This window comes from Lytechinus pictus, chromosome 12 (genome assembly GCF_037042905.1).
Source record: "Lytechinus pictus isolate F3 Inbred chromosome 12, Lp3.0, whole genome shotgun sequence".
NCBI classification, from domain to species: domain Eukaryota; kingdom Metazoa; phylum Echinodermata; class Echinoidea; order Temnopleuroida; family Toxopneustidae; genus Lytechinus; species Lytechinus pictus.
In genome coordinates, this window is record NC_087256.1 from 2,489,526 (window position 1) to 2,561,614 (window position 72,089).

Below are 72,089 nucleotides of genomic sequence, written 5' to 3' on the forward strand. Positions count from 1 at the left end.
TACAAAATTCAAACAAAGTATTTGCAAGTATTACAATGTAAAAAGGGTACAGAGGGCAATGGCCTGCATCTATCTGATGGGACTCCTTGATCAGACAGGACACTACTTGGCATTAGTAGGGGGCCAATGTTACACTTGCCCCAAGCACTTGTATCTGTAATGTTGTGCAGTGTTACTAAGGATTGAGAGAGTTTGTGAACGCGGCGGTTGCCGCTGTAAAGCGCTTTGTATGTGCGTGATTGGGAATTAGGGGTGTCTCATGTGCTTTCCATTGATTGATGGGTCCCCCTTCAAAGATGAAGGAAGCTACTTAAGAAAGAATAACATTGGGCTTTGAAAATGACAGAAAGAGGATAGCTTTCACTTCTAGATTTATAACTCCTGGATATAATGATACAAAAAGAAGGTAGCTTGTGATCTTACATTTTAGGTAAAGGTATAGCCAATAGGCTGTGATTAGTTGGAAACCAGATTGGAAGGTGATCTGGCAAGTTCAATGATTCCTAACATTAAATTATTTTATTTCTTTTTTAGAAAGTTTTAGAATACATAATTTTTGAAAGGGAATACCTGTAAAAGGTTAATGAAATGTTTATTTTGGGGTTGCTAATGCATATTTTTTTACAGTCCATTGTCGATCTCTACCCATCCCCAACTTTAGGTGAGACTTAAGTCCTGTCTTTAAAGACACTGCTACTGACGTAGAAGTCCAAGTAAATTTTATGACCCTCCCTGTTGAAAAACTGATTGGTCCAGACTTACACACACAAAAAAAATGCTCAAGTTTGGTCTGACTAGATAACAATTTCAAATTTACCTCAATGTTGTTGCAAGGAAAGTCTAAAATAATGTTGAAAATATGTCTTGTTCTCTAATTTCATTGCATTGTGACTTTTCCATTTCTATTATCATTTTCAAATTTTTACATTTTAATGTTTCCATGATATCTTTATTCAAATTTTGCTGATTGCTTGCCCAATTGCTTGCCCAATGTAATGCCTTTGTATTAATCGTGCTGAAATTATTTTGCTTGGACATATAGTGTAATTCCAATTTGTGTAATGAGCTGAGCTGTATGCACATTTACGCATCATTGGCAAGTCTGTTCCGTGTGTTACTATGGAAACATACCCAGCGTTGGTTTTCAGCATGTGTCTCCCTGTGTCTATTGAGACAATGAGCTAGGCTCCCATCTATAGTTTTATTTGTTTCGACACGGTCTACCAAATTGGCTTTGGGGATACCAAGTGGCATTTGAACATCAAGTCATCTTAATGCATATCAAGCCTTGCAATGAACAGTTGAATTATTATTTATAGATCCAAATTTCACAGTGATACCTAACATTCATGAAATTCAATAATTTCCAGTCTGATACTTGAAAGTTATTGTATGAGCAATGTATAAAACAGATTATTCAGGAGTATCATACAATGATATCCATGAGAAGTCTGTTGAATTGTATACAAATAACTTGCAGATCTGAGTGCATTTGGTTAAATTAGGGCATGTGATAACTGTAGTAATTATTGGAATCCACAACGCAGAGCAGAGTGGCTTAGGACAATTCTGAAGTTATTAAATGTGCTAATTTGAACCAATGCATGACTGAGAGCCGCACATTATTTGTTTTATAAAATGAGATATCTGTAGGGATCCATTTCGTTTGATCAAATGGAATCTTTGTAAATGTTAGTGTAAGTCTAACTGTGTTAGATTGACAAACCTAATTTAAATAAAAATCCTAAAGGCAAAATTTGTCTAGGACCCATTAGATGTTAGTTCAAATTACATCCACAAAAATTGAAACCAGTTGCCATTCTTCTGAAATAAATGTTCAATACCATAAATATGATATATCAATCCGATGTTAGTAAAAAAAGTGGAAGATTGAAAACCATACACTTAAAGAGTTATGTTATGTTACACTCTTTGATGTGCAGGTGCAAAAATGAAGCACAAAACAAAAATGAGTTGAACTAGCGAGCACAGCCTAGCAATAGTGGTCTACTTTGTAATGCTTAAACACACCCAAGGGTGAGAAGCTAGCATGTCCAAACCAACATTCCTATTGAACGTTTGTTAGGAAAAAATTGCACAGTCCATGCAACAGTAGAAATGATGTGTCACATGATCAGCTCTTGGCCAAGAGCATATTATTAGAAAACAATATCACTCCACCTTCTTGGAAAGTCTTGTTTCCAATTTTCTTGTAAGATTTGAAAAGAATTGATTTTGTTACATTAAAATGGTATTACCATTGAGTCATAGTTTAAGAGATGAAGAAGAATGTCTCAAAATGTTTTAATTTAGGGAGTATTATTGAATGGAAAAAATCTGAATCACTTTGAAATGTTACATGATTGAACCTTTCAATTGACACAACATTGGTGTTCTTTTATGGTTAGGAAAAATTCACAAAACCACTGTTTTTAACCCATCCAATGCAATTTCATTAAAAAATTGTTGGTTTTAACAATAACAGGTTTTAAGTAATCATTATGCTATCCATATTTCATCTTTACTTCTTTGTAAATTACGTGCTCACAGTTTCCTTATGTCTTTGATGCATAAGAGTGATTTTACTATAAAGGGGTGAAGACACATAATGGGGATCACCTTTTGTATTATAACAGCTATTGTTTTATCATTACCTGCAGTTCGCTGTACTTTTACCACACGGTTTGGTCAGTTCTTATGTTGAGTAAGATGTATCCTAATAATTTGTTGAAAGCGCTTCAGAAAGAATATATTTCAGCTTAAACCAAGAACCTCTAATTGAATTAAATAATCACAGAAACTATGGTCAATGTGGAGCTGCTCTGCATTACAATGGCTCACATGATTGTGGTTGTGGATCTTTGCTCCCATTTACATCAACATAACACCAAGGCAATCGGGTAATGCAAGCATATCGCCTCATCCAGCCTGTCTCGTGCATCCCTGATTGCCAATGGATTCCATTTACCCATGGGCTTCAAAGTGTAAATTTGCACAAATTCAATTTAGTCCTTAAAGTGTCATGCTATAATTCAATTAGGGTGTCCCTGAGAATGGGGCAGGTCTTCTCTGCTGTTCTTGTCTCCTATGTCTATAGGTGTCTTCTCATCCTCCTTTTTTGGTGCTATCCCAGTGTTTCTATCTCGACCTAGTTTTCCTTTGGTGTAAATAGCCACTATTGTTTATCCTTGGAGAGCTGGTGTGCAATTTTATGTTATGTACGTAGAATAAACAATTTAATTTAAATTGTTGGTTTCAATTAACGATCTTGTTTGTGTCACAATAATTTTTATATTTAGTTGCGATGTTTTTTTCTTTCTTTGACTCTTTATCAAGATTTTCATGAATTGTAGCTCTGTCGCTATTGAAAACCCATGAAGCAATTTTCATATTCATTGAACTACAGGGAGCCAGCTCATCTACATGTACACCACTGTAAAACAATATCTTGTAAAAAAATAAAACCATACTAACGGGAAGTAACACATTTGATTCAGTTTATAATCTTTTCTTCTTTTGAAATTCATCACATCCACAGCTGATAAAAATGTTTTACAATCACACAGCTGTTTTATGAAGCTGTTCATAAAAGTTATGTATGAACTTCGTAGATGAATACAGTAAGCCAAGTGGATTCCTTACCATTTTTTTTATTACATCTGCTCTAGAGTTGAATAATACAGATGTTATTTGAAATATGCATCATGCATGTGCTTATTGAGACTGAATATTCCCAAGCCTCTCATTACATATGCATAAACCTATATAGCACGTATGTGAACCGCCTATAGGCTATGTATCAACTCAGCGGAGCCCGCCATTATAAAAGCCCTCTCGCGGTAGGTCGCCTAGCAATCTTGTTAGCGACGCTTGTGAGCATCGTCTTGCTCACTCTCCAAAATGTCTGCGATATTGAAATCCTAAAAACTAATGGAATCGTTAAAATTTAGTAAGGCTATGAATGTTTATCATTTACATTGACTATCGGTGTATCAACCTATATCGAATTTACAAGCAAGTTTGGGTAAGATTTCGAATTACAAGTCATTTTGATGAGTGATACAATATGCCAAAATTTATGAAAATATAGCATAACTTTTATATAGCATTTCAAAATCCTTATTTTCAATATCTTCATGATTTTTTATTGTTTTAAAAAACATCTTATTACATTAACTAGAATTTTCCCAAACTGATAACCTTGGTAGGCTATTTTCTCCATTTATAAGGAATGTCAGGCCTTCGAAATCAGGTTCATTTTGTTATATTTCTAAAAGAAAATCGTTAGATTCGAACTACTATACCATTGTTCTCACGAAGAAGGGTTATCATCTCATAATAATGTGTAAATGATACATAACAATAAATCTTACGAGTATAGCAATCCATGTTGGATAACAGTTTTCACGATGAGTTTCGTAATGAAGAGAAAAATCAAGATCATTCTTAGCACGCGAGCCGCAGAATGATAAATTTTAGCGTGTGCAGACAGTGCTGATCGCCCTGGCTGTCCGTTCAGATTATCCAGTCCGATACTGGAGTCGGGTGGTATATTCCATGTACCTTTTTCCCCTTGCGATGACCACTGTGCAGTTTTAGTGTTTAATTTTGATACTCAATCTGTGAAATTAATAGTTTACCGATATCTAAAAATGCTTGGAATATACCTGACACATAAATTATTTCATTTTTGGTAATTATTATTTCTTTTCTGAATTACAAAAAGTCAAACTGATGTCAAGAATGTGTAACATTGACTGTATAGTTACAAATTACATTATCAAGGTTTGGGAAATATCGTGTTAAGTTTGCCCAATGTCATCAGTATCTCACGGTATATGTAAAACAGAAAAATCCATGGCCGCCTCCACCATCATGGGACTGAACTTCCGACCTGCATGGCCGCTGGGGGGGGGGGGCACTCAAATTATTTGTTAAAATCAAAGTAATAGCAATTTCATAGAACTGCAATATGCCTATTACATGCTCTCGTGATTATGAATTATAATCATGGTGAGTTGGGGGAAGTAAAAAGGGTTGGTTGAAATAGATTGGGGTGGGGTCGATGAGGAGAGAGAAAGAATTAAGGGGCCAAAGGAGATTGAAGGCCGGTAGAGTGACAGAGAGGCAAATAATAACAGAATATAGGGTAAGCTTTATTGGAGGAGAGCTTGACCATAACAGAAGGGAAGGAATAATATAAGACGATGGAAATATAGATAGGGAGAGCTGATCTTTGAGATATAAAATGTCACGAATGCAAAAACAAAGAAAGAGAGAACAGGGAGATAGTAGGAAATGAGAAGCCCTTGCAATAAAAATATATCAAACAGGCACTTGTCTGGGGCGAAAGTGAGTGATGATAACCTATGCCCCCCCTCCCTCCACTCCCTAGTCGATCTTGGTAGCAGAGACCCCGAGCAGAGACTCGATTGATGAAAAAGGGGGCTAATGCCTGGGACCCGCAGAAAATTGACTGATTGGTTGATAAATTGATTTTATTAGCCAATACATAGTCACCAAAACAAAATACAGTAGCATTAAAATCAGTAATCATGAACAAGACAGTAGAGTCCTCATATTATAGTACGATTATTGTATAGAATTATAATTATGATAAAAGGTAAAATCTTAATATTTACACGATAAAAAACAGGAATTAATATTAGAAATAAAGAAGATAAAGAGATGGTACAGATTATACAGAAGAAGAGGAGAAGGAGGAGCCGGGTTCAGGTGTCTCAAGCGGATCGGGAGAAAGGGGGTTCCTTTTCCCACTCTCTTTCAAATAACCTCGACCTCAGGGGCCTGTTGGAGGGAAGGTCACGCATTGGCGTAAATCCCGGGAAGTGCATGGGGATAGGTCTATATACCCCCCTCACTTTGTGGAGAGAGGCAAAAGGCCTCTCCAATCTTCCCTCCGTTTTAATAAACTATTGTTAGAAAGATTTTTCTTCTTTTTTAAAGTGCTTAAATTACATAGCCGAAAGTCTTAAAACAAGAAATTTCTCGCAAGGTGGCCATTAGCCCGGATCATTACGAAATCCGATGTTTTGCTTTCTTGCAATGGTTATAGGGCCTATCACTAGGGCCTGGTAATATCGCAGTTGTATGATTAAAAATTGTTGTAAATATTGCCATTACTTTGATTTTAACAAATCAGGAGCCGCCAGGTCGGCTTCATGTCCCATAAGTTTGTGGAGGCAGCTGTGGAATTTACAAAATATACAGTTCTATATTTTCTGTTTAACATACAGTGAGATACTGATGACATTGGGCAAACTAACACGATATTTCCCAAACCTTGACAATTCTATCATTTTTAACTATAGGTATACCGGTACAGTCACAGTCAGACCGCAGGTCCCTATGCTAATGAGCAAAAAGGCCAGATTCATCCAAATCATCTCGTGGCTGAATCCTCCTCCTTGCAAAATCTCGTGATTCGTGAGATTTTCTTTCTTTAAGAATTTACCTGTTTTAAACTCAAGTTAAATGAAATATTATTGCACCATCAGATAGAGTAAATGTTACTCTTCCATATTGGTCATTTATTTTGTATACAATATTTTGTTAAATAAGTAAATTTCTGGCCTGAAAATGTGCCTCAAAACTGAATTTTCTTCCTCTGTTTTCTTTTGGAAATTGTGCAAAACTTTTTATTTTGAGCCTCAATTATATCTATATCACCATAAAGCTGAACTTCTGTACTTTCTCACAATGCCACTCTTGATATGCGGCACCTTTTAATCGGGTCAAGATCACACTTTTCCCACCAAGGTACAAGACGAGATTTCTGAAATTTTGTACTTGCATGAAATCCAGAGTTCTGATTGGCTGGATAAGGTTCACAGAACAACAGGCGCGGGGTATTTGAGGAGATTACCACATGGGAAGTGTGACCTTCCCATGAATACAGGCACTAGAACCGTTGGAATTTGCCAATGTGTGGTCTCTTTGACCAATCAGAGTGCAGTATTCTTGTTTTCAAGCTGCTTTATGTACTTGGCAAATGAAAAGTGTGATCTTGACCCGATTAAACCAATTCTAATTTTGAAACCTATATGATTTTAAAGCATACATATTCAGCTTTATCATGATCTAAAAATTATTTGGGCTCAAACAAAAATAAAGTGTGAAAATAGCAGCTTTTGTCAGGTGAAAATAATTATTTTGTAGCATATTTTAGATCAAAATTTTAACCTATATTACAAAATCTTTTAATAAATTCAAACACATGACCTGAAAGAATGATTCTTCTTCTTTACAATGATACCAAATTCATGAAATTCGATGCACAATTAGAGCAGCAATGACCGAATGAAAAGAGGTGTTTTGGTCCGCATCAAGCTCATTAAATATGCAAAACATATCAAGTCATGAATATCACTTGGATGAAAGAAGCCACTTTCTTGGGACCTGCCGTCTGACTGGTCAATGTTACACATTCTTGACCCATAAGATTGACTTTTTGTAATTCATGCAAGAAAGAAATGATAGTTCTCGAAAATGAAATAATTTATGTGTCAGGTATATTCCGAGCATTTTAAGATATCAGTATTTCACAGATTGAGTTTCAAAATTAAGCACTATAAAACTGCACAGAGGTCATCGCAAGGGGAAAAGGTACATGGAATATACCACCCGACACCAGCATGACCAGTATGGGACTAGATAATCCTGTCCGACACACTAGGGGATCAGCCCCGTCTGCGCACGCTAAAATTTATCATTCTGCGGCTCGCGTGCTAAGAATTAACTTGATTTTTCTCTTCATTACGAAACTCATTGTGAATAATGTTATCTAACATGGATTACTACACTCCTAAAATGTATTGTTATGTATCACTTACACAATAATATGAGATGATAACCCTCCTTCGGGCGAACAGTTTGTATAGTAGTTCAAATCTAACAATTTCTTTTAGAAATATAAAAAATTAGCCTGATTTCGAAGGCCTGCCATTTCCTCATAAAGCAGAGAAACAGTAATCTATCAACGTTATTAGTTTGGAGAAATTATAGTAAATGTAATAAGATGTTTTTCAAAACATTAAAAAATTATGAAGATATTGAAAATAAGGATTTTGAAATGCTATATAAAATTTACGCTATATTTTCATAAATTTTGGCACTTTGTATCACTCATCAAAATGACTGATAATTCGTAATATAACCGACACTTACTGGTAAATTCGGTATGAGTTTGTACACCGATAGTCAATGTAAATGATTAAAATTCATAGCCTTACTAAATTTTAATGATTCCATTGGTTTTAGGATTTTAATATCGCAGACATTATGGAGAGTGAGCCAAACGATGCTAACAGGGTTGCTAGGCGCGAAAATCCGATTTAGCTCCGCCCACTTTTTACACTGAGTTGGAGGGATTAACGTACGTGATAGTGATAGACATATGCATTTATCATTAAAGGAATAGTCTAGCCTTCATTTACTATTCAAATTAAGAATGGATAATTCATGTGATGAAGTACATTTACTTTCTCCCCTTTATAGGGAAACAACATCTTTGAGTTCATGAATCCTGACGATTATCGGGAAGCTATTAGGATCTTGGAGAGTGCCATTCTGTCAACCGATTTGGCTATCTACTTCAAGTAAGTGCATCCATTATGCAGTGATTGTATGTTCTCTTCATTTGTCTGCTCTACACCCTGTAAACGCTTCCTCTTCCTCCGTATTCTTTAAAATATTGACCCAACCACGCACAGATGCGAGGAGCTATAAAGCAGCACCCCCCTGCTGGATTGGGAGATAATGTATGTCAAACCTTTGGGTTCACAAGCATTGCTTGCTATCTTTATTTCTTGGTCATCAATAGATCGAGATGGGGGAATATGAAACATTTTGGAAAGGTCATCTTGAGGTATAATTGGAGAATCCATATCGAAACCCATGGTGAGCATGTTTTCAAGACGTGATAGGCTAGCTTACTACAGCTATTAACTAGCATATACAAGCTACATGTAGGGTACTGTTGATATTGCCTCGTCTTGAATTCAATATTCTTTAAACATTACCACTTAAGTAGAATTTCTTTTCAGTGTTCAACTTTACATGCTCACCAAAAAGATGACTGTTAACGCTAACACAATGAACTGAATATTAGAATATAAATGTGCCAGAGTATGGTTCATACCTTTACCTTGTGATGAAATATGTGACTTCATGTCATGAAGTTATTCCCTTCTTGCTGGCTACACTTCCTTAAAAACTGCACAAGTATGCACATTCTGGTTTTAAAAAATGTACTTCTTGTAGAAACATGCTTTTCTCAGACAAAAATATGTGATTATATATATGAAAAAAGAAATTGATGAATACGATATTGAAATGGTACAAGAATATTTACTTTATTTATTTCAATTTGGAGAAAAGGGGTGGTGCAAATCAGTGACATATGCAACTCATTGAAATAGTGTAAAAGAGTTGGTATAAATTATTTGAATAAAAGACAGTTTCATTCTCCTTAGAGAATTAGTACAGATATCGCAACATGAAGGTTTATTGTATCAGGAAACCCTGTCTGGGTAAACACTGTAAAATCATTTTTGCCATGTATGACGTATCACATACTTGCTATTTTCACACATATTTGATATGTACTCGCGACATAGCAGTGTGGAATTTTGAAGTAGTAAACACAGATTGCTTGCAAGAACCCCTCCCCCCACACACACACTACTACACACACTTGCTCTGGATGTATACCAATTAAGAACTTTTGACACCATCGTGGCTCAAATAAGACCATATACTCTTATTTTTACTTTGTTTCTACATTATTTTAAATATTTGCTGAGAACACTGAACTGATTCATTTTGCTATAATATGCATGAACCCAGACAAAGAATCTAGATGGCTCATCTCGGCAATTATGCCATTACCTAGGACAGATTTTGAATGCATAATGCTCATGATACTGCTTATTTGCCAAGCTATGTAGTTATTCATTGATTTCCGGTATTAAAGGTAGGGATTTTAGCAAGTGCCTGTGTAGTGTCCATGTCTCATTGTTGGAATGGAATTGCTGTGTAGTCAAGTCACTAAAGAGCCTGTTGAGATTAAACTGATTGTAAACCAGCTTATGTAGGTTTACTGATCTATTCTTACAGATGCCATTGAATTTTGTTCAGGAGTGTACTTATGAGGATGGGTGTTCCTTTCTGAAGACAATTATTTTCTGTACTATCATTGTAATTAATATAATCCTGTGTCATTTTTATGATGCAAGTTCTCTCTTAATATGATTGATTGTGTAGTTCATTACCCAAATGACTAGTTCTTGTACACAAAACAACCTATTTTAGAGCAGATAATATGGATTGTTGTTTTGACTAAATTTAATCATTAATTTCTATTGAGTGATCAGTAAAATCTGTTTCTTTATCTTACCTTATTGCCTCCTTGTTAAAAATATATTCAATTATTATGTAGTTTTCCTGATGACATTCACATAGTTTTTTCTGATTATTTATGAAATTCTGTCTTTTTCCATAAGATCCAATTATTTCATGGACTGCACTTCTCTTTTTGGAAGAACCATTTTGTGCTATTAAAATTTATTATACTATTTTCTATCCCTGAAAAATAGGAAGAGGAATGACTTCTTCAAGCTGGTTGAAAAAGGAGAGCACACGTGGGACAATGAGGAAAAGAAGGGACTGCTCAGGTGCATGAAATAAAACTTCTCCTAATATGAATGGAAATATATTATTCAATGTTCTCCCTCCCTCCCACCCACGTTTTTTTTTTGGGGGGGGTATGTTTTAATTCAAATGTTTGTATTTATTCATTTTGAATCTGTCTTATGATTAATGTCCCTCATTACTTTTATTGTGCTTAGATGGTATAGTCTGAACTTGTTTATGGTTGAACTGGTGATTGCCTTGAATGAGGCAAATGTTTACGTTGAGACTACCGAATTGGATAATATGAGCAAGCTGGTATTGATTTTCATGTCTGCATGCATTTATAAATTGATTCAAATTTAATGACCCATCAAATTATTATTGATCAAGAATGTATAAAATCATAGGGGTAGAAGAGAAAGTAAGTTTTTTAATAGAAAATATTGTTATATGGATGAAGCAAAGAATTTACATCTATTATATAAATATTCATAAAAGCTCTATGCAAATAAAATTGAATAGATAAGTGTTCACAGTCAGGATTGATATTGAAAACACACATAATGAAGATATCACACATTTGAAAAATGTATAAATGAAAAATAAAGAGTTAGTGATATTTCAATTATTGAAAAAAAACCACTTCCCTATAATGATTTTTAAGTAGTCTACTGGCTTTATTATTCTTAATTTTCTTCCTCCCTGATAGGGGTATGCTAATGACGGCATGTGATGTGTCTGCTATAGCCAAGCCATGGCGAGTCCAACAGAAAGTTGCCGAGTTGGTCTTCAGTGAATTCTTTGAGCAAGGTGATTTGGAGAGAGAGAAACTCAAAGAAGAACCAATGGTAATAAACATAGATACCACATCAGTATTCATATACCTCTTTAATAATATATTGGCTTTACCAGTTTGAGAAATGTATTTGAAAAGATCTAGCCAGAATAGACACTATTCTTTGAATGGGCACGCCATTGTGTACAAACAGTAGAGCCCTTGAAATGCTTTTGAGTTTAACCTGTCTGGATCCACCACTGATCCATGAAAACCCATCTTTAAATTAATTCAGATGAAGTTAATAATTTTTTATCTCATAAAGTTGTGTTGGTAAAAGTTGTAATTATTAATCAAATATACTTTATTTCATATGCTGTTTAACTTTTAAATATTATCTCTTACATATGAATAGTACTTTGCGATAGTGATTTGGTGTATATTCTTCTGATTTCTCTTTCTTATGTAGTCTCCAATTTCCTAACATTTATTTATCTCAAAAGGCGATGATGGATCGCAAGAAGAAGGATGAACTCCCTAAGATGCAAGTGGGTTTCATTGATGGTATCTGCATGCCTGTCTACAAGGTAAGCTGGATAATTCATCTATGATATCATTGAACTCCTGAAAGTTTCAGGGATGGAGAATAAATCAACCTAATGGCTTCATAGTATATCATAGTATATCTTTCCTGAGCATGTGGGTAGAGAATGTAGACTCCTGAAGATAGCAAGAATGTCAAGTTTGGATGGTCATTGTCAGGACCAATCACATGCCCAGGAAATATATATTATATTGTGTACTGTGAAGCCTATACATGCTATTATATCATTTGGTTGAAAAAATGCTTCTGCTCATAACCTACATTGTACCCCCTCCCAGAAAAAAAAATGGAATAAAGGAGCCTTCTCTTATTTAAAATAGTATCATAACATGTATAGTTTCTTGAAAAGAACCAGCATCATTTTTTCCCCATTTTATTTCATCTTTACATCTCATATTAATAAATAATTTCTTCTTATGTGACCTGCCACTCTCAAAGCCAACAACAAGTTACCCAAATTGATTTTTTTAGATTTTTCATTCACCCTGAAAAAGCACACAATAAGCTTTGGAATGATATTTGACCCATCTGAATTGACCAACAATAACCCAGTAAAGTAATGTAATTGATTGAATGTAAAAGGAATTCAATGAGAGCTTCAAAGAATAAGTAGAAAAGAGGTTTGAAGTTTGATGTTCACTCAAGGCCTGAAAAATATAATCTCAATGAAACTTCCAAGCAGTCTGAAAAACAGTGGTGTCAAAGAAACTCCTGTATCTTGACTTTTATTTATCTTTACAACTCAAAATATTAAAGTATGAAGTAGAAGAATTATTCTTTCAGATAAAGTATTTATTTATTTTTTCTTTTTTCTTTTGAAGACCAAATTACTATTTTGGTTATTTACAGAGCACTTCCCCTGGTGACATATTATTGGTTTTGGTGTGGCCAGTCACTTATATTCATATTCAAGTTAATTGCTGAATTAATCAATAGGGCAATATGTACAGGTGTATATAGCTGCAGATTTTTGTAGAAGTAAGAGTAGAAAGTTTTAAGAATACTTTAAAAAAAATATTCTTATTCATTGAAGAGATCAAATCAATATTCCAAGTTCCTTTTCTTTTCAAGCTATCTTTCCTTGAAACTGGTTTTATGATTATTGACATGCCTTTTCTTTAAGTATATTTCTTGATTTAAAAGAAGCCATGAGGAGTTGTTGGCATATTCATCTAATTTGGGAATAAGAACAAAAAGAAAGAAAATACTGAGACTATTTGTCTATAAATTCCAAAGTATTCTTTGTAATATTACATGTGCTCTGATACAAAATGTACATGTAATTTGAATTGAAAAGAAACGAGCAGTATTTTTCCCCCTCGACCCCCAGTATAAGATTAATTTTGAAAATCTGCAGCAAACTTCAAATTTGTAAATAGCCCACTAATTCATTTTCACTACTTTACCATATTTTCATTATCTGACTTGTTTAATCAAAATCCTTTCTTTTGCAGGATTCATATTGAAAAGAAGCATGTCATCATCTCTTTTTCCCATTTATTTAGAAATTTTCATATTGGGATGGAATATTCAACATAGATATTTATGTATATATATAAAATCTAAACCAAATGAAGAGCATTACCCATATATGCAATATCCAATTGTTTGTTGAAAGTAATGAATGTTTGAAATAGGATATGGTGGTTTATATAAATATCAAAATATGCCAACTTATGTGATTATTTAAATTATTTTATGAAGATTTGAAGGAAGAAAACAAAACCAATTATCAGGTACTTTAAAATATAAACTATTTTGTAATGTTGACACTTTTTTTTTAGAAAGAAACACTTATGTTTTAGAGATTGTATTAAGCCAATTTGTCGTTATTTGTTTGCTATACGATATCCTATTAAATACTTGCAATATTTCAACTTTAATGATTTAAATTTTAGGAGGTAATGAATTAATGAAGAAGACGAAGAGGGTCGAGTAAGGGATAAAAAAGAAAGCAAAATGAAATGGCAATGCCTGATTCTTTGATCCGCAGATTGGATGTTAGCCCATCAGAGCCAAATTTTGTGCTTCTCATTACCATTAAACATTTACAAAAATTGCATGAAAATATGAAATATGTACAGTATGTTAAAACAAATCTACTGATCACACATTGCACATGCATGCACTTCATTCCATAGCTTTATTGACTTGATTGGAAGCAAATATGCAAGCATGCTTCAGAGTATAGGCAATAAAAACAATTTCAAATTTTTCTTTTGCTCATTTTTTAAGTGAGTGAGGAATTTATTTTCAAGTGAAATTTTTTTTAATTCACCCATCTTCAATTTTTTTTTGCAGTAAACCATAGAAATCACTAGAAATGAACAATTCTTTATTTTAGGAATGTCACTAATTTTGAACTTATAAATTTGAGATTTAAATCTATTCTGTGAATGTAAATGGTAAAGATAATAGGCATTTATGTAGTGCCTCTGTCTCAATAAAATCTATTCCGAGGTGCACCATTACTACCCTGGCTTTAGCTTGAACTGCTGCTGATATCTTGTATTACTGAAACTATGATAATTAAGTTTATATTGGCCATTGTCGAGACATTGTTAGGTCTTGGTAAATTTTGTATATTGTTATTTAACCTTCTATACCCCCCCCCCCCCATCCATAACATAAGACATGAAAACACAGATACAAATACCAATGAATTAGTAAAACTCAGAATGTATATTAGTATGATATTGTTTAAGTTTCACTTGGGGAGTTTTTTCTTCCAGGTTCACAATACTTACTCATGAACACTCTAAACTGTTACTTAAGATAGTATACAATGATGGGATTCTGAAAAATTGATTTGTAAACATTTTGATGATTGACCAAGTTGATGTATATTATTTAACAACAAAATCAAGCAAGGGTAAATGCTTCTTAGGTTTTATTTTTATACCATTGTGATAGTCTGTTTAAGAGATACGAGATTGATTATAAACAATGTTTGAATAAAATCAGATTCTAAATGTAATGTAAAACACATGTATATTTACTCATAGATGTATTTATGATTATTTCAAAAGCATTGTGTAGGCCTATACAGCTTTCACTAATCCCTACCTTCATCTCTCCTCATTTGATTGATTCTGAAGTCTGACTCGTATCCTCTGCATGAAATTTTTTAGTTATTTCTGGCATCCATATATTTGTGAAACTGAATGACTTCAATGAATGAATTGTTTGTATGCACATCTATGTGTTAAATTTTAGAACACATGTACATGTATTTACCATTTTACCATCTATCTGATTATTGAATTATTCCTATCCTGAGCCATTTTCCTTTAAATGAATATTTTTATGAAAATTGCAGTAAAAAAAGAAAAAGAACCGATTGCATTACTGCAATTAGTGAGAAATTTTGTGAAATAGGAAACAATGCTCTTTGAATCTGGACTCAATGATAACTGATTTAGAAATACAATGAAATATTAATTGTCTTCTATAAATATTCTTATTGACATGAAATATTGTTTATTCATTACATGATTATATATTTAGCACCATTGTGTAGCGGCAGATTAATTTTGGAAATTCCAGATTATTCACATGTATTGCCTGTATATGCATGGAAACATACCCTTAGTCTTCCCCTTCCACCCCTTCCCCTAATCACTTGTTAAAATATGCCACCATTGTACACTGTACCTGCATTAATCATGATTATTCTTATTTACCCTTTGTTTTATCTTGTGGCCCTGCTTTGTCCAATTCCTACCCTGATCCTTTCTATATCTATATATTCCTTTTTCTTTTGATTCCTCCATTCACTGTCTCCTTTTACTTAAACCCTAAAAATCCCAGATGTTCGCTGAGCTGTGGCCAGACCTAAAACCGCTCGCATCCGGAACTCAGCTCAACCGTGATAACTGGCAAGCATTGTCTGAAGGAAAAGAGCCAAATGGTTAGCACAAGAGAAGCTCACTTTACATTTCTTGTTTTATCTTCATTCAAATTATACACTTTATTTGTTGACACCCCCTTTTTATGTTCATGTATTTTTTTATGTTGATCATTATGTATAAAGGAAAATATGACTACTTATTGTGCTTCATGTTGTCAGAAAAATTTCTTCTTTGAAAATCTCATTTGTTGTCAGAAAAGTTGAAATTTTCAATAGAAAGATAAGAATATAAAGAAAATAAAACTTTTACAGCAATTTTCTTTACTGAAATTTACCACTGTACTATATCAGTTTTACATTCCTTAAAACACAATGAACAGCATTTGAAGTCACATGTTTGAGTCATTTTTGTTTTTATTTTTGTTCAATTTTTGTTTCTTTCCCATTTTCTTTGTGTTATGTTTTTGTTTCTGATTCATACCTGGTGTGTTATGTATGAATAATAACTTTGTATGCAGTCTCCTGTCATTGTGCCATTTTAGTTTATTCCTCCCTTTTGTCCTTAATGTAATAATCATCAAATAAACAATAACATCCCAGTTTGTTTGGCTTTTTATGTTTGATTTTTTTTTTCTTTTGTTTTTTTTTACAAATTGATGCGTGTTTCGGTGCATGCCATGCTAATTTGTGATAATGCTTTAGCTTACTTCATAATCTCTTCACTTGGCTCTGATGTTGGCAGCTTTTCTTTTAAATATCCTCACAAATGTTTCAATGAGGCATAAAAGTGGTAGGTATTTTAACTCCCAGAGTTTAGGCAGACTGGAAATTTAGGACTTGTTTTGCCCATCAAAAACTATAGATTGGGTGTATGTTTCTGACCAATTTTCTAATTGAAAGGATTATTTACTAAATACTGAGATCTATCTACAGATTTATCCATATTATAATATTCTAGTTATTAACACATTGTCCTCAGTAAAGGGTTTTGTTTTTGATCTTTAATATTTTATGTTTCCTTGTGATTTCAATGATTTATATTGAAATGGTGAGTTGTGTATCAAGAGGATACATAGTGGCCTTATCTGTCTCTAGATCACATTCTCTATTACTCTCTGTTGCTACTACCTGTCTGCTGCCCTCTCTCAAACCAACAAACCTCATCTTGTAGAACTTTGCTGAATTTGAGCCGGCCCTAAGGCCGCTGCAGGATGGGGTTGAGCAGAATCGCCAGGAATGGAAGAACCTGGCGGACCGCTACGAGCAAGCTAAGTCCCAAGACCCGAGGGATAATAAAGGTTAGAGGTGGAGTATGAACAAATTCAAATCTACTTTCACATGCTAAACTTTAACTGTCACACAACAAAAAGAATATATAGGCAGTTCTGTAGTTCTGTTTGTTTGCTATATTTGACTAAAAAACATATCAAATTATTTGTCTTGCAAAAGAGCTTCACTGTGCCTCTAATCTTATTTTATTAAGGAAATAACATGTGTAGAGCTTCACAATCAATCACTAACACAAATAAAAAAGAAATTAAAAAAAAAATGCTGCAATCAGTGTGTTTCTGTTTAGTAGTGTGTATCACCCTATTACAAGATTAACGTTGTAACTTGATATTTTAAATTAGGTATTGAAAACTTCTTGGATGTAGGTTTCTTGATGGCAATACTCTGGATTTCTATTCTGTATAGGAAAACTCTAAAAGTTAATCCAGGGAAATGGTATCTCAGATCAGACTTTATCACTTATTTCTTAATGTTGCAGTATCTACATTTTGAAAAATTAGAAAGAAGGAGTGATAGAGAATATAGTAGTCTACACTAGTATTTAATAAAGTCAATCTGTTTTTCAGAAAATCCCCTCTTGGCCTAGTGATATTTTTAATCTCTAAATGATATAAATACAAGTAAAATGTACCTATTTGTAAATTATTATTTCATTTATAATTACAATAATACTGGGAATGTAAATCACAAATATGGCCTGTTAAAATTTACCGGTATAGGTAAGCACATGTGACACTGGAAAAATGAAACTGGTTTACAAAGTATTGCAGCAAGCATTTCACACTATCGGCTGTTATCCCCCCCCCCCAAAAAAAAAAATATATATATATCTATATATATATATGTTTCTCTTATATAACAAAAGATAAAATCTGCATGTTGGATTTTGATTGTTTTCAGTGTTATTATGTTTGTTTATTTATAGTATTATAGTTTTTCATGGTATTTGTGTTGAAATTTCTCATTTTCTGTTGCATACACGCACAGTAAATATTAATCTTGTAGGTATGCTAGGGAATTTATTATTAAAATGCATGGTGGGACAAAACTTTAACCGTTACTTTTTTCAGATGTCACCTTCAATATCATGCTTCAATCACTGTAATTTTTATTGATCATCAAAATGATCAGTTTTTGTGCTGGAATTTAAGCTTGAATATTAGTTGGATTTGAGCCTTTTTTGGAAAGGTCATTGAATAGTCTGAACAACTGCATTTGAGGAAATTCACCAAATCCATGATGTCAATTGTCCATCTACTTTAGTATTGTGTTGGGTTTGAGTAAAGCTTAATGGTAACATGTTTAATGATTGCAATATGTAAGCATATAACATATCTGTACTTGTGTCGCTGTGTATGTCTTTCATTGTTATATGTACAAGGTGTTTCAGTGAGCAGTTGCTGTTATCTATACTTATCAATTTGTCTAAAATGTGTATCTTTTTACCATTATTTAGGGTAATTTGTACATGTTTTAAAGAAATATAAAGAAATTGTCACTTCTCATATTTCTTTCAGAAAATGAATCTGAAAAATTGTTAAAAGCAAATATTGGAAGATCACATTTTCACGCATAATGAAGCATAATTGTAGAAGGATAATATGGAAATGAACCACTGCCGTATCTACGTTTTTTAATCAGCTGGAGGTAACCAGAACTATCATTACTAAGATATGTTGAATGGTTACACTAGATGTACCGCACAAGTCACATGTTTGTGTACAGAATTTCAATGAAGAACAGTATAGGTTCATCAGGTTGCCTGATGCATGAAATAAAAGGGAATGACAAGAACACCCCCAGAATATCTTACATTTCACATTCTTAGAGAAGGGGATGGTGAAAACAAATCATTGCCTGAATGGTGTATGGTAGATGGCTACCATCTTCATCTTGATATTGTGAAATACTCGTATTTTTCATTTCGAATTACTGTACCTTAAACTAAATAATCGTGTCTTAGTTTAGGCAATATTTATTAATTGAAGTCCCTATTATATTACAAGTAATCTTTGTTGCATACTGATCAAGGGATGGCTAAAATATTTTTCCTTGCAATCAAAAGTGTTTTGTAAATATACTTGTATAAAAACACCTAAATGTATACAGCTCAAATAGGCATGAACCTATGTAGATTTGGTTAAAAAGCAAAAATGCATCAAGCTCTAATGTTCTGTTGCACTTATTTCAGGAAATTGTTGCAGATTGGCCAATAACTAATACCCCTTTCACAGTAAGCAAAAGTCACCCACTGGGTGTTAGTCAGGGATGATTGTACTTTGAAGGTGCATCTAAGGTAATGTGAGGGTGAAATCTCACTCTCAGAGCATTTTGGGTAAGGCTCAGGTGCCTCTGTTTTACCAAGAGGTTTTGTGGGTGACATGAGAATCTCAATCTCAGGTGACTTTGTGATCATTTGGGGTGGGTTTTTTTTCAGGAATATCTTTACACTATGAAGTGGCATTAAGGATGATTTCAAGATAAATCTCACTCATAAAGCATTGTAGTCAAGTCTCGGGATGATTTGGTTTGGATCGAGAGTGACATTTAGTAAATCCATTATTTGCAGCAAATGAGCCAAGGAACAGAAAGTCAACCAGGAATTCGTGAATCATCTTGTAATGTTGAAAGGTCATCCTTGGGTCACCTTCAAGTCACCTGGGTGATCACTGTGAAAGGGGCATGAGACTAGTTGCCATACAAACAAAAGAAACAGGCTTTGATCTAGTATTTTCACTATTTTACTTCATTGGAAGAACCTTGTTAAAGCAAATAGATCATTATCTAGATTACCCTAGAATGACTATTAGCAGAAGGGTTTAAGGCAGAAGCTCTTTTCATATTTTCCTTTTATTATCTCATGACAGTGTGGAAGTAAAAAGTAAGTGATAAAACGAGGATATCATAACATCATTAATACATCCACGGCATGCTCACATTTTCACCTAGGTTTGGTTAATTCATCTTAGACATAACAGACAGGTCATTGTTATATAGATCTTTGATTAATGCCTGATGTGTATAATGTATGGTTTCTTGACTGGTTACTAATCTGATTACCACAAGTGCATTGTAAGGTTTCTGTCATAGCATGCATTGCCAGTCATTCAATTAACAATGGATTATACTTGTTTATAATGGTTAATAATACATATTCAACTTGAGCAGGGATTAAAAATAATATCATCTTATTATTTCTTTGCATTATTAAGTTATTCATGCTTTTTTATCATTGATTTCTTCTGAATTTTCTAATTCATCTCTTTTAAGGAAAAAGGGATAATAGGATTACTCTTAGTTTTAAAAGGTGCAATATTTATATTGATGAATATGTTCTTTCTGTTTAAGATGTATTACCATTGCTAGCTCAGATCATCATTATACAATAAGGATATTAACCATTCATTTTATGAGGATTTTCCTTACCATCTGCCATTTTCTCTGCTTTCTCTTTTCTCTGTTTCTATACATCTTCTTCTCATCTTCTCCTGCCCCTCTCCCTCCATTCCTTCTTGACTATCCGTTAAGACCTCTGTAAGTGCTCCCATATGTCACTCAAACTATAAAGAATCTCACTGCAGTTCAATCTTCTTTTTTTTCTTTTCATTATCTGTCTCCAATCCTCACACATACCCCACTTGGTCTCCTTCCCCTTCACTTGGAGCAGACTAACTCCCCTATGTGCTGGAATCTGCTTACACCTGCACACACAGATGCAGACCTTCTTGTAAGTTCCAGGCAGATGGCAGTTTAAATTTTTTTTAGTGTGTTCTCATATCGTTATAGAGATATGTTTGTCTTGTATACCTCAAGCAAGATGAGAAAAAGAAGCTAATATATTCAAGCCAACCAAATTAATGCACTCACCTGCACTTGTTTTCAAGCAAGAAGACTTGTTTGAAATGTCTCGTTTGATATTCACACTTTTAATTCACAATTGATACCAATTTCTGATTTCACTTGCAATTTTATTTCTCACTTGAATTGCTTGTCTTGAAAGTTTCTGAAACATATTCCCCAACTACCTTCAGATATGTATAACTGTTTTGAATTGATAATACCTTTCAAATAGATTATCAAACTTGTGTATTTTACCAGTATGTCAAATCTTTGGTGACATTGATTATCTTTTTTGCATGGTCTTGTCTTTGTGTTTTGTGTAAGGATTGCACAATGTCTACCTCTTCCTGTGATGAATTTAATTCATCCTGGTGTATAGCAGTTATATATGTATCACTTTCATTTACTTATACTTATATCTGTTGTCAACTGCACTTATTATTTTTCCTGCTTTATCTAGTTGAACTATTGTTTTACTAAACTTATCCTTATATGTCTGATAGGTAAGCTCCCCCCCCCCCCCATACTCGCATCGCGGTCAAGGTGCATTCACTGAACCTGGCAGGTCAAGCCACAGTATACATCCTCTAATCAATGGGTGTGCACCTAAAGAGACTACCTGCCAAGCTAGCTAGCAGCATGTCTGAAAAGTTTAGATGACATTTTTCATAAGTTATTACTTTTTTCTTTATTATTTCCTAGATGTGATATGATGAGGAATGATACAGGTAGAAGGCATATGAAACAAATATATGACTTATTCTTTGAACAAGCTAAAACTATTCAAACTCGGGAACTTCTGTAGTACCATTCTCCCTGTTTCTCGGAGGAAGGATCCTGTTTAACCCTTTCGATTTGAATAGTTTTACCCAGATACTTGTGCATTGTGGTAAAATGTATACTATTTTTCAAGACAAAGCTTCTGTGCCCTGTGTTATTGTTAATGCAGAATACTTATATTTGTTTGTAAGCTTAGAAAAGACAGGACTTCACTTTTTTTTAATATTCTTACAGTATTGCAAAAGATCTATGGATGTATTAATTTGCAAGTAATACATTGATTGGGCTTGAAAGGAAATGTTTTTTCATTTCTGCCAGAATGCAGATCACCTCAGCATGGAAATTATTGATATTTTATTAAAGGTATGATGAAGAAGGTAGCTTAGCGTCTCAACATCTAAATATTATTTTCAAGCAATTGCCCCTTTTTAAAGATGAACAAAAACCCATAGCTATACTTAATTATCATGATGCTTTGGTTCTGACTCCTACCTTACTCTCATAATGTTGTGAGTTCTGAATAGATTTGGAAATTGAAAAAATTTAGGTGGACTTGACATGAGAAATTCCTTATAAAATTATGTTAATTGAACCATGCAAACATGGTGAGTGTTGTGATGGATGTGACTGAGTCTAACATTGTATTGAAAACAACCATAGCGCTTAAACATTCACCGGTCAAGGAATATGACAAGATGGATTCTGTAAATCAGTTTGGTGAAATTTCAGAAATGACAATATCTTCAGTCATGTATGACATAACAGATCAATTCTTTTTTTTTGTACAGAAGATAGTGTAGGAACACTGACCAATTGGTCATAATGCCAAGGTTACCCCATTTTCATTTAGGGAGAACTTCTTGTTTATTCTAAAAGGAAGCACAGGGTAGGGTCTTTGGTCAGAATATCTATCAGTAAATTTCAACAATCAATGAATCAGATTTATATTAGAGATGCAAGTCCTGGTAAGTTGATTAAGCCAAAGATATGATACCATTGTTACACATGCATATCAATCTATTATGATATTTAAATATTTAACAGTTTTACTTTATAATTATCTCTCATATTTTCCCCCTGAATAATTCAGTCAGAGTTGCATAAATTACCTTGTAAACTAGTTTAAAAACCAGTTACATGTATCCATTTGTTTGGGTTTTTCACTTCAATTTAATGAGGCATGATCCTTTTTTTTTTGTCTGCACCCTTGCATTTATCATAATTTTTATTTTCAAGGATTTATTACAAGCTTATATTATATAGAATGTAGAAGATGGTAACTATAAAGCTTGTAAGAAATAAAATATATACCATTTTCCCAAGAATTTGTCCTAATTGATTTTCAATTTTTTTACTGAATGGCAAATTTCTTTTCTATATACTGGTAATCATAAAGAATTTAAATCTGTCGTTTAAAAAAAAAGAGACTATTGTGTTTTTTTATATATACAGTGCGTCCCAGAAAAAACAAAACTGAGATTTATCGATGATTTATCATAACTTAATCACAAATATAATAGACAAGTGAACTACCATTGTAAAGCTTAGAATCTCCTTTTTCATCTGAAATTACTTAGATTATTTCTCATTCACGCATGAGTGAGCAAAAACAATTTGAAGAGGGGATTCCAAAAAGTCACTTGGCGGGCTGTATCTGGGTTTCAAAAAGAAAACCACATTTAAAAAAGATTCAATATCTGCTCTTTGATTTGATACCTCAATTACAGAAAATGGTCAAGAAATGACAAAGTTCTGCTTATTTGGAATAAAGCTTAAATTTCAATAATTTCATAAAATGAAGAGGTTTTACAGGTTAGCGTTCCGAGTCACTCAACACTCCGTGTTGTTGATGATCAGCCATGCATTAAGTCTTTTGTTAACCATGCGATAGCTTCTGTGGGAAACCGGTGAAAACACGTTTATTTAATGGAATTATGGAAATACAAGCATTGTTTCGAGGGAACAGAACTTTTTTGCTTCTTGACCATTTTCTGTGATTAAGGTATCAAATAAAAGAGCAGATATTGAACTTTTTAGGAATGTGATTTTCTTTTTGAAATTCGGATATCCCCAGCCAAATGAGTTTTTGGTATCCTTTCTTCAATTGTTTTTGCTCACTCATGCATGAATGAGGAATAATCTAAGTAATTTCAGATGAAAGCGGAGATTCTAAGCTTTACATTGGTAGGTCACTTGTCTATTGTATTTGTGATTAAGTTATGATAAATCTCGGTTTCGTTTTTTTGTGGGACGCACTGTATATATATATATATATATCACATTAGTCGCATAAGCCTTAGCTAGAATTGATTTACCTGTTAATGGTAGTGATCCCCACTGTAAGTAAAAGATATATTGATAATGAATAAAGTAGACAAATAGTTTAACCACATTGAATTGTCCGTTGTCAAAGGGTTAGATGGAGAATTAGAGATTGTTGTTGAAAGCTAGTAACCTTGCTACTTCATTTTATGCATCACCTATCAATTATGTTCGGTTATGTCATTGTTTTTTATTATTATTTTTATCATCTTCCCATCTTATTCTTTATCCTTTAAAGAATATGCATATAGCTTGTCATGGTTTAATTGCTTTGTTATTGATTTTGCAGCTAGTAGGGTATTTATTTTTCACCTTTTCTGTTCTTCATGTTTGTTTTGTAATGCAAAAACCTTGTTTGCTTGTTTGTAATCTTCAACCAATTTATGAACCTCATGTTCCATATTCATTACAAACTTTAGATTGAAAAGCAAAATCTTCTTCAGAAATGATGAGTGGTTAGATGTGCTTTTTGTAGTAGTAGTAGTAGTAGTAGTGGTAGTGGTAGTTGTAGTAGTAGTAGTAGTAGTAGTAGTAGTAGTAGTAGTAGTAGTAGTAGTAGTAGTAGTAGTAGTAGTAGTAGTAGTAGTAGTAGTAGTAGTAGCAATAGTAGTAGTAGCAGCAGCAGCAGTAGTAGTAGTAGTAGTAGTAGTAGAATCAATAAGGGTAGTATTGATTAATATGGACATGATGATCCACAGCATTTATATTGCACCATATTTCTGTAAAAAATATGCAATATGAATATATCAATATAAACATAATATTTGTAATTATTGTCTTAATTCTTATTTCTATTATCAAGGATATATCTGTTCATTTGATCATTGTAAGAATTCATTATCATCTATTATATTCCACACATGGAAAGTTGCTCTTTGACTGGTGTAAATCAAAAGAACAGAAATCTGTGATAAATAGTAGCTTTGCCCATCAAACCCAAAATAGTATACTTTACGCTGATCTCTGAATGAAATCTATCTACAGAGTCATAGCAAATATAATCTCTGTTTTATCTGGAGTGTGCACCGTGTATCATCTGCAGAAAAAATGGTAGCTTTGTCTACTTTCTGTAATAAATAAAAGTTTTTTGCACTGTCTACTATATTCTCCACAATCAAATCGCACTAACATATGCGTAAACAAATTAAAAACACATTTGTGCGTTAATAGCATGGGCACCCTGGGGGGACTCAACCTGTTTGGATCTAGCCATAAGATTTCAGAATAGATCTTGTTTTTATACTCCTGCCAAACAAAGTTTGAAGGGTGTATATTGGAATCGGTGTATTGTTGGGCTACTTAGTTTTTAACCAATTCTCATGAAATTTGGAACACACATTGGTCTTGGGGCATAGATGGGCTAGACACATTTTTTGCATGTGTCAGGAATTATGTTGCCATGGGAATGGTATATTATTGCAAAAATTAGGTAAAAATCTTTATATTCCTCAGTTTATAACCAATTCTTTTGAAATTTAGCTCACAAGATGGGCAAGACATATTTCTTTCATGTTTATGAAACTGTGTTGCCTTGTCAGTGGCATGATACAAAAATTAATGTGTAAACATTACTTTTTCATTTTAGGACCTATATTCATAAAATTTGGCACACAAAAAGATCTTGAACTAAAGAATGGCAAGACACACTTTTTGCATATGTCAGAAATAGTGTTGCCATGGTAACCATATTATAGCCAAAAATCCCAGAGAACTAATTTTGGATCAAACTTTCCAGTTTTTAGCCGGTGCTCATAAAAGTTTTCACAAATATTCATCTTTGGGTAATGACATGCAAGATTAATTTTCTAAAAGGGATGAAAACTACATTACCATGGTAACGGCATAGAGCAGGGGTGTTAATCATCTTCGGTCATATTTCTAGTGCTTTTAGAGAGAGAAAAATGTTCCCTTTTCTCAATATAATTAGATGGAAGTATCTCATGTGGAATATAAAGCAAAGAATCTTTTTGTTTGAATAGATGAGACAGAGTACATGTATCATATCCTAGGCAATAGAAATGTAGACACTACATTTTTTCTTCTTTTTTCAAGAAAGATAGCTACGTCCAAATCACCTTAGAAATGATAGTCCCTTCAATTTCAGCATTTATTTGCTTAGTATCATTTTTATTATCTGTGATATCTCTTCTCAGCATTTCTTCTAACCTGTTTTGAAATAACCATTGTGCACGTATCCTAGGATCCTACCTTGAGCAACATATGCAAAATGTGCAAGCCTGTCATTAACATGCTACTAAAGTCACCCAGTTTTTCTCTTTTTGTTTGTTCTATAATCACCCTGTAGTACTCCTTACCTCCCCATCTTTCACTCTCTTTCTCTCACTCCTCTTTTCTATCACTCTTCTCTTTCCCTCTTGAAAATACCCGTTTTATGTCTGTCCTTTTCCCATTTTTCCCATGGTTGGATGTTAACATGTAAAAATAAGTCTATGTAAACTAGAGATCAAATTAGGTTGCAAAAGTTTTTGTTGGGGGAAAAAATATTTGAAAAAATAGAATAAAAAACCTTTACTTGGCAATGTTATGTGATGAAATACATTGGAACGTTGTATATATTAACTACAGCAAGTTGTTGACTTTGAAACATGAAAAAAGGATTTTGCCTAACTTTTGTAAAATAGAAAAAGACCCAATTACACTTTTCATATATGAAAATAAATGAATGATATAATTCAGTAATATGGATCATTCATATGAAGAAGTTTATTATTTTCCCAAACAGTAAGAAATTAGAACTAGTCTTTCAATTGGCCTTGGTAAGTTTCTGTTAAAAAAAAGTGTATTACATGTATTATCATCATCAATATTGTGCATTTCTTATTTTTCTGAATAGACTGGGGACCTCCATGTAACTCCCTCCAAACAAGCAAACAAATGGAAAGCACAATTCTCCGGAATGACAATGCCCAACTGGCCAACCTTGCTGAAAAGCCTTCATTGGAATCCATGTCAAAACAGGATGGAAGTAGGGGTTCTTGCACCAGTGAGCCGAAGAAACGGGGTTCACAAATGAGCCAACAATGTAAGGAAGCCTTGGCAGCTAAGAAAAATAAGAGCTCCCTTTGTTCAGTAATTTGATCTCGGCTTTAAACCAATCATTTGAATCTCAAAAGTATTATCCAGATATCATTATAAAATATTATATTCAATTTATTCACAGTTTTTTGTTCAAATTTGTGAATGATTAGCATAAGTACATGTATGCTATATTATTCATTTTACATCACTTCCAAGAGATTATATTTGATATCTTATTTCATATTTTTCAAGACTTTACAACAATGCTGCCAATAATAGCATATTCATATGTGATCAAAATGTTATGCAATCTATTGTTCAATCCCAATGATTTATTTTAATTGGTGAAAAATGTATTTTGATCATCATGGGTTTTATTTTAATAATTGAATAATAAAAATATAAATGATTACTATGTGAAACGGTCACTTAAATTAATAATAAATTGATATATAGATGAACCTTTATAGCCAAATTAGATAGCAATATAAAACTTTTGTTATTTCTAATGAAATATCAGTCAGTTTGGAGTTTATTTTTGTTGATCTGACTCCAGCATTAGGTAAGGATGATATTGAACATGAAAATTGCAGATGTTTTATCTAAGAAAGGCATGTCCATTTCACTGTTATTGGATATAATAATGAAAATACTTTGTACTATTTATGTGGGTTGGAACACAACTCAGGCAAGTTTATGAAAAGCAGTTCAACTCCATGTGTTGCATGCACAAATTCAGATCCATTTTATATGGTAATATTCCAATTTCATTACACTCAGAAATTATGGATTCGGCATTCTGAATATGAGTAATTTGAGTTGATTTGATTTTTAAAAAAATGACCAACTCAGATGTCTTGAACAGGCATACACTGTATATAGCCCTGAAAGTCAATCCGTGCCATTTTTGCTTGTTTGAGGGGAGATTATTTCAATAATTTGGTCAGAAACCAAAGTGATTGTAATTTATTTTTCGTGTATAGATGTGTTGGCACAAACTCCATAATGGTTTCTTTTATCTCTAGAACAATGAATCATTTTGTTAATGTATCCCATGTGTAAGTTATGAAGCAGTAGTGTGTGACACTTGTGTACTAAACAATATCTAGTTACTACTGGATATGTCTTTAGAAATCACCTCAACTCTCTAGTGTGCTCCATGTTTTATCTATTGATATTTTGACCATGTCTTGCCAGAAAGAACTTGCCACTGGGCATGATTCTATATCTCACAGTGTGCACTGCATGAATAGTACTTTCTCTGCCCATTAAACAGTAAATCAATGTGTAAAAACATCTCACTCTAACATAACGCAGACAATTTTTTAATGTTTCATAGAGGTGAACTAAATTTTCATATAACTTATAAACATGAGGGTTTTTTTTTAATATCAAGATAAATTTTGAAATTTTGTACAGTTAAGATTTTTTTCTTCATAGAGCCAAAGACAACAAATGTCTTAAAAAACGTAGTACTGTACTAGTATTTTACCTTGACCTTTTTTGTGTATAATATTTTATGTTATCAGTATTTTTGTGTGATAATCAAATTTTAGATTTGGAAAACTTTACCACTGTTAATATTTAGATATGTAGATTATAGATACAATCTCATTTTTATTCAAACTTTCATAAAAAGAAAAATCTTACAAAGAGATAGAAATCATATACTGTGATTCAACCAGAGAAGAATCAATTCAAATTAATGGAGAAATACCTCTAAAATGAGGTTTTATTATTGCTTTTGATTTGATATCTCATTCCAGTTTTTAAAAGCCATCACTGATTGGTTAATTTGCTATCAATATCAATTTCTAAGACAATATTACCCCAACAGCAAATTATATCAATGTTTCCAGGAGGTGCTTTCAGGTCCTCTCGATATCCAAAGTTACTGTAAGTTTACAAGATCTTATTCAGGCCTCATATATGTAGTATATGTACCTGCTTATTATTTTCTGCATTCCTACTCACCCAAAACCAGACCCTTTCAGGGTAAGTTCTCAAAGTTATAAGCATGCACAGTATGGTCTGCTTAGCAGATGAGGCGCATGCTTTGAAATTGCTAGTGCTCTTAGCTAGCGACTCAGGTGCCCTATAGTGCCAAACTCAATTGGAAAGTATAGAAGTTCTTGCTATGTGCTTTCACACTGCAAAAATACCCACGAAATTGGAAAGTTATCTACAAAAGTTTTCACAATCTTGAAAAGTAGCTACTAATTAGCGGGTACTTTTTTTCAGGAATATGACAAGTAATTTGCTTTCATACTTGTCAAGGACCTGATATTTTTGGATCAGGTTAGATAAAACTGTTCATAAGTTGGAGCTACTTTACAAACATCTGATGATCTTTTCTTTAGGTAAATTATGCACCCAAAATTTTTCATCATTGTGGATTTAGCTCCTAAGAAAGAATCACCTGTTGTTCTTAAAGTTGCTCATAACTTACAAACAGCTTTATAAATCACCCATCAGGTTTTTTTTTTTATTGGGCCTGAAAGTACCTATTAAAATGAAAGAAATTGCAAAATTATTGTCAACTCATCGGAATGAGCATAGATGAAGTCTAGATAAGAAATTAGCTTTTGAGATAAATCTGAAGGTCTATTACAATATCAAGAACAAAATGTATTATAATAAATTATATTGTCATATTTTGTTTTGTATAAATTACATTGAATTTCATTATGTGAGGGATGTAGGATAATCGGTGTGATATGATGTATGCTTACATGAAAGATTTACAAGATTTAAATCTGTGTGCCAGCTAAGTCAACCTTGATGCTTTTAGGAAGGATTAGAAGAAAAAAAAATGTTTAACATCTTGTTCTTGGTAGCAGGTGACACTCATTTTAAAAACATTTTATTGCTTAACATTTTTACATTCATGTATCAATGTATCAATATGTTTGCATAATATGTGTGCTTGTCATTAAATGTGACGCATTGCTAATATGTAAATGCAAAATGCCAATATCAGGGTGGAGTTGATTTTATGCTGGTTTGTTAGTTGTATTTATGTGTAAAGTTTAATATGTCCATGTATTATACATACAATTGAACAGTTTTAATGCTTATTATAATTTGTGCATTTATAAAATATATATTCGATACAATGCCATTTCTTTTTTATGTGAATAATTCATTTTGTTTATGCAACTTTATGTTATTAAGTTCAACTTAAGCCATTATTTTTTCATATTTCAGATTTGTATTATTCTGATAAATTTTATTCAACAATATATTTATGAAAATATTAATTTTTATGCAATATGATTGATTCAAATTATATGAAATGTAAGTAGTGTGTTTCAAAGTTCTACATATGTAAATAGAAGAATATTATCTGTAGATATTTATAAAAGAATTGTTACAAATTTAAATGTTTGATTTTAATGCAGCATTTAGGGTTTTCTATGAAATGTGGAAGATCAGAAGGAAAAAATGCTATGCATGGCAATAATTCTACACAATTCTAGAATTACCCTTCATATTCATGTATGAAAATTTTCATCAATAGCAATACAAGTCATTGTGTATGTAAGACATTGTAGATTTCATGTCAACAGAGTTTTTATGTGTATATTGAAAACATAAATGATATGTTATTAATATGATATACAGTCCACAAAGTACTGCCAAAATTAACATTCAAGTATAGAGTACTACTGTTGTAAGTTATGAAGGCATTAATAGAAAAAAAAGTTTTATAAATGGTCACAGCATTTTTATTTGTGTGCTGTCACACTTATTGAGAATTTCATTGTCACTTTATCGACAAATTTGTCTTTCCTTACTCAATTCTGTGCTTCTATTTTATTTTTTTCACAAAGTTCAAGTTGGAAAAAGGTGCCAAATATTTATTCGTTTAATTTGGCCCATTGATTCATATTCAAATACTGTGTATCTATCTAAATATGTTAGAAACTCTTCCTCTATATTTTCAAACAAATTTGCAAGTTTGATCAATGGTAGCAATGTAGATTGTGTACTCTTAGTTCCCAGTCCAATTCATCATTGAGCAATATGCCTTTTCCAAAGAGGCTCAACCCAAATGAATACAATATACAAGACAAGATATACTTGTTTTTTCAAACTCACAATATTGGTGATATAATGTATGTCTTGTCCCTTTGGCCACAAATCACCTTTAACAATCAAGGGAGAAAAGAGGGGAAAAGGGTTTTTTTTTTCTTACCAAACTAAAACAAAAATATTTTTTCTCTCTTATTTCCCAGAGAAAATAAATCATTCTGCCAAAATTAAGGTTGGGTATGCATGTATCAATGAAGTATTTTGATATCATGTATGTATGTGAAGCACTTGCAAATACCACTACTATTCCATAACTACAACTCAGAATTCTGTTTTATATGATCCATATTGTCGCATGTTTTGCTTCAATGTAGTTACGACAAAACCTTGATATTTACTCATGAAATAACAGTTCTCACAAAAATATGCACATAAGGTGGAGTAAGTACTTTTGAGTAATAAAAAAGGTTGCAATAGTGAGATACTTGAGTGACATTCAAGACTATCCTCATCCTTATTAGTTACCCTTAAGTTGTTCACCAAATACAAAAAATATCAACCGTTTGGAGCCAGATATGTGCAGCTACATTTGAATTATGTGGCCAAACTATAGTTCTTTTCCAGATCTTGTAATAACAAGCAGGGGGTTATCAGTTTCATCTTTTCATATTCCAGTTTAGATGAATTTTGTAATCTCTTGGGTACAAATTACGATCGAGATATAGTTTACTGCTATTCATCTTTTACTTACCGGTATTTTTGTTTTTCATGTGATCCACTGTGTGCAGTTCCCACAGCATCCATCTAAATCAATAAACTATTCATACTATATTATTATTTCAAGAAAACAAGCATGTACTGATGTGTTGAATCATCATCCTCAGGAATTCGGGATATGTTTGGATTTACCACATGTGCACAAATATTACGGACAGTAAAACATGGCAACATCAAGAACATCAAACATTTAATACATAAGATTATTTAGTGGATGATCAACCAATGAGGTTACAAAATTCATCAACACTAAAAGCTAAATGTATGATTGCTAATGAAGTTCCCGCTATTCATCCAACTTTGCATGCACTATCTGATCTTTATAGCTTTAAAAATACCTTGCATAATTGAAGAGTACTTTGTTCCTTTATATATTCCATTTTGAGAAGCTAAATGTTTAGAAGGTTGTTAAACTTGCAATAAAGTTATACTTTAGTTGTGCTATAGCAGAACTGCTGTGGGTAATTTATACATGTATCAAACCCAGTATAACTTATTATATGGGAAAATGAAGTATGTCTTTTACCATTTCATCCTGTAATAAGATGATATTTACAAACTAAGACTGTTGTTTGTTGAGAGTTTTAATTGTTCAGAAAATAAAGACATGTTATGTTTCCTTAAAAATGACATTGTGTCTGATTTCATTATTCACGGAAATATCTGCTATGTTGAGATAATTCAGCTAATAACGGTGAGGTAGTTGTGGAAAAACAATTTTGTAAGGCCTGTTGTGTACCAAGCCAATGAGCTATGATGCATCCACAACAATTAGTATAAGATACATTTTTGTTGCAGACCATACCATTTCTTTTAAATATTCAGTGCAAAACAATTTGTCCATTGTTGTGCCAACAATTTATTTTGTCATCTAACTTTAAATACAAGTAGCATCATTCATGATAATGTTGACATCATATGAAAATACTGATTGGTCTACACAACTGAGTGTAAGACTTGAAGTAGAGTACTTATCAACAGAAGTAGGCCAATTGTCTTCACCATTTTTAACACAAAACAAAAAAGTTTTTCGCCTAGTATTTTAACTTTGCCTTGTTAAGATATTTTGAAACAAAGCTCTGCTAAATAATGTTCAGATAAGCCCAGACAAATTGTGTCACTTATACTACTGTTAATCAATATGCATTACACACTCATGTTCTAAAGCTTTTTTAGTTTAAAAATCCATGATGTAAACAATTATTTCATTATGATGCTAAGAGTTTATTTTGATGTCATAAGTCTGTTAGATACTAATAATTTAAAGAATTTTCCCACAAACCTGTGTAGCTTTTGATAAAATTCATTTTACATTATTTTGTTATTAGGAATCTAAATGGACAACAACTTTTTGTCACCTTGCCCTTGGAACAAAAAAAATCACAGGCAGAAGACATTATTTGGACACATTATACCCTATTGACTTTGTATACACAATGTATCTGAATGCAGCTTGACTCTACAATGCTTTGGGCTTTGAATTCTTGTTGAGACAAGGCACCTCTAAGCTCTGGGGAGTAATTCATGAAAGGACTTGTCAGATGTTTTACCTAAGAAAGTCAAGTTTATCTGAGAGATACCATAGTAACACTCAGGCACACATGTGCTTCTCTGCCAATCAAATTCAAGGATAGTTGTGTCAGATCTCGCAACATGTCAGGTGACAAATTTTAATGAATACTCCCCAGCAACAGTTCATATATAGAGTCAATGGGATATAATGTGACTAAAAAGTGTTGAGAGGCATGATATGTTTTTAGTGTTTGAGCGTGACAGGATTTGTCACATATTTTCTATCTGATGGTTTACCACGGCAACAATCAGACTCCTGTGCTTCTCAGCCAATCAAAATCAAGGAAAGTTGTTCATGTTGGACCTAGCAACTTGCCAGATAACAAATGCTGACAAAATGCTCTCCTGAATGCCCACAAAACTAAATATGAAACTTTAAAAAAAAAATATTAAAACCTATAATAAAATTCAATACACACTCTATGATTTTATCTGGTATGGAATAATTTATTTATAAACATACACCATGGTACCATAACAAGCCACTGATTAAGATATGTTTCATTGAAATGAGTCTCTACACCGTTTCATCTACGTAAATATATTTTCCCTGCACTAAAAAGGTTACTTGATAATGATTGAAATTAACTGTTACTTATTCAATTTATTTAAATATGATCATATCTGACTCAGCAAGGCATCTCCAAATAAGAGAATGAAAATATATACACCAATAATTTCCAATTTCATAATCTTGAATTTCTTCAATGCTCATGTTTCAAGTTTAGGAATATGAGCATGCATGAAGCAGAATATAATATTTTCCCTTTCTTATCTCATATAAAACACTGTTGCTGCGCCTAGCGCCATGAGCATCTATAGATGGTGTGTCTGCTCAATAAGACATCACTGACAGCAGACAGTATTCAGTAAAAGAATTAATGACTGACTGATATTATGACTGTCAGAAACTAATTCTAGTTAAAGTAGTTGAAAGCTGGCAAGTGCCATCTTTTGCTCCTTAAGGACGTTCCACAGTTAAAATGAAATCCATCTCATTTTCACAAAATTTTGCAGAGAGTTACTTTGGTATAGATGCATTATGAAAATGCCAAAAATAACATAGGTTCATGTGCTTATTTTTTTTCTACGGGTCTTCAAAGTCGCCGTATTTGAATGATATGCAATCTTGCGCAATCAAGAGAATTATGCCTCTCTTAGACCTCGCGAATTCACCAAATGAGTTTAAATCTTCTTTACTCAGTAGATACCGCATCAAACTTCATCAAATTTTCAAGATATATAACAAAGTGTATACCAAAGTTAAAGAAAGTCTTTTAATTAGTAAAACTATATCTACTTGGAGTCAGCAGCGCCCTCATTTGTCAAGAATGGTGCAAAAACTCGGAAAAACAAATCTTCAAAGACGTGAATCTACTCAAAATCAAAAAAGTATTTTGTAAGCTGCACTTTTTTCAAAATCCATGTCATTTTCATCAAATTCGGCTAAATTGTAGAGGAATGCATATCAAAGGTGTAGGGAAGTTAAAAATATGGGGTCCATGTGCTCGTTTTTTAACTATGAGTGTCCAAAGTGATGCGAGTTGGCATGAAAATCGCCCAAAATGCGCCCAAAACGTGCATAAGTCTAATAATGCCGTCTAAAATGCGAATGGTTCCGTAGTTTTACCCCCAAGCATTCAAAATCCATATCATTTTCATCATAGATTTGTGAAGGATATATTTTGAAGACATTAAAATATTGAAAATATGGGGTCCATGTGCTTGTTTTTAAACTATTGGTGTCCCAACTGTTGCAAGTTGGCTTGAAAAGCGCCGAAAACATGCAAAAGTCTCTTAATACCCTCTAAAATGCAAATGGTTCCATATTTCGCTCCCAAACATTCAAAATCCATGTCATTTTCATCATACTCTCTAGATTTGTAGAGGAATATATTCTAAAGGCATTAAAGTATTAAAAATATGGGGTCCATGTGCTCGTTTTTAAGCTATTAGTGTCTAAACTGTTGCGAATTGGCTTGAAACAGCCCAAAATGCGCCGAAAACAAGTAAAAGTCTGATAATACCGTCCAAATGTCTAAAATACGAATGGTTCCGTATTTCTGCTCCCAAACATTCAAAATCCATGTCATTTTCATCATACTCTCTAGATTTGTAGAGGAGTATATTCTAAAGACGTTAAAATATTAAAATTATGGGGTCCATGTGCTCGTTTTTTAACTATCAGTGTCCAAAATGTTGCGAGTTGGCTTGAAACAGTCTATAATGAGCCTAAAACTGGCAAAAGTCTAATACCGTCCAAAATGTCTAAAATACGAATGGTTCCTTAGTCCTGTTCCCAAACATTCAAAATCCATGTCATTTTCATCATACTCTCTAGATTTGTAGAGAAATATATTTTGAAGAAGTTAAGACATTTAAACTATGGGGTCCATGTGCTCATTTTCAAATTATCAGTGTCCAAAGTATTGCGAGTTGGCTTGAAACAGCCAAAAATGCGCTGAAAACAAGCAAAATTCTGTTAATACTGTCTAAAATGCGAGTGGTTCCGCAGTCTTGCTCCCAAATATTGAAAATCCATGTCGTTTTTTATCATACATTGCACATAGATACTTTAGCACCTGAATATTCCAAATATGCAAATATTAACATGGGTCCATGTGCTTGATTATTTGCTATAGAGCTTAAAAGTTAACCCAAAATGGATGATGTTCTTAAGAATTGCGCATACAAAAGAATTTGGCATTTTTAGACCTCACGAGATCACACCATTGAGTTTAAAGCCATATTACTCAGTCAAAATCCATGAAAATTTCATCAAATTTTGCAATGTGATTAATAATTGTATCTGTGAGATGGATAATCTATCTATATTGCTGTCAATTGTTTGCTCATTTAAGTCTAACAACACTCTCAGTTCTTAGAAATTGCGGGAAAGATACTCAACCTCAAAAATTTCAATAACAAACTTGAGAAGTAAAAGAAATGCTACACTTTATTCAAAACCCATGTCATTTTCACCAAACTTTGCAAAGTTGTAGTGGAAGGTATACCTAAGAAGTGCAAACATTAAAAAATATGGGTTCATGTGCTTGTTTTCAAACTATCAGCACTCTTATTAGAGCAAATTTGCTTCTTAAAACACCCTAAAACGCGCCAAAAGCAGTATCTATGTGAGGAAAAATTCCGAACCACTTTTTAATTTATTCATACTCGGGGTCATATTCATCATACTTTGCAGCACTACAAAGAAACTATTTTGAAATTGTAGAGGAATAAAAAAATGGTCCATGGAATATTTCCAGTTTATTAGCTTCATGAAATAACACATCAGATCTGCAGTTAGTGCACATAAGGAGAAAAATCAGCTCACATTACCTACAGCTGATTAAATCAAAAGTTCATCCATTGTGACGTCAGCGCGCAAAGTGTAAAATATGCGCAGACCATGATGCGCACAAACATAACTGTGGAACGTCCTTAAGGAGAATATTGAAATAAAAAACTGCAAAACAAGGCCATATCACAAATTAACTGGTCCATGCATTTGCGATGTGTTAACAAAGACACTACAAGGGGAAGACGGGAAAGTCAATAGTGTGTAATGAAATTCCGAGGAAGAGCGCCCTACAGCACTGAGTAAGTAACAACATTATCGTATCGCGAAATGCGATTTTGGGTTGTGTACGCAACATCTTAAGATTTTTTTCTTCAAAGTTGTCTGTCTAAAATTAGAAATGAATATATTCTAGATATTTTTCGGTTCAGAAAAGGTGGAATTATCAGCGTGCGCTGCTGCTTGAGCCCTCTCTAAATTCCCTCTCTTATTTTCCCCACAGCCCCGTGCCGATACATAGCCACTTGCCGATGTGCGATGGTTTACTTACTCAACGCTATTGGACGCCCTTACCCATTAGCGAAATCAAGCGTTTCAAAAAATAGCCGAAGTGTCCAATCTCCCCTTGTAGTATCTTTGGCGTTAAGCTCTGGGACGTGCCAAAATTTGACTAATTTGGCGATAATGGTTATATTAATTACTCCACAAAAAAAGTGGCAGGTATGTGCCACAGGCGAGACAAAAAACGGGGGCTTTGGAGCAGGCTTATTGTAAAAAGGAGGGTCCTCGGAACAGGCTTCGGAACTATGAAAACAAGGGTCCTTGGAACGGGTCGCCTGCGTGTCAGTGCGTATGCATCATCCCTATGGAACGGCCTACGTGCATGAGGCGATGGTCGGACACAGTGATCTGCAGCCGCTTTCACCAAAATTGCAGCTCATTGTAGTGGATCAATGCTGACAGAACGGCATAACGAAAAATTTGCAAAGCTTTGGAACAGATTTCTTTTTTCTAGATAAGAAAATGCTATTCTTTGGAGCGGCTTTCTTTGTTCTTTTTCTCAAAAAAGATAAAAATGCTATGCCTTAGAACAGAAATTTGAGTGTAAAAATGGGGGTCCCCTCCACAGCACATACCCACCACGCATTATATACTGAGTGCCCCCCCCCCCCCCGGGTTTTATGTTAGGTTTAGGATAGGGTATAGTGTTAAATCGAGGGTTGAAGTTGGTCATTCCATTAATGTGTGGAATTTTTAGGGGAGCAATTGTCACCAGAGCAATCTGATTAAACAGTAGTGGGGGGGGGGGGCTCTAAAAGATTTATGTGCAGGAGACTGGTATTCATACCTATACCTTTTCATTAAAAGAAATAAGCATATGGTATATATTTAGCAATCACACGTATGGACCACCAACCTGACACTGTTTAAGTAGTCCAGGGGAGAATTTCATGAAAGGACTTGTCAGACATTTTATCTGACAAGTCCTGTTTTATCTGACAGTTACCATAGGAGCAGTGCCTCTCAGCAAATCAGAATCAAGGAAAGCTAACATAATACAATGCATGTGTCGCATATAGACCTCTCTAGAAATTACTTCACCGTCTTGCCCCTTAAACAGTTTTTGAAAAAATCATTAAAGTTTTCTCTTGACTCTGCATCAGCAGGAAGGTCTGGTGGAGTAAGACTACCTTTCCTTAGTTCATCAAGTATTGTTGTCTTGCCTTGGTTTAGAGCAGAAGCCAAGTCTCTCAGTTTAGTACTTGATAGTTCATCTGTAAATCATAAAATCAAGAAAATAACATTACTATTAAGTTGTATACTAGCCACATCAATGAAGGAGAGGAATAGGAAAATGTGTGCATAATAAAGAACAATATTTACGTGACACCACAAGAGTGGATCAAAGCTCGCCATGAAACTCTAGGTTGGTAATAATTACAATAATATTCTGCTTTTGGGCAATTCCATAGGTTGGTGGACATGAGCTCAATGTGTCTTTGTACTGTATAGCCCATCTGAACTGTACATTTTAATTGTGTTTGCCTTACTTATACTTATTGCTGGTTCTTTAATTGATGTTGAGGGCTTGAGGCAAGAAATGGAATGCATTTGTTTTACATTTTTTGATTTACACAGCCCAAGCCAGATCTCGAACAGTTTAGTGAATACATTAACAATGTACTGACCAATAAGTAAAAGAGAGGAGGAAACTTATTCAGAATGTTACCTTTAAACATAAACTGGTGTCTGAAATCCTACTCATATTATTACAGAAACAGAAACATGAATCTTACACACATTATTGAATTTTTAGTGACATTTATGTTGTTGACCATACATGGACAAAATGTAACGTGAGTAACCACTTTATCTGCACCCCTAGTAAAAACCATGTGTTCTTTATTTGTTTAATTATATACAAAGTTTGTCTCCCTAATATACTTCTTTGAAATGGATATAATCAACTTTCATAAAAGCCTTGTATGAGGACACTTTTCACTTATGTTGACTTTTCATTTTATGCATGTCCAAATCATGTAACATGAGTAACCGACACTTTTCAAAGATTTGCCAGGAGCATAATAAAATTTCCCAAGGTTTGTTTTTATACAAAGGATTGTCAGACTGCATACTTTGTTGTGATAAATGTTTAGTTCCTATCAATAATAATGGAGTTACAGCTCCAAGTATGAGTCAAGGTGTCTCCAAATGTAACGTGGATAACCGTGTTATAGCCCTTTTATATTTAGAGCTTGATACATCAGAACACATTCTCTTAGTGCTTAACTGATACTGGAACATTATTATCCTGGTCATTTGGGTTCTTGCTTACCCATAGACAAAGTATAGATTTGTTTTCTTCATTAATTCAATTCAATTTGCCCTTTATCTCTTTCTGATACAACAATTTGTCACTTTATCACCATTGTATTATTTAAATGACTGCTTTGAAACAATGTAAAACATTGAGAATTATTGTAAATGTGTACAATTCACATACAATGGAGGCTTGTGACTGCAAACAAGTAATATACAAAAAATGTTTGTCATTCAACTGACTTTAGAAAATCAAGCCAGTTAAATTTGCCTTGTAGCAGATTGGCCCTATGCTGAACAATTTATCAAATCTAGTCTACAACAAAGCTAGCAAGCATGCAAGTTATGTTTTCATTCACAATTAAACTTGTATTCAATTACACTTTTTTTCACAGCTCAATTTCATATTCATAGCTTTATCGTTTTAAAATCAAAACAAATATAAATCATGTGTGAGTACCTTTCGATGATGTTATAGTTTGAGAAATGTATTTTCTCAGAACTTGATCAGCCTGGTGAAGGAGGCTAGAAGCACATTCAGCTCTGCTCTGTTCCTAGAAAGGCAAAAAAATAAAATAAAATGAAATAAAAAATCAATAGCACATGATTAATAATTTAATTTTTGAATTAAGGGTAGCATTTCATGAAACAAATAGTAATATTCACTGACTATTATTTAAAAGCTAGTGAAATCCTTGCATTACATTTGACCGGGCATGATGGCTAGTGGTAGAGCAACCACCTCATGAACAGAAGGTCCTTGGTTCAATACCGGCTGAGTCATAACCAAAGAATTTATATATGGGGCCTTCTTGTAATGCACTCAACTTTTGAGATGGAGAGGGTAATAAAAACATATTATGTTATACAGGGCTTGCTTGAAAACCAGCTTAATGTTGATGTGGCTACCCTGGGTAAATAAAAGTGATGGTCATTATTATAGGATAAGAGCAAGTTATTCAGTAAAAATTGTTTAAGATCATATGGGAAATCCTTGTGAATATAAACAAAATCAGTTCCATAAAATATGCACTCCAAACCAAGAAAATACATAGGACCATCTTGAAAGGACTTTATTTGTATTCTTGATCATCCAACAGTATTGGCATAAATCCATTACATCATTCTAATCAAGTGGGCAGGTATGAAACAGTAGATCACCCCCCCCCCCCTGAACAATTGGATTTATGCCAGTGTTCAAATGGTTGTGATGCTACTTAAGCAAGTGCAGTAAGTATGGAAAAATATGGGTGTCAAACATACAAAAACATATTTCTATGACATTTTCAAAATGAATAGTTTAAGAACTAACCTTGGCTTCAAGATCTTCTTCAATAAGAGGCGGAGCAGGAGAGAGGAACGATGAGAGCAGTAACATCCATACAGATCCACTTTGTAAACACCAAGAAAGATATTACCAAAAGACAATAATTATATTTTGAAATGAAGAAAATGTATAAGTTTGATAAACAGAACATGTTTCCCAGTGAAGCTACCTCATTTCCAAACAGAAAATTATCACCGATGATCTCTATATAATTTCCATGTCAAAGATATGGTGTATTTACTTCAAAGTGTTTTCCATTTGATATCAAAATGTTATTTTCTTCATTTTCGTTTTGCAAACAAGAAAGATTCTCTACATTATTCTGCCATTTCATGGGCAAGAAAGATTAAGCTTTGTTAAAACATGGAAACACAATTAGCCCCACCTATATTAATAGACATGAAATATAATTAAAGCCTGTCTCTACCTTTGGTAAAGGGTCAGTTATGTGAACTATACTCAAGTATCATTGAACATTACAATATTACAAAAGGATAGTAGTCATCGAATGCTTTTTTTACCAATTAGAATGCAATGAATGCCAGAATTAATGGGCAGCTTGAACTAAAGTCTGTGGGATAATAAGTTGCACTTTTTAAAAAGCTCTATATTTCAAACATTAATACTTACAGAATAAAGTGGTCAAACTCTTCATCAGCTTCAATCAGGATTGAGTTTGCTTCCCAAGGTGCTTTACTTGCATCAGGTTGCTCTATTCTGGTTGCCATGGTAACAATTGTTTCTTCAGGAATTTTATCCTTTCTCCTTGCATTTCTTTTGATGGCAATATCTGTCCTGCATTCAAACCCAATCTGACAAAATCCAGTAGAATCTGTAGAATATGAATCATATTAAGAAAGGTTTTCTAAAATTTATCAAATTGTGATTTTAAATTGGGGATTTTTAAGAAAAAGGGGAGGTCCATCCTAACATCATAATAAAAGACACATATGTGAGAAAAATAATGATGACAGTTTGGCGAAATCCAACAAAAACTTATTTACAGAATTTTTATTTTATGACATCACATGCAAACAGCTCCCCCAATGTCACAACTGGCTAGCACAGTGCTGTGATGCATTGATTGGATATATCAATCTGAGTTGTAGCTCGACAAATCTTCTGATACCTTGTTTAATTGCTTCAGAATGTACTATATTGAATAACTGAGCATATCTTTTCTCCAGAAGAAATCAACTCCTTGCAGAAAGGATATAATGCAGAGACACTCTGTCCTCTGTCAAAATCATTAATCATTAATCTACAAATCTATTCATCTTTTCAATAGATTTGAAAAGGGGATTTCTATTAATACTTTTGTTACAACAAAATTCAAAATGCAAGCCGAGTTTACTAAAAGCCCCTCATTTTTAACACTTAATTTATATTTCTATGTATTTCACTTTAAAAACATTTAAATTACAGTTTTAAATCATTTCTATTTTGTGTCATTATTATCTTAATGTATTTTATTTGTTTTTCTTACAATGAAAATTCTCTGTACCCACAATATAAGAATTAGTATAATTTCCTTTTATTTTCATCACAGATATTTCAACAAGCACTATTGTTCGTCAGTTAGATGGCAATTATTCAGCCTGGATATTTCATGTTCACAGCTACATTATACTCACACTTGCGGGCAAGCTGATATAGGTTGTATCTCATACTCCTGTAAAACATGTTATCATCAATTAAGATGATGACACAATGTTCTTTATCATTTCCTTGAACTGCTTCTCCTGACAGACAATCAGCCATCTTCATCCATACTTCTCTCTGTACAGCTGAAATATCTTGGACATCACTTGAAGGAATACCATTGCCAATTTGAAGATTTGTAATGACTTGAAGCAACGTCCTCTGTTTCTGCATTACTTCTCCGATGATGAAATCCAAACATTCAATGATCTGACGTCTGTATTCCTTCCATAGAGTATGTTGCTGATGTGAAACAAACAAAAAATATTCTTCATGGTATTCCCCTCGGGAGGGCATTCAAATTGTATCTTGATAGGGGTGTGCCTCACAAAACCCTGAAATGGAGGTCTAAGGAACTGACTTCAAGGGTAAAATACGGGGGCTTGGGAACTCAATATATACCGGGCGGTGTAAAAAAACAGGTACTGTAAGTGCACGCAAGCACTGTGCATGTATTATGTGGGCACTAGCCAGCCGTGTATGGAGCTGCTAGTGACTACTTATGGAGGGAGTTGTGAAGCTGTGCGTGCAGCTCTCGCTGGACGTCTTTTCATATTTTTCTCGATTTTTTAATGAATTCTTGTTTCAAAATGAAATCAATATCGTAGAAATGTCAAAAATTAAGTTGTATCCCATCTACATGATTTAGGGCTAGATCTTTTAAGTTTTAGAAGGAAAGTAGAAATCTCTGGGGCGAAAGTTTCAGATTTTTTTTGCGGTACAGGCACATGAATGGGACGCAATCCCTGACTCTGTGGAGGGTAAGCATATGTTAGTAAATGATTTTTACTCTCTAGGAGCCTCCTGGCTACCAGTAAATACAAAAATTATCATTATTTTTACTAATGTCGGTTTACCCACATGGGTCATGGCCACATTACTAATGAAAAATAGATTGCAACTGTTACTGTCTGTACATGAAAAGATTTTTTATTGTTACAAAACTTCTAAAGTGGCATTTTAATGTGTGTTGTACACTGCATAGATCTACATTTGAATTTTTTTATTTTTTATTTTTAGATACCCAACAGGCAGGGTGGTAGAGTGAAAAAGTGATACAAACCTGTACTTGGGAGTTATTTGATGAGACGAGCTGGACAGTCGGATCGAGATTCTGTGGAATGATTTTATCGTAACACAAATGCACAACATCGGCGGTGCCTGGCCATCCTCCCGCTCCCTCAGCGCCGGCGATGCCTCTCACGGTCGCGAGCTCCGAGAGAAGTCGGCATAAAGTTGTCTTTCCCGAGGCTGGCAAACCACACATGGCACAGATTATGAATTTGGTGGAAGTCATTGTTATTTCTTATGCCGAATTTTCTATCATTATCCAATATAATGATAAAAACACTTTAAATCAGGACTATTTTTCCTAAACTCTCGACAACATCGGCTGATTCCCCAAATTGCACAACAACAAAAACATGTCTTTAACTATGGAACGCCAGATGAGGGTGGGCGTGGTGCAAAATATATGGTGGTGGATAAAAAAGGTTATTTTATTTATCCACCTCTATGGTCGACCCCTTTCAAAACGGAACTATGGAAGATGCCTTAAGAGACAGTAAACAAACACGGACAAATTAAATATGAACACAGTTTGTAGCGATAACAACCTCAGTTATCATAAAATAATACTTTGAATTAAATTACAAAGGGAACGGTTTCCCACCATGTCTATGAAATAATATTTTTTCTGAGTCTATTACCATTCGTCATAATTAAGTTAGTCATACTTAAGTTAAAGTAAGTAAATGAAAATTTAAGAGTGTATATTATTGGATTCAGTCATTTGAAATTACAAACTATACAGTATATATCCCCAGCCACCCCCCCCCCCCCTACCCGTGCTCCTATATTTACTTTTTCATTTATATGCTTTATTTAGTAAATTTGTATCATTTATATTCCAGTTTATACTGATGAAACTAGAAATAAACGAAAAGAAATTGAGTTAAATTAAGATATGATTGATTCGTCGTATATTTTTATTTCAGCATACTAATTATCTTCTTTTAAAATGAAAATTTCTTCACATACTATATACATGCATATCATCCTATTACACGAATCATTAATTTTGGTAAATGAACTTTCTTCTTTGTTGTCGCTGCGTTTTAATTATTGCAGTGTGGCTGTCATTTCGGAGAAAAAATTGTGCTTGCATGACATGTTAATGAAATTTATAATGTTTCTGATGAAAAGATTTCTAATTATGTATGCACTTCCTTTACATGTTATAAATCGTGTATAAATGGGACAGTATATATGGCAAGCAAAGGTATATCAATTTGTGTGCATTTTCCATCCATGACAGTTGTAATTGTTATTCTATATTATATAAAATGCCTCTGTAATTTTCTGTTGTTTTTTGTTTTTATAACGCTCTCAATCAGAAAAATATATATGAAAATGTTCATATGATTTCACTTTATTAATGGTTTTCTGTTTTTAGTTTTATTTTATTTTTTAATCTGCCCCGGCATCGGCCCCGTCCCATTCACCCCATTGTTCACCGTCGCTCTGTATATAAGATCTCTTGATCTCACCGCGTCATAGTACTTCCGACCAATCAGACGAAGGTAGGATTAGGAGTGGAAAACAGATGAAGGTCCCGCTATTATAAGAGCTTAACAATATTATGAGCAGATACAATTATTCAGATTAGCTACTTGTCCTTTTGTTTACCAACCAATAAGATCTGTGACTCAATAATGTAAAACATCTGGGTTGCCTCTCCCACACATCCAGTTATATTTCATCGCTCCATTTTAAATTTCATTTGATTTTACACTAGTTTCTACTTTATAAATTGGAGAAATATACATAAAAATCAGCTCCAACTGTTTGAGAGTTATAATCAAACTACACAACACCATTGCAATGTGGTTATTGCAATATATTTGCTGATGATGTTGATGTGGTTGGTATGTTAGTCGGGAAGATAATACCGATGTTAATGCGAAATGCAAATCAATTATTTGATATATTATAGACTCCAAAATAATAAGGATAAAACTAAGCTATTATGATATTAACAACAAAACATTAAAATGAACTTAACATTTGTATTGCAGGACATAATACCGAGCAAGTTAAATATATTAAATATCTCGGAATCAAGATTGATGACCAGTTGAATTAAAATCTTCATACTAAATATTCTATATTAATCTGCAGCATAAAGTCCATATCTTGCTAAATTTGGCAAGTTTGTTACGTCTAATTTATTGTATAAATCCACATATCAACAATGGTATGATTATGCAGGTTCTGTATGGGTTAATTGTCCTGAAGTTTACAAAAACAAATTGTTGAGAACGTCGATTTAAAACAAGAAACACGGATTCTTTATAATCATACTGTACCTCAACCGATGAATTGCTCTGAAAACAATAATTTAAATATGCCGGTACCAAAATATGGAATGACCTTCAAATAAGTCTTCAAAATGCAGTATCTTGAAACTTGAAGAGAAAAACTTGTACCAGAGATTCCTCTTTAAGATTAAAAAGAAATCCATTCTGGTTATCCTCATGTAAAACAAACACATTCAACAAGTAAAACCAAAAAATTTAAGAATGGTGCTTTTCCAAGACTCACACGTTTCTTATAGAAATAACATGGAAAATAAATTTTTAATTATTGTATGACAGCTGTGCAATACTGTGCTTTTTATCTTTTTATCCTATCTCCATATATGTAACTTTAATCTATATCTTTATCTATTGTGATTCTTTTAATATGTAATTCTTCTTATATCATATTTTACTACCATTGTGTTAACATGTACAATATTCAGTGTGAGACTGCCAATCATATTTCTTTTTGCAATAAACCTGAATTGTATTAATAATGATTTTAAATAAAAATAAACAGGAAATTATAATTCTAAATTCTGATGTTTTTTTTTTTACATTTTGAATATTTCGCAATATTTAAGGACACAAGGCTTTGAAATATATTTCATCATGTGTCCACGTTTTTGATCGAATAAAATAGGAAACATTCAAAATTATTTTAATCTCTATTTGGTTTGCCATGAAACTGGCGGCACCGCAGTCAACATGATCATTGCATTGTTCCTGTAAAGAGTGAAACATGTTTATTTACGAGACAAGGAATCGACATCTTCACCATCTATGTGAATCCTGTCTACGAGTTTGAAAGTATTTATATTGTCTTAATTCTTAGACCTGAGTTTAATTATGTTTTTAGACCTAAAAGAAAATGATATGACAATCTTTAATACGTAGAAATAGACTACAAGATGTTACAAAATATGCAGTCTTCTAATGAATTTAAAAAAAAATGAGGGATCTTAGATGGTTTGCAAGGGAAATTGCAAACCATCTAAGATCCCTCATTTATTGTTTTTTTTTTATTCATTAAAAGTAGCAAGAGAACGAAGCAATTGTTTTGAAAATTGTCACCTCTTACATGAAAATCTAATTTTGTGGGAGATTCTAACATAACCATATCGAAAAAATAAATTGATATTTTACACTGTCTTTTTCAGTTCCTTTTTTCTCGGTTTGATATTTTTCGTACATATAATAAAAAGGAAAAATCTCTTCTCAGTGCCGTTTTCTTTTCACGCCATTACGAAATTAAATAATATTTTACATGAATAATTACCATGATTATGAAATATCAGTGTTGCTCAATATTCTCAAATGCAAGAGTGAGATCTGAACATACCTCTTCGTTAGTTAGATAGAGTTTATATTCCCTTATGCATTCGAATTTTACTCTGAAACTTTCGTATTTCACGTTTTGGAAATGATAATACACGGAGAATTTTGTACTTTTTTGTACTAAATATTGTTCCTCATTGTTTCACAAAAGCATCGCCCTTTACCGCCCCTCAGTGACACAGACACACCCGACGCCGCTCTTTTCCCCTTTGACATCGCCGCGACATCATACTTGTATAGCCAACAGACGCGAGCGAGTGAGTTGGATAAAGATTAGGCGGGAACAATAGATGAAAGGTGCCGTAGCTTATAGCGCTAATCGCCTAATGGTTATTTCTTTATGCCTGTCGCTTTATTCTATCAAATTATTCTTGATCCACAATGCACTCCCATATAGCGTACATCACAGAGAAATGGGCGATATTTTCTAGTCACTTCAGTCATGTGAGGTTTACTTAGAAAATTATTTTGTAAATAAATTGGCACAAGTGGAATTCAGATAAAATAAATCTCCAACTTGTTCACTCCGCTCCCTCGCCTATTATTACCTCAATAATTTGAACTCAGTTGACCCTGGTCTTTTTGCAAAGGTTGTATCAACTTCTTCACGAGAGTATTGTTATAGGATATATTGAATCATAAAAATATGAAAATATGTATATGTGTTACAAGAAAATTTAAACGTAAAACATTTAACATCATTTGGCTTAATCAACGCTTTAAATCTTATTTTGCAATTTTAAGTTTATATCACTATTTTCCCCGCCTTTGTTACATAATAATACATGAAGATTTGCATCAAATATTTTATTTTGAAATATATGCTGACAAAGTAATACCCACGGCCTATTTTTGCTGTTATTATGAAGTACTGCAATTATCTTCTTAATATGAATATTGCTCTTTTTAGTAATGAAATTATTTATAATATTCTGTTGTTTTTTGTCATTGAATATTGGGTTTTGCAATTTTGAAAGGATCAAATTAAAATAAAGTTGACCCATGAGTACTACATCAGTAACTTCTCTTTTATCAATAATTTAGATGTCCAATCAAAGTATTTGATCATCTATAACCCAGCTCCGCTTTCCTCAAAATCGAGACAATATTGATAAAGATAGTGTTGAAGCAGAATGAGCAGAATTCTCGTTATTCTACACTGGGGAAAATAATATAACATGTTTAAAATCTACGGACAGTCTTTTACATTCGCATAAATTAAGTCATGTCATCAGAAAAAAACATCATCGGCTCAATTTTATTCTTTGCAGTCCAATTCTCCTCTTCATTTTAAAAATTAAAAAAAAATCTTTTGTTTCCAATAAAAATATATTTCAGGATAAAATGCATTTTTCAGAAGCCATTAAATAGTTTTTCCCTTTGTTTTGTGATGATTTTTTTTCCTTTCTAATTCTCTCAAGGCTCCCACTTTCACTTCATCATTTTCTTTACTTTAAAGTTCTGTTCCGCTTTTATTTCTTTAAGGGGACCCATGAACTAAAAGATTTGATATGAGCCATTTTGCTTGTCCATTCTCACAGTATATATATTTTCAGTCTCTGCTCGCATGCAGGCAGCTTCCACTTTCATTAATTACATTAAACAATTGCCCTCTTTCCATTCATATATTTTATTTCATTTTGCTCGTCGTGTTAACTGTACCTCAATACCAAGAAGTAATGTTGGTTATTAATATGTCTTAATCATATTTTGAGATGCCCCTTCCCCTGAATTACAGTAATCAAGCTCTCAGTTGGCCTCTCAAATCCCATTTATCTCTCCACAGGCCTAGACCTCATTACACCATGTATATACATTTCAATCTGCGCCTATATAATGACAAAATTGATTTTTTTTTTGGACTTATCTATAAACATTGGAAAAAAACACCTGTTTATTTGTTTACTTGTTTTATTCGAATTGATATGCAAACACTTTATGCATATGTATAGTTTGTTATACTGTATATTGTTTATATGTTGTACTCTCATTACCCGAAAAGTGGTCGATAGAATGAATAAAATCTTATCTATACATGTGTTTTCATGATATTTAATTCCAGGCTGATAAATCATTTGCATTCTGTAGGATATGTGGAAAATTGGTTGGAAATAATTCCCTGGTCTATTATATGAAACTGGCTATATACACAATAAGTCCTCTACTCCCACCCCTCCCTTCAAGCCGATAGTAGTTTACCATAAAACAAACCTAAATTGGTTGGTTGAGTCTAGTGTAGAGGTGGCGCTATACCATCGGTTACACTTCGTAATTCCGAAGATTCGTAATTCCGAAGGTTCTTTATTCCGAAGGTTCGTAGTTCCGAAACACGCAAATTGCCTATACCTCGATGTTCGTTAATCCGAAAACGTAAAAGGGTTCGTTAATCCGAACATTTGTGGCGTTATTCCGAAGGTTCGATAATCCGAAAAGGAAATAAGGTTCGATGTTCCGAAGGTTCGTTGTTCCGAACGTTCGTTAATCCGAAAACGAAATAAGGTTCGTTGTTCCGAAGGTTCGTTAGTCCGAAAACGAAATAAGGTTAGTTAATCATTTAGTTTTCGGACTAACGAACCTGCGGAATTACGAACCTCATTTCGTTTTCGGACTAACGAACCTTCGGAATTACGAACCTTCGGAAATTCGAACCTTCGGAATAACGAACCTTCGGAATATCCGAACCTTCGGAATGACGAAGCTTCGGAATTACGAATGTATGCGGCTACCATCGATATCCGATGATTTCCGCCAGGCTAAGCGAGAGGGATTCCACCCTCCCCTGTACAGATCTCGTCATTCGATTTTACTATTAATTGCACTGTGTGTGAGATATAAATTCACCGAGGAAAGGCGTTATGGAGTATTAAAATCTTATGAGTATTTTGTTTAATAAACATCTTTTGTTAGATTTGACAGTTAGTACTCGTGCTTGTGTTTTCCTTTCATGGATATGGGTGTTATTGGTTTTAATAATGTGTCTTTCGAAAACATCATAAGCGCTCCTTACTCCATATCTTCGGTTATCAAAAAACCGAGTAAAAATATAGAACAGAAGAAGAAAGAAAATGGTATCTACATGAAATTCCCAATAGAATCTCCAGATATAAATGCTTTTTGTTTTTTATTCTCTTATTCCCCCCCTCCCTATTTACATATATATATATACATAGGTCTATAATGCGACATACTACTTCAAAATCAGCCTAAATAAATAAGACTGAATATAAATACACACAACAACGAAATAGTAAGTAAACAAATATAGGTATTCACATGTATTAGTACATGCACATATATTTGTTTATTTATTCTCTACAGTTGGTAAAATTTTCCGCTGCCTTTTATAAAGGCTAAAATGGCCGGAAAATTTTCTAAAGCACAGGATGGCTGACTTATAATCCTTTTGTGTGCACGTAATCTTGGTGTAACGGAGAATTTATTATTATTGTCTATTGTTCCTTTGACGGCACTCACCGCGCGCGCACGCTGATCGACCGCACCACGTGATCGCCCAGTGGTGACCAATCAGAAGCGAGTATTCGAGCCGACAAAACAACAATAGATGAAAAGTACCGCCGGTAAAGGGGAGTGTGTTGAAAAGAATGGTACTTAGTTTTGTTATAAATACAGAACAAATTTCTCCCAATGTCACTTTACCACGTGACTTCCACACGAGTAGATACTCCTTCAAGTTCGCTCTGAATATTTTAAACTACAAAAAAGGATCTGTTAGCTGGCACCCTATCAAAGGCAGTCATTCAACATTCAAGCCCAAGATCAAAGCTCCAGAAGAGTAAGTACAACTTTATGCATTTTATAATATATATAGCTCCGTTCGTATTAGAACGACTGTTTGAAAATGTTTACTCTTACCTTATGATCATTAGCTAATCTTTCTGTTTTTCTCTCATTTTCCCCCTGCTGCAGGTAATGGATAATCTATCAATGGCCTCAATTCGCTCATTCCACAATCTACCAAATCTTACCACTTCGTCATCGATTGCCATCGCCTCCTACGAACCTGATTTCAGCAAGGCCATCGCTTCAATTATCTGGTCTCGACATCGTACTCAAACTACGTCTGTCATCTTCAAATGCAACATAGCCAACTGTCCACTATGCCCATCAGATGCCATTCCGTCATCTCAGACACATACGCAAGCAACGAAGAAACTACGACGAAAGTGTGTTCGCGCCAAGAGGACGGTCGAACGGAAAGACAGTAAATCGAAGACTGCTTCGATCACGGACTGCACTTTGGACATAACTTCATCATCGAATCCGTCTGTCCGTCCTTCTGATTGTCAGGTGAACTTCTCTGTGAAATCCATCTTAAGCGGACATGTCCATCGACCTGATTGGCCAAGGATGACATCATTCTCATCACCATCAAGTGACAGCTTTCGCTTATCTTCCTGTAGTTTGATCGAAGTCAGGAGCAACCGAGTCATCGACGTCAAGGAGACAACAGAATCTCGTAACCTGGTCTCTTCGTCTATGCCTTCGAAACGACGTCGGGTCAGCCTGATTTAGGATCTCAAAATGGACTCTATATATGGATAAGAGACTCGTTGTGATGGAGGAAATATAAATAAAGACTTTGTTTTATTTACTGTATTGCCAGTGCACATTTGAATGTGTAACTGTCTGCCAGTTTGCAATATTGGACTTCGACGTGTTTTGTGATGATTATATTTTATGAAGGAAAATAATAAATTCACAGTTTCAGGTTCAACGTATATCACATATCAACTTGAGTCTTTGTTTTAAGATAAGCCTTGTGTATAATAGTGAAATCGTGAAAGAGATAGATATAGGGTGAGGAAAGAGGGGACATTTTTCAATTCGTATAATTATGTAGATTCATCTCATCGCTATATACGCGAAAATTGATTTACAATTGTAAGTCAAAATATCACCCCTCTGCATCCTATTAATCAAGAGAGTGAAATACAGAAGTGAAGGGAGATCAAATGTAAGAAAAAAGGAAAGACGTAAAATAATGACAGGGCGAAAAGGAGAGTAGAAAATAGTGCAAAGGAAGTAGAAAGGGAAGGGGAGAACAGGAAAATGGAAATAATGGAAAGACATAAGGAGGAAAATATTTTTTAGAAAGAGGGAGAAAAGAGAAGGAGAAAAAGGAAAAGTGGCAACAAACTTGAGAGAGACACAGGGTACTGATTGAATCAAGGTGACAAAGAGTGAAACGGAAAAGGTAAAGGAACAAAAAAGAATAGAATAAGTAAGCGAAAATGTGAACGCCGGAAAGAGTAAAACAGCGATAATACCAATTTGGTGGAGGAAACGGACAGGTGGCAGGCAAATGATTAATAAAAAAGAAAGAAAGCAACACAGCTATATAGAAACACTATATAGGGCATAATTTTTAACGACTATTGTTTGTACATGGGTTTTTAGAAGATTAATATTACATTCAATCAGACCATGGAACAATTTTACAATTAATAATTTATACGAAGTGGTAAGAAATTAAAACTTTTTTAATGCTTAAATCCGAAAGCAGATACTATATTGCGACTCAGACTGTAACACTCAAGCAAAGGAATCTGCCGATTGATTAAAGGGGAGGTTTAACTTTTCCAAAGGACAAGTAAAGGAGTGTAGTTGTAAACAAAGAATTGGGTATTTTTTAAAGGATTCATTAAGAAATGTTTTTGTTCCTTATATAAGTCACACATATACTTTCGACAACGTAAACAAGTTTGCATGTACTTCTAATAATGATTAAAAAAAAACATTCAGAGTATGAAACGGGCAGCAATTTAAAAAGAAAATGGAAAATCTCATAACAGTTTCGATTTCTTTTCTATTTATTGAGCAGTTTTCCTAATAATATTAAATCGTGTTTCATAGTCTGATAAACCTGCTGTCGTGACAAGAAATACATACACGTTATTTCGAATCCCTAAAACAATGAAAACGATGTGCCCTCATCCCTATCAGAAACCATATGAAATGTTAATTGTTGTGTTATTAATATAGGCCTAAGTTTGTTGATTCAGTAATGATAACATTTCATTGTATACTTAATAGGAACCACACAAAAATTTGCATCATCGCAATTTCAATACATAGCATTTAAATAGATCCATAGTAAGCCCTATAATAAGACTAATCAAATGCAGGTAAGAAAAAAAAATCAGCGATTGTCGAATATCCTCTTGAAGAGGGAATTGAACAGTAATATTTTATCGTTCCCTGACCTTTTAAATAATTTACTATATATACCATTTCTAAAAAACGGCCATGTTATACCCAGTCTCGACTCTTGAATTAATTAATTATTTATTATAAGTAATAAATTATTAATTAATTAATTTATTTATGTATTATTATAATTTTTTAGCTCATTATGCCTCTAATTTTAAAGCAAAGAAACCCCATGGAAAGTTCAATTTAGGCAAAAATTTGGAATTTTAGGGGCTTTTTGGAGTCTTGGACTTGGGACCGATGTTGGATTTGTTTTTGTGAAAATTCACTATTAATTTTAGCGTTTCATACTTCTTAGGCGGACGCTTTACCTCTATCTCTTGAATTAAGTCTATCTACTGCCTGAATTGGGAATGTAATTCTAAAGTTAGTAAAACTAAAGGTAAGCATAACAATTTTGTAGTTTTGAACTTAGTTTCGAACTTAGTTTCAAACAGAAATCATTGGAACAGGTCGTTCCGCCGTCTTAATGGAAATGGCCGTAGATAGGCCAGTCCCACACATAACAATTCATGTTTGTTTGCAATAAAAAGACATGAACCGTTGAACGGCATAGTCAGAGATCTAAATCAAATCAAATACAATGGGATTCCTCTTGCAATCTTTTGTGGAATAGTCCAGGGAAGATCCCGGGAAGATATCATGTTTTGGGTGAATTATGAACAATCGACATAGCCTCATGTCATGACATAACCCAGAGAGCTCCCGTCCGCGCAGCGGGCGGGAGCCCAGAAGCTCACAGTGTATTCTACCATTGCCACCGGACAAGGGTGATTTATGGTCTAAATATTTCTCCAAATGAATTGTGAAAACAAAAAGTGTACAATTACCACGATTATATGGATGAAGGTCTAGCGAGTGGCAGATTCCTGACATCTGAGCACAGTCTGGAACCTCAAAAAAACGAAAAGTTCTCTGCTTCTACCCCGTCTCGATCGGCCATTTTTGTTAAAAATCGTAACAAAACGGCCGATCGAGACTGGGTAGAAGGAGAGAACTTTTGGTTTTTTTGAGGTTCCAGACTGTGCTCAGATGTCAGGAATCTGCCACTCGCTAGACCTTCATCCATATAATCGTGGTAATTGTACACTTTTTGTTTTCACAATTCATTTGGAGAAATATTTAGACCATAAATCACCCTTGTTCGGTGGCAATGGTAGAATACACTGTGAGCTTCTGGGCTCCCGCCCGCTGCGCGGGCGGGAGCTCTCTGGGTTAGTCATGACATAGCCTAGACCAAAAGCTTCAGTCTCTGTATTTTGGTTGTTCCGCTGAACTGCGTTGGCTCCACTCACCATACATACAGTAAAATGTCAGAAATTGTTGAATAAATCCCCAGAAACGACGGTTATTCCTGTCTAGACATAGCCATAGGCCCCACTCTAGGCGATCGGCGACACCCCAATACTTACCCGTGCTAATAAACTGGGACTCCACTCACGCGCGTTTGGGCCTCCCTAGCTTAGAACTAAGCACTAATATCACCTTAAAAACTAAATCTACAAGGTATGTATAATCTATTTAAAACTTTAATAATGTTTAATCGGTACTCACCGGTTCTTTTGTTGCATTTTCAGACCATTTCTCACAATTCTTCGTAAATATTTGCGGCAAATTTTGTCGCCATAGACAGCTTAGCATCCATCTTTATTGATAAATGGAGCGCCCTTTACGATAGTTGTTAATGCCGCGGAGAAATCGTTAGGCATTTTGGCCTGTGTTCAAGGCGTTCTTTCTGTTTTATTTTTTATATTGAAGATTGTGCATTTGTTGAATAGCGCCGTCTACGTCAGGTATGAGATCGAGTGTATAAATACACTCTTCCAAAATAATTATGATTCCGACCTGGCGCTGTTTAACTTCAATCTCTTTCACCTAAATTAGCGATGAATGCTAGCATTATAAAATATATATTATTAACGTCTGACGAAAAGAATAACCAACCGATCAGCTGACGAGAACGCGAATCACGTGATCTTCATATCAGCTTCGATCGCGAGTCAGAAGAGAAGAGCAGCTGCCCAGAAAATCAGGAAAAAGCCGTGAAAATGTAAGTTCCCCTTCATTTCTTTCATTTTTTGTTGTTGCTAACGATGCATTTACACTATAAAATTAGAATTTAAATAAGAGAAAGGAATATAGCTTGTACTTGTGATATAATATATAAATATCCTGTTCTCAGAGATTTCTAACCAAAAATACTACTGATGTCGCCTATGAGGTCCATACATGTAATGTTGGACCTCATTGGTACTAGGAGTGATAGGCCCTAGAGGCTAGACACTAGACAGGAATAACCGTCGTTTCTGGGGATTCAACAATTTCTGACATTTGATTTTACTATAAAAGTATAATCCCCATATTATATCATAACCTTGTTCATTGAATGAGTGCATATTGGTGAGTGAGCCAACGCAGTTCAGCAGAACAACCAAAATACAGAGACTGAAGCTTTTGGTCTACATAGGCCCTTTTTGTTTTATCTTTTGAATCTTTTGATTTAGTCTTAATTAGAATGTTATGTTCATGAATCATGACATGAGAGGTTTTGATATTTTCAGACATTGTCATTGATATTCAGATTGACATATTGGATCCTTATAAGTTCAAGAATGGAAGTTAACGTTTACCAATATCAATGTTTTGTGTGTTGTTAGTTGTTGGACGATGACCACTCACACACGTATTGCGAGGTTAGTATTAGTATACTAACCTCGCACCACGAACCGCGTTTGGCAGTGGATTTCTAACTAGTGGGTCACGCGTGCTGGGATCTCACTTCTTGGGTCCACAACACACGACTTCTATGGCTTGATTTTCTGTGCGCGGCGGCATGTAATGAACCCTTGGGTGGACGATGACTATCATTTATGATTATTTGATAAAATATGGGCACCAATAAATGCGATACCTTCAAAAACATACTTTAACTTAAAAAGTATGTTTTTGCATTACATCAAACCCCTGTTGCAGATTCGCCGCACCAGCTCATGGCTTTGCTGCGGTCGTATAACCTGTAACAAAATCCTCGTTGGAGGAACCAAGATATTTCATTTCCATTTCTATCAATTATATCAACCCTGAATTGCCCGACAATCTCTCATGTAATGTTTCTCCTCTGCAGACGCAAGCCCAAGGGTTTGACCATAAAGAACAGCTGTGATATTACGTAAGAGCAGCTCTGCCTGTAGTAGGCCTTTCGGAATTAAATTATTGTATTTGATATTTGATGAAGTTTTCAAAGGCATATTGTATTTTGAAATTCAGATTCAGTGTTAAATTATTTTCAATTTCGAATGAAGAAAATTGGCCCCGAAATAAGGAAAGTATTAAAGAGAAATAAAAATGACTGCATGCGATGGCTAGCGAGTTTGCTCGAATCGGCGCGCTGCGTATCTAATTGCGGTTTAATTTTTTTCGGACCCATTGAGGCCAAGAAACACATGTTTAGATACTTAAATAAGTGGCCTGGGGTGATTTAGGTATTCCATGGTTCGTAACGGGGTTGCCTTCTCCAATGATGGTTTTGCCTCATGGAAGGAAAAGTAAACATCATTGAGCTGTGGAAATCTTGTGATTAAACTGCATTTTATCAACTAAATTTGTATGAAGGTAATTATGTATTCGTTAAGTGTCAACGTTTTTTTACCCTTTTAGGAAAGGTTTAAATCAAGTTTAATCACCATCGATGTGAGTGTGTTGTGTCTGTGATTTCATGTACAACTGAGATGCCATGCACCCATGGATGCTTCGTACAGCATCGCTTTATTCAGTCACATGCATTGTTCTCTCTTTCCACCTCCATTCACTTTGTACACAAGTGCGCATACAAATTGATGAGTGATTCCCCAAACCATGATTTGGCCATCTCTGCTCTGTAGAATGATACACAGAATGCGCTGGCAATAATCCAAATCACAGTGAGATAGAAATTTTTTTTTACCAGGAAGTGATTGAAGAACAAGCATTTTCCAACATACATGTATGTAAGCATTGATGGATTAAAGTAAAGTAAGTTAAAGAGAATAGACAACATAATTGAACTTTAGCGTTTATTCTAAAACTGGGATGTCAAAGTGATTGTTTGAGTTTGAAAAAAATAATAATTCCTTTATAAGAAAAAAAAAGTACTGTTCATGTTTTGATTTTTAAAGGTCAAGTCCACCTCAGAAAAATGTTGATTTGTATCAAAAGAGAAAAATCAGACAAGCACAATGCTGAAAATTTCATCAAAATCGGATGTAAAATAAGAAAGTTATGACATTTCAAAGTTTCGCTTATTTTTAATAAAACAGTTATATGAACGAGCCAGTTACATCCAAATGAGAGAGTCGATGATGTCACTCACTCACTATTTCTTTTGTTTTTTATTGTTTTGATTATACAATATTTCAATTTTTACGAATTTGATGATTAGGACCTCCTTGCCTGAAGCACAAAATGTTAAAATAATGGAATTCCACGTGTTCAGGGAGGAATGAAACTTCATTTCACATGACAATGACGAGAAAATCAAAATATTTCATATTTCATATAATAAAATACAAAAGAAATAGTGAGTGAGTGATGTCATCAGTTCCCTCATTTGCATACCGACCGAGATGTGCATATAACTGTTTTGTGAAATGAAGCGAAACTTTAAAGTGTCATAACTTTCTTATTTTACATCCGATTTTGATGAAATTTTCAGTGTTATGCTTGTTGAATTTTTCTCTTTTTATTCAAATCAAGTTTTTGTTGGGGTGGACTTGTCCTTTAAATTATATTTGTAGACATTTAAGGACGTTCCACAGTTAAAATGAAATCCATGTCATTTTTCACAAAATTTTGCACAGAGTTACTTTAGCACCTAAATATTCCAAATATGCAAAAGTTAATATGGATGACAAAAATATTTCTAAAAGCTTTGAAATTTATGTAACAAATTTAATAAGTACAATGAATGCGGCACTTTATTCAAATCCCATGTCATTTTCACAAAATTTTGCATGGTTGTAGGGAAAGGCATACTACAGAGGTGTGAACATTACAAATAGGGGGTTCATGTGCTTGTTTCCAAATTATCAACACTTTTGTTGGAGCAAATGTGCCTTTTAGAACACAAAAAATGTGTCAAAGTGCTTGTATCTACATAAAGGAAAATTCTACACCACTATCCCTTTTGATCAAACTCGAGTTCATATCCTCACATTTTTGGAATATAGTTGTTTACGGTTAATATCAATACAATTCACTCATTAAGCCCCCAAATTATATATACTTATAGCTATTAAAAACAAAACCTTTGTATTGAGTAATGAGATTGTAAATTGGCTCTTTAAGCCCTGCTGCTGGCCAATACATATACCAATAAATAATGAATAATAAATAAATAATAATGTTCTATTTCATCTCGGTCAATATATGTTCAAACTAGGTACAGTTAATGTCCCGCATGTTTCCAAATGCAAAAACTCCTCTGTGCACGTTTACCCATCATGACTGAGAAACTGTTATCACCTACCTGTAACTCGAACCTTTCTCCCCAAAAAATCTTTTTTCTCTTGGGATGATCTTGCTGGAATCCCTTGCAGGATGATTGTATAGAATCTCCTAGCCGTAATATTTCAAATGTAAACTAAAAAAGATGTTAATTTATCAGTTTGTAAAACCAGCAAGCCAAACAAAAAATTTAAACCTAAATTGTTTAATTTTATTCTAACGATATGATGTGCCTAATGACCTGTTGCACCACCCCTGTTCCTCTACACTTTTACCTTCACCACTTTGCTTCCTTTCTCTCTCTCTCTCTCTCTCTCTCTCTCTCTCTCTTTCTCTTCATTCTTTACCTATGTATACCATATATCAACCCTCTTTTTTTACTTGCACCCCCTCTCTTCTTTTTAACACTTCTCTATCTGTCCTTTCATCACCTCTAGTTTAATTGTATCATGTTTTGTTCTCCGTTTCTTGTGTCTTATTCGTTCTGTTCCTTAGCTTTTTTGTGTCTCTCGTCATTATTGTGCATAAGATTCTTTTCCATGTTTACGTTGAAACTAAGTCATGGGGATTGCCTCTTTTACAAGCATTGCTTTTAGACAAGCCTCATCTGCTTTGGTACTTATTTTATTTTGTTAGCTTTGTCAGATTGGTTCTGGTTAGATCGCTACATTGTTAATTTCAGTCACTGACCAATTTCATTAGTTGTTACATATAAAAAGAATTATAAGAGAAATTACATGTATATTCATTCATTTACTTATTTTTTCCTCTAAGAATATTCATTGCCTAGATGATTAAGGAATATTCCAGAATGTCTCAGTTAAGCTTTACTACATGTAAGTACGCATACGAGGCTGATTAATGTCTGGTATTTCCGTAATGTTCAATGGCAGACAATAGAGACTGCCAGCAGGGAAAATAGTACAATAGAATTAGCTATGTTGTTTCCATTGTTAATTTCACTGAGGTCATTCAAGAGTCTTCTAGAACTGGACTGTTCAAGAAAGAAGCAGAATGTTCTTTTTAAAGACAATACTAGAATCTTCTAGAATAGTGGAAAAGCTGGCAGTCTCTTATATCAGATCAGAACGCAGAGATTCACGCTAGACTTCCTGTCCGAGCAAAGTTATTCTCCACCTGGAATACAACATTAACTTCTGTGGAAATATTTGCACACCATCAATGAATTGTTTGCAGTTATTTTGAGAGAGAGGAATTCTCAGATCTCATCAAGATCATCAACCTGTTCTAGAGAATATATCCACAACAAAAAAAGTAAGTCCCCCCTTAAACAAAAATCAATAATTTCCAAACCAATGCAAGTTTTTTATATATTGTCTCGCCTGCATAGCAGAGCGAGACTATAGGCGCCGCTTTTCCGACGGCGACAGAAAAAGTCACAAGCCAAATATCCTTACTTTGATTCCATTTTATTGGAACTAATTCCACATTCTCATCATGAAAAATAGTCAGAAGGCTTGTAAAAGGTACTTTCTAAAAGACGATTCCACTTTTTTGGCTAAATTTCACGGTTGAATAAACACAAGTCCAAATTTGCTATAATTGGATTTTTTACACATTTCTATCAATAAAAATGATAGAATATGATGACAGTTATTTTTGGAAAGAGTATCTTCAACAATATTCATCGTTTCACGGTTCAATGAACATTTATTGAAAACAAAAAATATGATTTTCAAATATCATAGGCATGTATTCTTTCATTTTGGTAACTGAAAATTATCTTTTCTCAACTTTTTCGTTATGTTCATGACCAGTTAACATGCTTCAATGATTCAAAGGCATTTAATTAAACATTCACGCTTGAATGAACATGTGGAATGTGATTAGCTCTTTTTTACGTTATTGGAAAAAATGCAATTAGTAACTATGGATATCTGTCACAAACCTCCTTGCATAGTTCATTTGATTTGATTTTTATGAAAATCCCGATGTTTAATGCATCAGTGAGCACACAATATTCGAAAATTATGCAAATGAGAAGAAAGTTCAAGGCCTTGGCCCCACTCTGTGCCGTATCGAATGGTTATTTTGGTGTGCGCGCCTTTTGGATAGTGTTACTCTGAAGCCATGTGCGAGGTTTCATGAAATAACTGTTGGCAGAAGTAACAAAAACCGTCCATGAAACAAAACCTCATTTCATATTTGTTAAAAATTTGACTTCCTCTCTCATAGACTTGTGTACATTATGGGTGCATATGTTTAAGAATAAGTAACCCCTTATTCAATATGGTGGAACTTTTTTTTCAAGGCTGTCTTTAGCAATGTCATTTGGCAGTAATGTTTATCAACCTATGGGCAGAATTCTGTGCAAAAATAAAATCGATTTGTTTATTTATGGGTGAGTGAGCCATTAAAGTGTGAAAATTTGTATTTTCAATGTCACAGACTCATTTTAAAGGGTAATAAAGTGAATATTGGGGGCAAATTTGGTTTCAAATGTGACTTTAATTGCTGTTGTTTTTATCATCCATCATTTCTATCACCACACATTTTCCGAACTTTAAACATTTTCACGGTTGAGCGAGCATATCCAAAACTTAGGAATGAATACTATACTCTTTATACTGCATAAATGTATTCTTTTCCTAACAATTTCTCATGATCAGATTAATTTATGGACAAATCAGTTGTGGATCCAGAATTTTAAAATGGGGGAGAGGCCTATAATCGGGGGAGACACCAACATTTCCAAATTTTAACAAGTTGTAGAGGATACTACCATAAACCCCTATGATGATACGTCACAATACAGGGGCCGCAGAACGGTTTTCAAAGTGGGGGGGGGGGGGCTGACCATGCAAAAAATCATAATCGTATGGTCATTTTTACATTTTTGTACATGCTTTTGGAAAAAAGTGGGGGGGGGGGGAGGGCTGAAGCCACCCAGCCCCCCCGCGGTTCCTGCAATACATTGTGCTCACTCAACCATGAACATACGATATCAAAATTGTGTGTGGAGTGGCTAAATGATGGATAGTAAAACAGCATAACACCATAAAATTCACCTAAAAACAACTTTTGCCCAACTTTGTATTTGCACAATCTGAAAAATGACTCTTGTGACTTTCAAAAATTGTCATTTTTAATTCAGTCTTTAATTACTCATGCATGATTCAACCGATCAATCTCATTTTTCACCAGGAGTTGCCTAATGAGTGTAGAAAACCACTTACGAAATATCATACCTCAAAATAATTCCGTTCAAAAGTTACAGCAATTTGATTTAGGGGAACTTACTTTTTTTGTTGTGTATATTTCAACCCATGGATTGCTGAAATTGACTGTTTATCGTCATCAACTTCGTTTTTATTCATTTCAACTCGTAATATAGTGACTCTAGTTATGATATCCATCGCGTTTCAACATCAACTTCATCATCGCCAGCATTGTGGACTCTTCAAGATATGTAAGATTACTTATTATTTTGTTAACCTTTACACTCTATTTCCTGTAAATAAAAAAGAGCAGAAATAATCCAACTAATTTTTTTTTCTTGTTATTTGTTCGATATTTGTTTAATATCGTAACATAGTGAATATTCGTGTCATTTTATGTCTGATTGAAAATTCTGGAAATATTTGACTTTGTAATGTTTTTTTTGTATTTTGTTGATGGAAAATGAATAAAATCTAATCAAAATTTAAAATCTAATTTGTTTACCAAAGTGTCATGAAAATGCTCAATAGCTCAGTAATAATTTTTAAAAGTGGAAATAATATGAATGATGATGATATTCTGTCGATTAAGAAGGTTCATATTATTGTCTTGATATATGTAGGTATTTGAGATCATATACATGATAAAAGAAAAAAAGAATTGTTTTCTAAAATTGATATTTGAGTGGAAGACTACTCTGTTAGGAATAACTTTTAAGTTGGGACATCCTTAGCTCATTCACTCTTTTCATACTGATCACCCATCCTTCATTGAACACGTACACATTAACACATACAATGAATTCACATGTCTTGAATAGAACCTCCATAATAGTGATAGGGTTATACCAATATTACAAGATAAAATTCATATTGATTGATAGCTTTAACATTTTTGTACAGATATTTCGATCTCTGAATGTGTGATTGAATGATTTGCTCATGTTGGTTGATCAAGATGACAAATTTTCCTCTAAGAAGTGGTTGTTGAGAACGATTCTAAAGAAAAAATATTTGGTATTTTTTTAAAGAAAAAATTGAGAGAGGGGGCTAATTAAAGTCTTCAAATGTTATTAAGCTTGAAGATAAAATGTTCTAGGTTATCCATACATTGAGGTCATCGTGCCACCATCTTAGTACGTTATGAGATTATAACATAAATGCATAAAATCTATAGTGTTTAGGTGGCAGTGGCACATACCGCCACCTGTACAAATTAAATGGAAATTTTGGATTTCATGACATCAGGATGTGCTTATTATTGCTTTAATTTAGTACACTAGCAATCGTGAGTAAACAATGAGAACAAGAATTGATGAAATTTATGCAAATGTCATTTTCTATACAAACTTGTGACGAGAGCAGCATTATAGAAATCAAGCCAATTTCTTATTTTCAATGTATGATTGTGGTCAATGATTTCATGATTTTGACTGTTTTTAATCTCTTATATTTTTATGGTGTTTGGAAAAGAAAAATCATTGATAGACATGATAAAATGAATTGTGAAGTTGATTAATTTACTAAAGAAAACTTGAGTATACATACAAATCTACATGTACTTTTTTCCATATCTGCAAGCGAAGACAAAATTGAATGGTAATATGATGGACAATGCTAAACACAATAGCTCCCTCTATTGGGAAATATTATGTAGCTCCTGAAAGGTCAAGTCTGCCCTATTTGAGGTGAATTTATATTAAAAAAACCCTCAAACACGCATAGTACTGAAAATGTCATGAAAATATGGTGGAAATTAAGAAAATACATGTAATAGCATTTTAAAGCATTGCTTAATGTTCACAAATGATATCCCTGAGTTGTTGTAAGCGTATGAGAGAATAGATAATGTTACATATTCCATTGTAAATGAATTAGGAAATATTTCAATATTCATTGATTTTTTATTAAGAAAGAATTAGATTTTATTGAACTACGTGTACTTTTCAACAATACCACTCTACAGTACATATTCACAAATGAATAAAAAACATTTTTTAATTTTATATGATGAGAAAAAAAGAAGAAACATCTCATTTAGTTATCGATGAAGCTGTTTTATACTTATTTGATGTAACATTATTATAGTTAGTTTTCATTTTTTTGTTCACATATCTTGGGTCAGCAAATTTGTAATTTATCCCCCATAAAAGGCACATTATTTTACATGTACATGTAAAATCTTTGAGTAATATACACATGAAGCAAAATAAATAAATGTACAGTCGTACTGTATATATATGTTGTCACTTACAGTGCTAACTGCTGGGGATCACTATATTAATGTGAAATAACTTTTATGTTTATATAGTTATCTGATAAATTGTATCAAATTATTTTTTCTTCAGATTTTGATTAGGTTAGACTTTTAATGTAGGCCTACTTATAATAGAAAACTTGAGGTACCTCATTTTTATTAAGAAAAAAGGTCACCAGTTGTACGTAAAGTTGTGCTGATATATAATTAACAAACAGCCTTATCAAATGGCTAGACACATTATGTCTTTGCTGTGAATTCTAATGAATCTAGATAAATACAATGAACTAATTGAAAATAAAATATTCATGAATATTATTTGCACCACTTTTACCGCTACCCTTAAAACATATAAACAAAATGCTAGTTAAAGGCTAGTAAATGACATGAGCAAAAACACTGTGTATGCCTACAAAATGAAGCATTTGCTTCTCTTTAACCTCTTTTTATTTAGGTTAGCATTTGTTTTTGGTTATGACCATAACAGATAACGGCGATGCCAAGAAAAAAAGGAAAGTGTGTCATCTAACCCTGATCGACAATTGCTTGTAATGTAAACTGATTTAAGCAGAAGGCCAGAAGAAGGCTACAAGATGCATTTTCTACTTTTTATGCTTTGGGTCAAATGTAGTTCACAATGGTATTCAGATAAATTGTCCAAAAGTGAAAAAAAAGGGAAGTTACAAATTGCAAGACATTAAGGCCATTAAAAAAAAAAAATCAGACAAGCAAAGCACTACAAATGATTTTTTTCTGATTTTCACAAAACAATTATTTCCACACCCCAGTAAGTGTGAAGAAAATTGAGCCATTGATGTCACACACTTAATACCATTTTTGTATTTCATTATATCAAATATCAAGAATTATTATTTTATGGATTTGATGATATTAAATTGAAATGATGATTTAATATGAACCACGAGGAACAAATTTTCATATTATTTGAGGAAATAATGGAAACATTTGATGTTTCATATCAATAGATACAAAAGGTATTTTACGTTATTATTCCCTATTTGCATGAATACCCGTGATGTACTGTATTGTATATTTTTTTAATAAACAAAATTATATATGAGGCACAAATGACACAAAGACACATTATGGAACGACATCAAATTAAAAAAAAGAAGAATATTACAAACTCAAATGATTCAATATAGCATGTGATGGCTTGTGTTTGTTTGAATACAGTTTTGATCGCCAGCATTATGAAGCATATAATAATGATTTATTAATATTTGATGTTGTTTGTGATTCATGCCTTTGTCTTTTAGATATATACATCACTAGCGTACCTACGGGGGGGGGGGGGGGGGGGGGGGGCAGAGGGGGCACTCTGCCCCCCCTGACGAGCCACAACCCATACAAAAGACATATACCTGCCCCCCCTGACGAGCTTAAAAGACCTTTTTTGCCCCCCCTGACGAACTTGAAGACCTTTAATGCCCCCCCCCCCTGAATAGCCTGAAGACCTTTTTTTTTTTTTTTTTTTTTTTTTTTTTGCTTGTCAAATTATTTTCTGGTACGAAAACCTAAATTTTTTTATTGAAGACCTTTTTTTTTTTTTTTTTTTTTTTTGCTTGTCAAATTTTTTGGCGGCCGATTTTGCCCCCCCTGTGGAAAATCCTAGGTACGCCACTGATATACATGTATATAAATTCATATTCTCACCTGCCATTACTGTGACATATCCTTGGGTACATGTACATGTGTATAAGATTTTGGGATGGTAATTTTGAATTCTAATTTAAATCATTTTGATAAAAAAAAAATAGAATTTAGTCCAGAGCTTGACTTCTTACTTATCATAGCCTGTCTGGATTTATATTGACATCTCTATGATTTAGAATTTACTGATGTTTTTCAATCTCTCTTGAATTTGTCATATTTTGTATATTCATGATTCTGGTTGTATCCCTTTGTTGGAATGCTTGGTTTACGAGCGTCCCCATTTATCTGCCCTTGAGACTTTCCGTATCTCCTTGAGATTCTAATCCTCTGTCCGATATACCTTCCAACCATTCCGGAAGATGAGATGGTCATCTTTAATGAAGAAGTACAGGTCAGTCAGTATCTTGTCTGTCTACCTCACCTCTTTGATTGGTTCTTGGTTTTATGTTTCTTCAGAACATCCAGGATCTTGCTTGTGTGTATGGCTGTGTTATAGAGATGCACGCCGCTGGCTGGTACTGTGTGTTACTGCTGTAGCTCTGTGCAGCAGTGCATGTGCAGATGGTTAAAATGAGAATGTGCATCGGCTGGGAGGGTGTTATGCATGGAGATACCGCTGTCTGCTATCTCTTGTTGCGTTATTATCCGGGATCGTAGCGAGCTGCGAGAGAGCTCATTATATCCTTTCATTGCACGTTACCCATCATTTTCACTTCACATTCAGCCATAATAAATCCAACCTAGTCTATCTTATTTGTCAGTTTCCGATCCGACCGCTCTATCCATCTCCATCTTTTATTGCAGATGAGGTAAAAAGAGAGCGGTGGACTTCGCTTATAAAGAGAGGCCAAAAATCCCCATGTTTGTGATTTCTGGTGGCAAGGACGGCAGTGGGAGCTTTTAAGAGGTTTTTAGCGATTTGCATTTATGGGTGAGTGTTTTTTAAGGCATTGGTCTCGTTATGCCTTGGCATGATCATCATTGTTAGATGAGTGGGAGCCCTCTGTAATGATTTGATTGCTTACTGAATTGCAAAACCAATTACATATATGATGAATTTCATATCAATTGATGTGTAATTGTTTGAATTTATATGTGTTAGTGGTGTTGTGAAATTGCTGAAATAAGATGTTGTACTAATCTGATATATTAACTTTCATTGATATCATTGTTATTATTATTATTTTCTTTATGATTTATCATTATTATCATTATCATCATCATTATCATTATCAAACCATTCTTATCATTATCTAATACAATTATCATTCTTCTTTATCCATTTCCTCTTCTCTTATTTCACCCACTACTTCCCCACTATTAATCATTCGTTCCTTTTCATGTTGTAGCTATCAGGCATTCTGACCATCAAACAAAGCCATCTACTTTGTTGTAAATGTGACAATCCTCAATTAATATACATTTAAAAAAAAAATTAATAGAATGAAACTAGATTAGGAATATCTGCCAATTATTTGCTAAGAGTGGTTTCAAATTAATTTGTACTTCAAATTACAAAAGTTTTGATCAATTTGCTAATTTTTTATTCATTATTTTAGGAATGAATTATTTGGGTAATTGTGAAATTCATGAACACTTTTGATAAAACTTTCATGTAAATGTCTTTGGTATGCATATTCTATTTAGTAATGGAATATATGTACTATTTTCTAGTATGTTTTGTAATCAAGTGAAAGTGAAATCTAATGACTTTCTAGCTTAATATTAGGTAACATGCATAATTGTACATGTGCCTTAAAGATAAATTCCAGTTTTGGTAACGATCTAAAAATGACTTTTTACAGAATCTAATATAATGACCACCCAAGTGTCTGTTTGTATGAATAAAAAATATGTGCCAAAGGATTCTGGAAGAAATTGTGTAATTGCTGAGAAATAAGCAAAATAAGCGCGGATTCGGTCACTTCCGTCGGGTCTTTATTTTAGCAATAATAATACACTGTCCCACGTGTGCCTATCTGTGTTGGTGATCTTCAGCGTGAACATTTTTCAGCGTAGATTTCAAGATTTCACAAAGTTCAGTTTATGTAACTGTACCAGATCTGGATCCTCGATGATATACTGATAATTAAGCCTTGTTTTAGAGACTTTCTCATGAAATCAGTGTTTACTGCAAATACTGGAATTTCTCTTTAAGTTTTTAAAAATTAAATTAATTTTAATTATTCAACTGTTATCACTGCATGCTCATTAATCTGTTTATTTATGTCTAGCTTGTGATTTTATCAAACAAAACAGGATGTCTGACTTCCTGTTTCTACATACAGTATGTTTCGATGGGAATGATTAATAATGGCAAGGTACAACCACCCCCACCACCCCCACTCCACCCTTCCAGTTGCTTCAATACGACATGGAAATGATAGTACTGTATCTACACAATATATTTCTTCTGTTTTATAAAGAACATAGATTTAGCATTATGTACATGTATGTGTTAATTCACATACATCATAACATGTGTGCCTCAGTCAATAGTAAATACGTGTATATAAAGGAAGTCATATTGTATTGAATTAGCAGATGTTTCAGCCAAAAGTCTTATGTTTACCTTGTGATGTCACATTTGATGCAGACGTACAAGTCAATTTTCAATGTTTGCTCTACATTCGGTTGTTATTGAAGCAACGCTGTACTCAGCAGCTTCCTCCTATGCCATGGCAAAAAGGTAATATTCATCTATTTGAATGAAATGAAAACCTGATAAAAGAAAGCAGAATAGGGAATCTTGTCTCTTCTCTTCTTTTGATCTTTCAATTTGTCATCTTTTGTAAACTAAAACATTTCTCGTATTTGTTGAAATGATTTGTGTTGAACTCAGAACATGCAGTGTGTTTTGAAATATACATGTAAATGTATTATTACTTCTCCTTGAGAGTGTTTTCTATACTTTGCCCTAGGGTAATTATTACCCTTAGGCAGAGTTCATTAATATCATCTATACATACCAAGAATTAAGAAATTTCCAGCTATGGCTACATTCACCAATCACAAAATGAACACTTATCTCACAAAATGTGTGTTTCAATAAATAATTATTTACCAAACGATATATTGTTAGAAAGTGCATTCTATCATAGTCATCTGTTGATTGATCCCCAACTCCCAATTAATGATAAATTGATGCATGCCTACCTAATATATGTTATCTGTTTGATTCCAGAGCTCTAGTTTTGGCTTCCTGAAAGTCATTTGTGGACTGGGAGGGGAGGGTTGGGGTCACATGACAATTTTCCCCCATTGTATTGCATTTCTATCAAAATCACTTCTCCCATATAATATTCTTGTTGAGATTTTTGATGGTTCATTCGATTGGCCTTATTTTTGAAATTATCTGAAAACTCATTCCCTTCAAATTTGCATCATGAATCAGAACTAAATACAAATCAATAATCATCTTAAAAGTTAAAGACTTTGTTTTGAAATCATTGCTTACTCTGACTTTTCGAGATTGACTTTGATCTGAACCACTCCTTGAAGTTACCAAGGTGATGCACCCGTTTGCTGTTGTAGTGCGGTAAGCAGTGGCCTGTTTAGTTTTATGGGAGGCTAGCAAGCTAGGCCTGAATAGATGACTTCAAAAACTAATTTTGCCCTAATGTATTCAGGTGATGAAATACACGAGCTGGACTCCTCTCTTTTAATATTAGAGCTTTGCACCAATTTGTCGCCTCATGCCTCATGGTGCCCAGTGGAGTAGGTAATGAATTCGGGCACGGGCAATATTTCCAAAGACCGTCCGCTTCTCCGCTTTTTTTTTGGTTGCCAACGGTAGCAAGGTTCTTGATAGTGAGACTGCCCCTGGAGTGCTGCTTTAATTGGTGATGGCTAAGCCTTGATAAAAATTTAAAATGTCTCATCTGTAAGGTTGTAACACTGACGCGGTATAAGTCCCTTTAACCGTATCCATTACAGTGCGTGCTGCAAAGCCTGAAAATCTAATAATGTCTCAAGTAATTGTGCCACTATGTTTTACCTTGGCTTCAAGATATTTTCTTTTCTTTCCAGTGTGGTGAAATGTTGGGATGTTTATGGATTTGATATTTAGGGGGAGGTTGATAAAGTGTATAGTAGATACATATATGGGCACACCATTAAAACAAACATTTTTAAAAGAAAATTATAGAGATATGATGGGTTTTTATTACAACTTTTACAGTTTACTGTATCACTCTAAAATTTCAAGGATTTAAAATAAATCTGGATCGGCTATGAATTTTGACCAGCCAAGAGTTAGATTTATTTTAATCCTGAGGGTTAATTTCTAAATCTCAAAAGATATAGATTCAAATCTTTTAGCTTTATATTTTTGTATGTATAAGTTTTGAATTCAGGGGGCCGTTTCATAAAGTTGTTTGTAAGTTAAGAGCAACTTTAAGAATGACTGGTGAACCTTTCTTACGCGCTAAATAATCACCAATGAACATGAATGGTGAATATCATTTACCAGAAGAAAGGATCACCAATTGTTCTTAAAGGTTAAGTCCACCCCAGAAAAATGTTGATTTGAATAAATAGAGAAAAATCAAACTAGCATAACACTGAAAATTTCATCAAAATCGGATGTAAAATAAGAAAGTTATGACATTTTAAAGTTTCGTTTATTTTTCACAAAACATTGATATGCACAACTCGGTGACATGCAAATGAGACAGTTGACAATGTCCCTCACTCATTTGAATAATCATTTGAATAATATAATATTTCATTTTTTACAGATTTGACAATAAGGACCGACTTGACTAAACCATTTACTATCGAACAATGCTTATTCCACATGTTCAGGGGGGAATAAATTGTTGTTTCACTTGACCATCAGGAGAAAATTAGTATTTCATACAATAAAATACAAAAAAATAGTGAGTGGATGACGTCATCAGTCTCCTCATTCGCATACCGATCAGGATGTGCATTTAACTGTTTTATGAGATTAAGCAAAACTTTAAAATGTCATAACTTTCTTATTTTACATCCGTTGGATTTTTCTCTTTTTATTCCAATCAATTTTTTGTTGGGGTGGACTTGTCCTTTAAAGTCGGTGTTAATAACTTACAAACAGCTTTATGAAACGGCCCCCAGATCTATATTCAGCTGGTCACTATTCACAGTCAGATCTGGATTTATTTTTAATCTTTCTAATATAGAGCATAGGCCAACATGTACATATGTGTACAACATACTTCATGATTTAATGTTACTTGCTACAAGAACTTTACAATAGGTTCTTCCACACATGCTGGATACTCTTAAATTACATGAACTTGTTCAGACAAAAAGAAAAACAAAAACATAACACCCTTATTCTCATGGACCACCAAATAAGATAAGTTTTCTGCAGTTAGGAGCTGTAAAGGATGAGCATTCTTGCCTCATATTTGAAGTATTTGAAAAATCACTAAAAATGTTCTTGTGATTAAACTTGTAGCAAATTTAATTCTGAGATCATATTGCAAGTATTTGCTTTCATGCTTGCAAAATACATTTATACTGTATTTTCTTTGATCACGCTGGTGTGAGAGCATACTGTTTTCTGACAATAACCTTGATGTCAATTGTCATATTATCCAGGGCATGAACACTAGCTGTATGAATATATGTTTTATACCATCATAATTCTGAATGCCTTGTAATTTTTTTCTTGCTCTATGAGGAAGTACATGCACTATAATGCCAATGTAGGTGTAATTTGATTCTATGATATTTACTCTGATCTCAAGAAAGGAAAATAAGGGAAGCTTGAATAAAAAATTGGATATCAAACGTTCAAAGGTGCTCTTCAAACTGTTTGAAGATAATAATGAAGATAGCCAGAATGTAAGCAGTGGTGACTGAATAGTGGTTCTGACTGGTGGGTTTTAACCTA

General features: G+C 33.7%; 2 protein-coding genes and 1 long non-coding RNA gene across 10 annotated transcripts; 2 read left to right on the forward strand and 1 right to left on the reverse strand.

Annotated features, from left to right (window-relative positions):
- The first annotated feature begins 8,521 nt into the window (after positions 1-8,521).
- Positions 8,522-27,983, forward strand: LOC129273358 (cGMP-specific 3',5'-cyclic phosphodiesterase-like). 7 transcript variants are annotated; one of them, XR_008585822.2, is made up of 8 exons: positions 8,522-8,618; positions 10,617-10,694; positions 11,363-11,501; positions 11,932-12,015; positions 15,843-15,942; positions 17,054-17,180; positions 20,840-20,899; positions 26,969-27,983. XR_008585822.2 is itself a non-coding variant. In XM_054910383.2 (7 exons), the coding sequence occupies exons 1-6, from the start codon at positions 8,539-8,541 to the stop codon at positions 20,048-20,050; spliced, it is 492 nt and encodes a 163-aa protein (XP_054766358.1). In that variant the 5' UTR covers positions 8,522-8,538; the 3' UTR covers positions 20,051-20,053; positions 26,969-27,056. The 7 variants fall into 7 exon arrangements, 4 of the variants coding, with proteins under 4 accessions (XP_054766358.1, XP_063963228.1, XP_063963227.1 ...); XR_008585823.2 differs by lacking the exon at positions 17,054-17,180; XR_010295199.1 differs by lacking the exon at positions 15,843-15,942.
- A 5,977-nt stretch (positions 27,984-33,960) lies between these two features.
- Positions 33,961-44,115, reverse strand: LOC129273194 (L-seryl-tRNA(Sec) kinase-like). 2 transcript variants are annotated; one of them, XR_010295198.1, is made up of 7 exons: positions 43,747-44,107; positions 42,617-42,926; positions 41,613-41,814; positions 40,968-41,046; positions 40,116-40,209; positions 36,975-38,610; positions 33,961-34,494 (listed from the first exon to the last, which is right to left on the reverse strand). XR_010295198.1 is itself a non-coding variant. In XM_064107155.1 (6 exons), exons 1-6 carry the CDS (start codon positions 43,978-43,980, stop codon positions 38,429-38,431), a joined length of 1,101 nt encoding a protein of 366 aa, XP_063963225.1. In that variant the 5' UTR covers positions 43,981-44,115; the 3' UTR covers positions 33,961-38,428. The 2 variants fall into 2 exon arrangements, 1 of the variants encoding a protein (XP_063963225.1); XM_064107155.1 differs by having other exon boundaries at positions 33,961-38,610; positions 43,747-44,115.
- A 6,932-nt stretch (positions 44,116-51,047) lies between these two features.
- On the forward strand, positions 51,048-52,119 carry LOC129272836 (uncharacterized). The gene is made up of 2 exons (XR_010295357.1): positions 51,048-51,173; positions 51,308-52,119. It is a non-coding gene; the product is annotated as an uncharacterized LOC129272836 (long non-coding RNA).
- The last annotated feature ends 19,970 nt before the right edge of the window (positions 52,120-72,089 follow it).

Bases quoted from the DNA above. Each gene is read 5' to 3' on its own strand.
- LOC129273358 (XM_064107157.1), top strand. From the start codon at position 8,539: ATGAATCCTGACGATTATCGGGAAGCTATTAGGATCTTGGAGAGTGCC. The intron at 8,619-10,616 runs GTAAGTGCATCC...CCTGAAAAATAG, and splicing joins GATTTGGCTATCTACTTCAA to GAAGAGGAATGACTTCTTCA. The intron at 10,695-11,362 runs GTGCATGAAATA...CCTCCCTGATAG, and splicing joins GAAAAGAAGGGACTGCTCAG to GGGTATGCTAATGACGGCAT.
- LOC129273194 (XM_064107155.1), bottom strand. From the start codon at position 43,980: ATGACTTCCACCAAATTCATAATCTGTGCCATGTGTGGTTTGCCAGCC. The intron at 42,927-43,746 runs GTTTGTATCACT...GTTTCACATCAG, and splicing joins CAAATAACTCCCAAGTACAG to CAACATACTCTATGGAAGGA. The intron at 40,210-40,967 runs GTTAGTTCTTAA...TTGCCTTTCTAG, and splicing joins AAGAAGATCTTGAAGCCAAG to GAACAGAGCAGAGCTGAATG.